The sequence below is a fragment of the Erpetoichthys calabaricus genome, chromosome 10 (genome assembly GCF_900747795.2).
Source record: "Erpetoichthys calabaricus chromosome 10, fErpCal1.3, whole genome shotgun sequence".
Classification (NCBI taxonomy): domain Eukaryota; kingdom Metazoa; phylum Chordata; class Cladistia; order Polypteriformes; family Polypteridae; genus Erpetoichthys; species Erpetoichthys calabaricus.
Window position 1 is genome coordinate 831,861 of NC_041403.2, and position 60,948 is coordinate 892,808.

The 60,948-nt window shown below is 52.6% G+C and overlaps 3 protein-coding genes across 4 annotated transcripts in view; 2 read left to right on the plus strand and 1 right to left on the minus strand.

Annotated features, from left to right (window-relative positions):
- LOC127529487 (uncharacterized) overlaps window positions 1-1,779 on the plus strand; it is a 17,922-nt gene extending 16,143 nt beyond the window's left edge. Inside the window, exons 10-11 of the mRNA XM_051933261.1 lie at window positions 1,359-1,463; window positions 1,552-1,779. Coding sequence (XP_051789221.1) covers window positions 1,359-1,463; window positions 1,552-1,655 — 209 coding nt within the window. The 3' untranslated portion in view covers window positions 1,656-1,779. The remainder of the gene's footprint in view (window positions 1-1,358; window positions 1,464-1,551) is intronic.
- A 12,932-nt stretch (window positions 1,780-14,711) lies between these two features.
- ipo13b (importin 13b) lies at window positions 14,712-40,313 on the plus strand. Of its 2 annotated transcripts, XM_051932494.1 has the most exons (20): window positions 14,718-15,462; window positions 21,433-22,169; window positions 23,176-23,316; window positions 23,398-23,539; window positions 23,667-23,833; window positions 23,914-24,034; window positions 30,619-30,766; window positions 30,841-31,022; window positions 31,106-31,132; window positions 31,225-31,359; window positions 31,446-31,592; window positions 32,983-33,063; window positions 33,160-33,297; window positions 33,379-33,475; window positions 34,298-34,350; window positions 38,360-38,426; window positions 39,187-39,245; window positions 39,321-39,410; window positions 39,499-39,680; window positions 39,761-40,313. In XM_051932494.1, exons 1-20 carry the CDS (start codon window positions 15,397-15,399, stop codon window positions 39,855-39,857), a joined length of 2,877 nt encoding a protein of 958 aa, XP_051788454.1. In that variant the 5' UTR covers window positions 14,718-15,396; the 3' UTR covers window positions 39,858-40,313. The 2 variants fall into 2 exon arrangements, with proteins under 2 accessions (XP_051788455.1, XP_051788454.1); XM_051932495.1 differs by lacking the exons at window positions 34,298-34,350; window positions 39,761-40,313 and having other exon boundaries at window positions 14,712-15,462; window positions 39,499-39,600.
- Window positions 40,314-49,451: 9,138 nt separating this feature from the next.
- Window positions 49,452-60,514, minus strand: LOC127529341 (fizzy-related protein homolog). Its single transcript, XM_051932486.1, has 14 exons — window positions 60,367-60,514; window positions 57,242-57,418; window positions 56,900-57,001; window positions 56,712-56,775; window positions 56,495-56,622; window positions 53,600-53,682; window positions 53,341-53,524; window positions 53,195-53,260; window positions 53,017-53,119; window positions 52,736-52,920; window positions 52,422-52,655; window positions 51,379-51,483; window positions 51,198-51,290; window positions 49,452-49,946 (listed from the first exon to the last, which is right to left on the minus strand). The coding sequence occupies exons 2-14, from the start codon at window positions 57,314-57,316 to the stop codon at window positions 49,905-49,907; spliced, it is 1,464 nt and encodes a 487-aa protein (XP_051788446.1). The 5' UTR covers window positions 57,317-57,418; window positions 60,367-60,514; the 3' UTR covers window positions 49,452-49,904.
- Window positions 60,515-60,948: the final 434 nt, after the last annotated feature.

The following is a 60,948-nucleotide window of genomic DNA, read 5'->3' on the forward strand; positions in this document are numbered from 1 at the left end:
GGCACAGTGACACATGGTGGGTCTCTTCGGCCTCAGCTAAGCTCAGTGTCGGCGACTGCAAGAAGAAAGAGGAAGATTGGGATTGTTGGGAGAGGAGAGGAGCGAGGTGGGAACGTCCGTGTAGGAACCACCTGAATGATCCCTGAGCCTTCTGGAATATTGACGGACGGCTCGACAGCAGGACAGCCTAACCTCCATGGGGGGCTTGTGTGATGGGCTGGAGATGCTTTGAAGACTCGTCCTTATTCAATTGCACTTTACTAGAAGATTCTAAAGGAGAACGTCTGGTGGTCTCTCTGTGACACGAAGCATCATTGTGTTTGGCAGCAGGACAAGGAAACAAAACACAAGTTGACCACTGAGTGGCTCTGGAGTTACCAGGTCAAAGTCTGGACTTAAACTCACAAACCCACCAATGAGTCTGAATTGGAGCACAGACTAGGACTTCCAGCAGGGGCTTAGTTGTGATTATTACCGCCAAAGGTGGGAACTGTGGGGGCATTAACTTTTTCACACAGGTGATGGGGGGGGGGGGGGGGTTTGGGTATTACTTTGTTTCTTGCATAATGAAAGTTTACATTTGGAGTTGTGTGTTCATTCAGGTTCCCCGTCTCTACTGCTGCCATTCGTCGTCTTGATGTGCAGAAAGAAGAGATTGGGAGGGGGCAAATACTTTTTCACAGCCCTGTGACTTGCAGCTTTCAACCCTCTGCCAACATAAATAACTGGCATCAGCCAAAGGAAGCCTGTCTTTAGTGGCTCATGCCAGAGGCGGTGTCTCCCTTTTGCCCGTGTAGCTGTGCCAGGCTTTTATGCCCTCGTATCCGTACTCTGTGTGCTGACCAGTACAACGTGTGGCTTGGACTCCTTGCACCAGTTTAGCACACCATTTGGCTGTCGTCTTCACCTCTACCTGCTTCAGCCTCCTTCTGTCTGCCCCAATCTCTGACCTTCTTTAAGGTCCTCTGATTGTCATGGCATCACCAGTCTGTTGCCGAGATATCTGGGTGGGCTTGACGTGAGCACGTTAAAAGTTGGCCAGGCTGACCAATCATGCTGCAGTATTCATCACTAGTTCTTCATCTCAGGTGCCCACCTTCCACAACGAAGTGGGCAGCACCTGACCTGCATGACGAGGTAGTCGGGTCACAAGAGCTGAGCCACGGATGTCCTCTGTGCACCCACCAATCTCAGCCCTGGCACACCGACTATGCCACAGCTGACCCACTTGTACATTAGGAGGAGATGATCCCTGGCACAAGTAGATGTTTGGGCGCAGGGCTGGTAGCCACCATTTTCAGTCCATTCTCAGTGATAGATGTGACTCCTAACCTGCAGTGCAAATGATTGTCGTTTAGGTGGGCCGCCATCAGAAGTGGACGACTCTGAGCCTGACCTCAGCCTGGGGGACCTCAGCAGCTCTGATGAGCTGTCATCATTGGCAGACGTGGGCCGTGCTGCAGGTAAGCCGTCCTCTGGTCGCTGTGCCGTGGGCTGACCAAGACCCCCAACTGCTCTCACGTGTCCTGCCTTCCTCAATTGCTGTTTCAGGGCAGAGAGTGACCACCACATCACTGTCCGACCTCGAGGACAGCGAAGTAGAAGAAGCAGGAGTCGACAAGGGGGCTGAAGACCTAAACCTGAGTGACCTGTAGCTCTGGGCGGCAGCGCCAGCCTCCCTGGGTGACCGAATGATGCCCGTCATTCCCATCTGTTGGACCCCCCTGGTCACATTGACACAAAACAAAGCCTAGAGAGGACTGTGCAGGCTTGGCAGAGCATTCTGGGAAAAAAAGGCCACTCAGTAGGTGCAGCGGGCCAGCGGCACGCTCTCCATTGTGTCGTCCTGTGGAGAGAGAAAGAAAGAAAACCTCAGCGGTGCCCCCGACATCTGGAGTCCATCAGAGGACCTGCCACCCTTTATCACTACTGACCATCGGCAGGTCCTGGAGGTGACGAAATGTGGCCTGACTGCCATTGTACCAGGACTTGAAGTACAGGACAGCAGCCACGAGGACGACCATGATGATCATGAAGACAACTGTGGTCACCAGGGGATCCACCGAGGTCCCCAAAGTGTTTTGGGACAGACGTGGCACACCTGGATAGAGGAAAATAAAAGAGACCCTTGAACCATCCACTGAGGGTGACCTTCCTGGTGCCAACCTAAAAAAGTGAACCCTTACCAGTGTCATCACCAATGTTGAGGGTGGGTGCCACGTCCTCTGCTGTTGTGCTGGGGGCTGCTGGAGCAGTAGCCAGTGACTGGCCTGGCAGTGCCACCGACCTGTGGGCTGGACACAGACAGAGAGGGGACGGTCAGTGCAGGGTCCTGCTAAATGAAATTCTGTGTTGCCACTGGACAGTCTGAACTCAATAAAGATGGCACCTCACATGGGCCCAGGGCGTCGGGGTGGTAAGCTAGCAAGGAATGTCTTTGTCACACCCCTGTTGGCATTCCCCATCATGCCATTCTACCCACATCACATGCCTGTTGCCAGTGACTTGTGCAGGCCTCACCCTCTGCTGCCCATCGTTTAATATTCATAATGCATTTTATTGTAGGAGCGCCACTCCCGGCTCACAGCAGGTAGACTGGTGTCACTGTAGCAGATACAAGATGGCAGTTGGTCACCCTTAATGGCCAACATCCACTCAGTCATTTAAGTAAGGACACGGCAGGTGCGTACACATGGGCTATATAGCGCCTTGGCAGCGAACCCCAGCTGTGATTAGCATCTCGGGGTCCTCGTCTGCTTTCATGCCACAGACTTGGCCCACAGGTGGCACTTCTTACCCTAAGATTGGTAATGAATGTCACCTATGAAGGGTGACCGGCTGCACCTCACCAGCCTAACTAGGACGGTCTGAACAGAAGGGCACTGCCATCCCTGGAGTTTACACCACGTACTTCTAACAGAATCCACCGATGGCACATCAAGGAAAGCAACTCCAACCAGCATGTGGGAGTTAAAAATAAAAAACGATAAAAGGCGGGCATCGGGGTCTTGACAAACCCCCCCACCACCACACTGGACGAGCCCAACATCTGCAATAATTTAATAAATAACACGTAACCAACAGATGGAAATGGACAAGGCCAATGTAAATGTGACCATGGGCATGGGTGGGTGGGTGAAGTGGGCACCAGCCTCGCCAGGGCTATGGGGGGGGGGGGGGGTTCCATTAAAAATGGTCATGTGATCACCTCGGCTGTGCTCCATGAAAGCCTTGGCACTGGCAGCGGGGGGCGCCGGGCACCAGCCACCTGTCTTTGCTCCACCCACTCATCTTGAAGCTTGTGTGTGATTGGTTAGTGGTGGGAGCAGGAAAACAAAACGTGTAAACTGAAATAAAATAATAAACAACTAAAACAAAACTATTAAAGCAGCTGAAAACTGGCACAGGGCATAATGTGGGCTGCAGCGCCCCCAAGATGAGTGTGTATGAATATGTGGTGTTTTTTAAAGTGACACCCCTGTCTCAAGTCTTCTCTAACCCCCTTGACCTCAGACACCTCGTCCACCACAGTAAGAGAAGAACTTCAAGTCCTGTAGAAACTGGACATGCGGGCGCCCGTGAGCCCACTGTAGAAATGTGAACTACTAAACAACAGCTGAACGGTTATATACAGTATGACCAGCTGGGCCACCTGTCTAAGACGCGGTGATATCAAAGTAATCAGCGTCTGCAGTGCCCCATCTGTTGGAATGTAGTTCATGTAGCAATTGAATGCAATGTATTTTTCATTCCAACAAATGGTGCATCACAAACACTAGCACTGCTTTTATAAATCTCATACCAAATGGCCTGTGATAGAGTCACAGTCACCTGTTCTTTTATTAAGCTGTTGGATGCGTTCATTGTTGATGTGTTTGCGGTGCACCATCTGTTGGAATGCATTTTGTAATGCATGTAGTAATAAAATGCACCGCATTTGCTATTTCAGCAGATGGCGCATCACAAACATTGGTAGTATTAAAATGCGTCACTGCAAGTGTTTGTGATGCGCCATCTGTTAGAATGACACCCACACCTATCCTTTTACTACGTTATAGTAAGTGCAGTGTACAGAAGGAGTGGCAGTTCAAGCTCTTGTCATTTACAAAGCGCATTTCTCGTGTCTCAGTACCTCCACCGTGAGTCACCCCTACGTGATATTGAAGTATAAGCTGCAGTTGTAGAGGGACACGCGCCCCCTGCTGGATACACACTGCATGGCAGTATTTTGTATTTCTTGAAGCATCACTTGGGAGCTCATTGTCTTCTGTCATTAAAACCCCTCAAGCCTTAAAGTTCACCTAGAGAGTCGTCACACATTGTCCCGTGTCCTGTTTGTGGGAACAGAAGAAGAAAGACCAAGAAACGTCAAGAATGGCAGAGCACTGCCAGTCCAGGACAGAAACGCCGTGTGCATGAGGAACACAAATGACGCTGAGTCACTTGTCACCTCCACAGGTTGATGTGACCTGCCGTGGTTCAGGCAATGGGCTCCTTCTCTCTGCCCCAGATTTAACAGGCTCTGGTGGGTCTTTAGGAAAGTGAATCATGTAACGGGGTCGGACGCGTGCCCCTCCTTGACCACCTGCCATTTCTTTTATTTTTTTTAATTTGCATTGAGAAGTTGCATTGCAAAGTGCGGTTTGCTCTTGGAGTTAAAAGTGGACCCCAAAGCAGCTTCTGGTGGCTCAACAGATGGCTGAGCCCAACTCTGGGGGTCTCAAGATGGCATCTGGGCTGTGCGTTAAAGGCCTTTATGGAAATAAATGGGTCTGTGCCCAGTGGTGTCAGGAAGACCAAGTGGACCTTTAGGTGGTGTGCTCTCTGATGTGGCACCAGGTGACACCGTGGCAGCACCGCGCAGAGGGACTGGAGAATGTGGACATGAAGACGAGCTGCTGCCCTCGAGGACATTTGTCTGCCATCAGGACAGTCTGCCGGAGACACAATGGAGGACATCCTCGAGTGGCCCAGTCTCAGTCCTGACCGCAACCTCATCAGACATCTGTGATAACACCTCAAGAATGCCACCCGCCGCTGCTACCCAGCTAGCCTGGCATGGCTGGAGCACTTTGGTAAAGAGAACTGGGCAAAATAAACCAGGATTGGCCCATCAAGGCTAGTCACCTTAAAAGCCCTGAGATGGGGGTCCTCACAGTTCAGTTTGTCCAATTTCATTTTTAATGGTTTATTATTTTGTTTTATTTTTAAATTTGTTTCTGGGCACCACTGCAAAGAGGGTTTGATTTACAGATAAAAATTTCCATCAAAATCCATGTTATGCCAAGGCACTGTACACTCCTGATGCCCAGACCTGCTGGCACACACACTCTCACCTGGGCCATGCCAGGTAGCTCAGCTGGTTTCTCTTAAAATATGGTGCCCTGCAGGAATTTCAACAAATGGGCAGATTATGGGCACAGCAAGCCAGTGGTAGGGTTTGAACCACAACCCCCCTTGTCCCACCCGTTTATACCTACTTGGACTTGAGGATGGCACATCGTCACTGGCAGCAGACTGTGTGCCATAAAATCGAGGTGACCAAGTGGTCACTGCTCTCAGACCCGGATCTGTCTGGTCGAGCACTGCGGTGGTCTCAGGTGAGGCTGCTGAATGTTGCGGATCCCCCTGCATGACTAGAACTCCAGGTGGTGTGGGCACACCGGGTGCCCTGCTCGTCCACCGTGATGGCCCACCTGCTCCGGCTTCAGTCTCTGCTGGGGTGGACCGGATGCCATCTCGGGGATAAAGCGACCCTTTCGGTGCCACCGGCCATAGCCCTGCGAGAAAAACAAAGCCACCTGAGTAAACTGCGCATGTCTGAAGCGCTTCGGCCGGCGGGCCCCCGCTGCGCGCTCTCGCAGTTAATTTAGGTCACTGCCGCGCGCCATCAGGCCAAGCCAGGGAGCAGCGAGGTGACAGCGCGTCCCCGGGGAGTCCCGCCGGAGAGCCGCTCCGCTTGGCAGCTGGCCTGCGAGGCGCTATACACCCTAAAGCCGTCTGAGCGGCTTAGCACCCCGCCGGCCGCGCTCAGACGGATAAAAAGGAAGACAAGCGGGGGTCCGCGTCGGACTTGGGATGGTGATGGGAATCGGGACGTCGACCCCCGTGGCACCCTCACTCCATTACGCTGATGCGGCCCCCCAGAATGCCCCCCCTTTCCGTCTCGAGCTCTCCTTCTGGCACTGGAGTGCCTTCTCTTGGATCATCCAAACGTGGTCTGCGCTAAAAAACGACAAAAACCGCACGGAGGTGACAACCGGCACGCGCGCCCCTGCCACCCCTAATTCCAGGCTGCTTACCTGAGGCGGCGCGACACCGCAGCACGAGCGCGAGCAGCACGGGCACGAGAGCAGGCGCGGCCATCCCGAGTCCTCCGTTGTGTCTGACAAGAGGCGAGCGGAGCCCGCGGCTAAATAAAGCGCTGCCACGTGGGAGTGCGGGGGGGCTGGCCGGCCGCACCCCTCAGTGCCCCCCCCCCCCATGAAATCCTCGAGCAGATGGAATGAGACGAGGAGAGGATGACAGTCACACGCCCACCTCTGAGTGCGGCCATGGGGGGGGACCTCAGCACAGCTTAATTATAGGAGGACAGACGGGACGAAGACCGTCGAGCGACACCAGCGGGCATGAGAAGGTGGAAATGTCCTCCGTGTCTATCTGCTCCACTTGGCAAACCTGCTGAGGCCAGTTTAGGGCTGTGGGCATCAGGTGCCAGTCATGTACATACCCACTTTCACACAATGTGGGAGGAAAACAGAGCACCAACTTCACACAGACAGCGACAGCAGTGCCACCCTTCATACCAAGCATCCTGTCAATACCCCCCGAGTGGAGATGGCAGCCCAGCACAGCTTGTCTAAATCTTTTCTCTTCTTTAATGAACTTTCCTCTAATGTGCCCCCCAAGACCACCACAGTTGGACATGCAGCCTGAGGAGGTTTTATGTTTGTCTTTCCTCCGCCACCTTTGGGCCTCATTTCAGCTTAGTGGGCACCAAGTGTTTTAAGTGGCAGGGGTCTCAGGTCAGTAGGCACACACAAGTGGGTTTGGGGGACAGGTGACCTTGGCCCCACATTGTCACCGCGCCTCTCTGGGCTCTCCTTCAGCCCGGCTCATGCCCAGTCTTGAGTGGTCCATCAAAGGCCACCACATCTGTAACACAACTTCAGCTGAAACAGCGCCCCCTGCCAGTCAGAGGTGGCATAGCCTTGAAACATTAGGACTTATGGAGAGCACATGACATGCGAGTGACACACGACACACACGCGTGTGTTGAACTGGAAACGGAATAATAAGATGAGTGGCCAACAAACGTCAAGAGAAACACGAGAGGAGAGACCCCCATTACAGTAAACCGCGGCAGAGTTAAGCGTGGAAACCACAAACGTCTCATTTCAGCAAACTCGACCGAACGGACAAAACCGGCGAAACACGTCAGCCCAGCCAGGCCGTCTGCAGACCCAAACCGTCAGCCATAAAGTCCAAGAACAAGCTCAAAACGGAGTGCGGTGGTCCTCGGTGGTCCGGCTCACGCTGTCAGGTTGCTCTGAGTCCCCCAGATGAGCTGAGATTTGGAAAAATAAAAAGAAGAAAGTGAGCTGAAAACCTGAGCGCCCATCCATGGAGTGCGGAGCTTGGTGGGCCAACACAAAGACCCTTAAATGTCACAGTGAAAGCAGATCAGAGGTCTAAATGACCAACACATCTAAAGCACAAGCGGCTGAAGCGGCGTAAGCCCCCCGGTTCATAAGAAACACAAAGACCGCGTCCGACATGTGAAATCTCCAAATGTGTGCTATAGAGCCAAAATGTCCTCAACTGGGACAGAAAGGTGTCACTTGTCACCCTCTGATGATGGTCTACAGACAGCTAGACCCCCAGTAAAGGGTCAAAAATCAAGAAGACCCTCATGTCCATAAGCACTGACCTTGAAATGGTCTTAAATGACAGCCGACATGCTCAGGTTTGAAATTTGTCACCTTGGACCTTCTAGGAGTGACTCTCAGAGGACGAGGACCACCGGCAAAGAATCAGATGCCCAGAAATGATCATATTGGCGAGCAGCAACCTCGAAAACGACCCCCCAACTGCCCGAAATACCAATGCCCATTTTAATGAAGTTTGGGGGGGGGGGGGGTGGACCTCTGGGGTTGACTGACGCATCCTGCACAACTTCACGTCCTTCTCGTCACTTCTGATGAAGACACCGAGTGGTTTGCTCTGTCATGGGGGCGTCACTTCCTGCACACAATATGGTCCTAAAAATGAGGGGCTTTCATGTCAAAAACAGGGGGAATCCCATAAAGTTCAACGTCTTCTGTGTCTGGACATCACGACGAGTCCACCAGTATGACTTATGGAGGTGCTGGACAGAAGGACCTGAAGTGAGCTGCTCAGATTCACGTTTACCCGCTCCAGGTTGGCAGAGGGCAGCAGTGCCAGCCTTGAGTCTGGGTGCTAAGCTCTCTCTTTGCTCTGTCGGGTGAGTGAAGGGCCACATGTTCTCCATTGAGGTCTGGACTTGGACTCGGCCCCCCGCCGGACACTCACAGCCATTCCTGTGTGGCTTTGGCTCGTGGTCTTCTCCCGAGACCCCAGCGGGTTTTCTTCATATGTTATTGCAGTCATTTGACCCTCACATGCCTTCCAGGGCCTCCCGGTGGTGACAGTGTGTTATTAGTGATAATGTGTGGTGTGACGTGGCGCTCAGTCGTGACGGACAAAAGGCTTCGTCCAGCTGACTCACAGTCTCCTTGGTGCTCCCCGTCCTATAAAGCTGCCACTGATGAAGCAGCCAGGTGGGCACCGTTCTCAGCCACACAGTCTCTCCAGTGTCACCCACTGTAGCTTGTGACTCCTTCAGAGTTCTCAGACATCTCTTGGTGGTCCGGCACACTCGTCTTCTTCAGTTTCTGTTCTTTATGCTGGCATTGGGCTATGGTGGGTACTCAAGTGGTCCGGACTGCCATGCTACTGTGTATACTTCTGTTCCCAGCTCTGATGCACTTTAGTCACCAAGGGTGACCCCCCCCACACCTCCCCCTGTGACAATCGTCTTTGATTCCCCAAAGGGGGGTTACAAAGCCACTTACATGTGACAAAGTGGGTTGTGATATCAAAAAGGTGACGAGACATCAGCAGCTCTGCCAGACGCTCTCCATTTCTTCACGATTCGGTGAATTGGACCTTTTCTTGTCATCGTCCCCTGCCGTGTGCTTGTCATGGAGTTGCCTGGCGTGTCTTCCTCGTGTAGATGAGCCCACCACACTGACTCACCACAAGCCACCCTCCACTGAACTTGTGATGGGATCTCTACAAGCGGCGGGCCGCACCGGTGATGTGTCCCATGAAGGGGGGGCTACTTGCGAGATCAGTGATTTTGGGGTCTTGCATTTTGCCATTCATGGTGTAAATTCGGCCCACTTTGTCTCATTGGAGGTCCATCATGGTCTTGGAATTCCAAATCTTAGTCAGTGTGGAACGATGTCCACGACGTCTGGAGAACTTCTTGAAACAAGTGACATGGGAGAGGTCAGGACTGTCACCTGCACGCCATCGCCTTGAGCTGAAGGCAGACTTGTCCTCGATGTCTGCCCACTTGAGGGGCAGCTCTCCATGCCCATCGTTACAAGACGTGGCGACCATTAAAGTGTCCATCTGTGGGTTAAGTGGCCGTCTTTCCATTTACCGAATAGCAGGATGTGGCAGATGCACCCGACTAGATGCCACATTTCAAAGTAGTGCCCAAGCCGTGCCCATCCTGGCCACGTTCTCCTGATGCAGTAAGATGGCGGTGAGATTGAAACGTTGCCGTTCAGTATGGCTGTGCACATTTACCTTCATTCATGCCACTGTCGTTTCTGATGTCACTTGCTTGTGTCACATTGTCACAACAAATACGCCACATGAAAGAACAAATTCAGAGATCAGCTTTGATTTTCACATTCAAGTCTGCACTGGCATCCAACGTGGACAACTGGGGACGTGTGTAAGGTGACCCCCTCGGCATGCTGGGATTTTGGAGGAGCCCGACGTGTTTGGCGTGTTGCTGTTGTGGTTGCCCATCTTTGCAGTGCTGCTGTTAAGATGACTATCAGCAGTCGAGCCCACCAGGAGCCCATGCTGGCCACGTAACTGTCAGGGGTCTGACTGCGAGCACTCGTGTTGGGACCACTGGCCACCTCTCTAAACCAACCGGTCAGCGATGGCTGCTAGTAAACCGAGGGTTCAACCAGATAGACCCACCCACCTTAAAATGACTGAACGAGGGGGCAACCAATGACAATGAAGAACAAATCTGACACACAGAACTACCCTGGACAACACAAAGAGGGCAGGACAGACCACCAGAGCGTGCCCCATCACTGGGGCACCAGGCCTGCCCATCTGCACTGTGAGTGGCAGGTCAGCTCCCAGGTTAGCACAGGCGCTATAAATCCCAAACCCGCTGGGCACGTCGCTCCCACACACTCCACTGCGTTTGTGCCATCTGAAGCACCACGTGAGGCGAGAGACAGCAAAGCGGGCTTGGCACTGGATTTAGCTGGCAGAACGGGCAACGCTGAGACGTGATGTGCCTGAGGTGAACTGGGGGTTCAGAGCACCAGAGGGTCCATGGCACTTCCAAAACTGACCACTAGAGGGGGAAATCCTGTCAAAAACCCCCGGCTAGACACAAAAAGGGCCTCGCAGGACTTTGATAAAAATAAAAAGGTTTAAACTGTCCGGAGGCACAAAGGAAACTTCTGTGGAGTAGAAAAGGCCAACTGGGGCTGTCGGTGACACAAAGGTGACACAATCCAAAGCCAACACTTGACAAGTCGACCGAAACGACCAGAACATTCACAAAAACAGCAGAGGAAGCATTCACAATGGACCACCTGGAACTGCGGAGACCCTCCAGACCTAGAGAGCGGAGGGCGGTGATTGGTAGGTGGCTCCGCCTCTTGGAGGATCACCCATAATGCCCACGGACATAACAAAGGCAAAGACAATACAGCAGATAAACAATTCACAAAAGTAACAACAACTCAACAAAATGGCTGAACGAAGGACAATGAGGGCACCAAACAAGAGCTTGAGGCCCAGCCTGGCAGAGATACGAAGGCACCAGTGAGGACCAAAGACCCCCTGCTGGGTTTCTACGATTGCTTTGACCAGAGAGTCATCAGCATGGCACTGGCTAGAAGGGGGCTTTACCACAGGTGGTCTGCGGTGGTCTCAGCCATTAAAACCTGCTTGTTACGTTGGCACAAGTGGAGAGCAGAGGGCCCAAGTCCAAAGTGGGCTACAGGGACGACTCAACAGTGCCAACAAGTGGCTTCAGCAAAGGGCTCGAGCAGCTCGTCACCTGGGCAGGATGGGCTTGAAGCCCCCCAAGTCCAGGGCTTTGGTCATTAAGAGTGATCAAGCGGCTCCACTTCTCTCCGGGGGGCATCCACATTCCACCTGTGACTGAGGAGCCCACCAACATTCTGGTCAAAGGTTTCAACTGTGCATTGAAGGCAATCAGCAAAGGGCAGGGGCCACGGCTGAGAGTGGTGGACGACAAGTCAGGGGGGCTTCCTGGATAACCAACATGGAATGGCACCACGACTCCCACAGCCCCTCTTAGTTTCTGAAGTCCCAATGACCCCTCATCATGGCTTTGATGACCATGCGGTGTGCTACACAGCATGCGCACTGTCACAGACGGGCACAATAACAAGCCCGTTTCAGGTGACCAGAGCCAGAGAGGTGACAATCTCCGGAGACTCAGAGGACAACAAAGTGTCATTGGCAGACATCAATATAATAAGAGAAGGCAGAAGAGCGAGCACAACGGCCCCTAGCGGGCACAGTGGCATCTGCACCAGTCGGACCCTGGAGTTCTCCAGCATCTTATTACAACAAAGTTAGGGGGGGGAAGAGAAAAACTGCCTCGTCCCAGCAGGACAGGGGACATGTGCCAACAGGCTGCTTGGAGCAACTGGCATCATGCAGAAAATAACTCTGGATAGTGGCACTGGCATCAGTGGCAGGTTCACCAGCTTGCCCAATGTGCCAGAAGAGAGGGTCCCTCAGGATTTCCTAAGCTGCTGCCCAAACACATTGGCAGAGATGGGGGGTGTCTCTGGCATCACGACCAAGCGCTAAGGGGAGTGGCAGAAGAACCCACCAAAGCAAGCAACACCATCCAGCTAAGCAGGCCATTGCTTTTTTTTTTAAGCTGGGGAGAAACCACAATGCTAGCCTGGGTTGGGCATCAGGTGGCACCAGACTGGCAGCTCCAGGTTGGCCCAGACAGACCTCTGAAATTGTCTGATGCCATCTTACGCCAGATTTGGTCCTTACATCTCCATTAAGTAAGCAGGTGGTTTTGCTAGAGGTCCCAGTCCTACTGGGATGACCGGGTGTGCCGTGTAAACTGGCCGAATGCCACTCTCAAGTGTCCTCCTCCTCCTCTGCTGTTGGTTGCTTTCCAATCAGGACCACAACACGCCTGGCACTCCGGCCTTCTTCTCTGCTTTTGCCGAGAACGTGGGCACCATCAGTGGTCAACTCTCTTGACCTCCACTGGCCAGCCTGCTCCCTTCTGAATACACCACAACCTTCTCCTCTTCATCACTGCTGTTCCCAACCTCCTCTCTGGTCGCCCCTCTTCCTCACTGCGCCCCCACCCCCCCATCCCTCACTTGTGTCTACGGTCACACGTCGTCGTCACCACCCCCCCATCACAGTCACTTCCCCTACTGTGTTCAAACAGCCCTAGTAACTCCTCTTCCTCAAGAAGCCCACTCTCGACCCATCTCAAGGGGGTCATTACACGCCAGTATGTCTCCTCTCTTCTACATCAGTCAGTGTTCAAGAGGGGCCATTCCACCGTGGGCGACGCGTTACAGCAGATCAGAGCTACCAACTTGTCATCGGTGCTCATCCTGCTAGACCCCTCCTGTGCCTCCACCCTCTCTGGCCTTGGCACCACTGGGTCTGCCCGCAGGTGTGCCCTGGCGTGGAGAGATGTCAAGGGGGCCCCGAGGTCTGCAGCAGGCCCCCTCCTCCTTATACCCCTCCTTGGTGGGCCTTCTCATATCAGTGCCATGCTGTCTGTACCTGTCGCTCCCTGCAGAGGACCACCTGGCATCAGCTGCAATCTCTGCATGTCTGACTGACCACCATTGCCAGCTCAGCTCATCATCCCACCTCGTGCGTCTATTTGACACCCCAACTCTGTTCAGCTCAGCTCGTTATCGCTAGTGCCCTCCAGGTTGGGGTGGTCATCGCTGACCAGCTGTCCTTCACTGTCCATGTCACTGGGGTCTCTTAGTCTTGCAGACTCACCAAGAGCAGACCCTATCTAATGGCGTATGCAGCGCAGCTCCTGGTCCAAGCTTTGGTTTTGTCACATCTGGACTAGTGGCATGTGTCACCAGAAAGGCTCAAGTGGTGTTCAACCAGCCGAGGTGAGCAGACGTCACTCCTCTCTACCAACCACTGCACCGGCTTCCTGTGGCGGCACGTATGGAGTTCAAATCCGTGACGCTAGAGAGAAGTCAGAGGGTCCGGACTTGGGTTCATGGGGACACTTGTGAGGTCCACTCGGGTCTGCTGATGAATGGCATCTGCTTGGCAACAAATCTCAGTCCAGACTCTTTTTGTGGGTAGCTGCTGGAACGAGCTGCCCACCTCCATTCAAAGTTCAGAAGACCCTCTTGGGTGGTGAATTTCTGTCTGTGTTTCGTACCCTAGAAATTGTAATTTCGCTGGCATTTTATGCTGAGCTCTTCACTTGTGGTGGCCAATTCTGTCACCTTGTCAAGTCACACTTGTTCCCAAACAGTCCACCTAACTGATGTTTACTCGATTATGGAGACCTATTTGTAAGTCACTTTGGATAAATGTGCCTGCTAACCACATAAAATGTAAAATGGAGCTGCTGAGGTTTCTAGGTGGCTTTGGGTCAGGACTGCTGGACACGCTGATCACGGGCTTAGTCACCCCCTGCAGATCAAAGACCTCGGGTTCATCATTGACGAGGTGGGTCACAAAACCATGTCTACCGTGAAAGGCGCTATATTAAGACAGTGACTATTGTTCAAAGCAAAGTGTCATTTAATGATCGCACTTACAATAAAAACACATTTGTATGCCGCGAGTTCAAAGCTACGAGCGCAGTGGGCTGTGAAGCGCGAGGCTGCCGGACTCTTCACAGCTCGCAGCGCAGCCTTTGTGGAAGGCCCGGAGCGACGGGCCTCTCCGCTTTCGTCATTTTTTTCAACGCTCGGGTGCATCGCTTCACTTAAACTGAAATTCTTTTTTCTCTCCGGTTTTGCGTCCGTTTCCCGCTGAGACTGACGCGATCCCGAAATATTACATTTTAGCACGGCGTGCTCGCTCAACTCCTAACTCTTACAGCTCAATCCCGCGTACTGCAATTACAGCAGCCTGCCGTCGATACAAAACTACAAGTCCCAGCAAGCAGCGCGGCTCTCACGCAGTCCTATAGTCGGTGTCAGCTGAAAAGAGCGCCTGTCAGAAAGAAGCCCAAAAAGAGGACAGTAGTGCAACGGAGCCGCAAGGGACAGGTCGGTGCTTTTTTTCTGTAATCTATTCAGGGATTGTCATCTGGATTTTCTGCCGTCTGAAGGAAGAGAGCTGGCACGCCAGACTGGCGTTCGCTCAGGCGCCCTCTTGGACAGCCACTTGCTGCCTCTGCAGCTCCACCGCTAAGCTCCGCTCGGGAGGGTCTCTCCGTTAATTAGGGTGTCGCAGTGGTTCCCTGCAGTGCCGACCCGCTTCGGCTCGGTTCGTCCCGGAGACCCAGCAGCACTGCGGCGGATTTGTGACGGCCGTTCACGCACTCCTTATTTCTCCTTACGACGACATTTCTGCTCGTAGAGAAGAGCGGCGAGGCGCAGAGCCTCCTCACACCGGCTGGGCACCGTGGGCAGTGTCGAGGAATTGCTCCGTGGACGTTGGCCCCATCGTTCTCGGCGGCTTGTGGACGGCGCTGCTCCCCGAAGATCCCGACTCTCTGCGTGGCTCCTTGACGGTACTGAGCGCCGGAGTCTGCGGCTGCTGGGAGGAGCTCGTTGCGGCGGCCGGGCATGTCGGGCGCCCCTTCGTAGAGAGGCAGCACGCGGCTGTCTGCTCCCTTCAGGCGGTGCGGATTGAGACGGGCTGTCCGCCTTTTCTTCCTCCATGAATGCCACTGGTGCAGTTCTTTTAGATGGCACTGCCCTGCGATGAGCTCCCAGTAGACATTGTCCACCGGCAGCGGCGCTATAAAGGAAACGAGCGGAAAAGCTGAGGACAACACACCGTCTCTGTCGCCGTCGCCTTTCCCAAAGCTCAGTTGGTGGCAGGCAGACCCGTCTAGAGGGCAGCTCAGGGTCAGAGTGGCACGTTGCGTAAATGGAACACGGCCGGAGTGGACAGAGCCCGGACAGCCTGGACTTCACAGTGGAGAATGTGGAGAAGGTGAGGGCGCTTTGGGTGGCACTTTATCTGGAGTGTGGGTAAGTGATGCTGGCAGCTTTGGCACGGGGGAGGCCTTATTGTGACGCCGAGGTGACCTGAGGTGGCCCAGCCTGGCTGGCCACTCTGTCTGCATTAGTGGCACCTAGTGCCCGTCCTCTTGCCAGGCCATGTAGGGGATGCCTACAACTTAAAGGAAACAAGTGGGCGCAAACTGTGAGCAATGCCATTGGTTGTCTTGTGTGATAAGAATAAGCTGCTGACTCTTCACTTCAGGAATGCCACCAGGTGGTTCTTACTTGCGCCCGATCATTTCCTGGCACGCGGCCTTGTATGGGAGCCGTGGGGTTGTGACCTGTCTGGGAAGCCTGGCAAAGGCCGAGTTCTGTGAGTTGCATGAAAGTTGGCACTTGTGAACAGGCCTCTGGGTACAGTGAGATGCCAGCGGGCATCCCCTCCTGGGCCTGAGCTGTAGGCTGCATTGGTGCTTTTGGCGGCCGGTCAGCCTCGTGTCTTGTAAGGCATATTAAGGCATTTGCTGGAGTCACAGGTTTGAGTCCTGCCCTGCCAAAGTGCCACCTGACGGAGTGATGAGGTGGACAGACTGGTCGAAGGTCATTGTCGCCTACTGTTATGTCTGGTGGCTTGACCCGCAGGCTAGTGGACAGTCCAGCGGTCAGTCTCTGGGTGAGTGGCTTCTACAACGTGAGGAGCGGCTCATCCAGGGTGATGCCAACCTCCACCCGCTGCTGTGCCCTCTAAAGTGGGCGATGGGCGGGCAGGCCATTATCTGCTTCTTTGGCACATGCTGAGCCTCAAGATCACCCACAGCCTCCCAGCCTGTCCTTTCAGGCCTGTCCCCTGCTGTGGGCGAGGGGGTATCATGCTGGTCCTGCCCGGTGGGGCCTCTTCTAACCTGCATGTGCAACTGGCATATTCTGGGGAGAAGGCGAAGTTGTGTGTGTTTGAAAGGCAGGTGGTGCCAAAGGTGGCAGGGTGGTATTGTTTCTGTTAAATGCAGGATGAGCTACTGATTGTTCTGCCCGTTCTGGGGGACATGTAAAGTGCCAGCTGGTGTTGTGCCCATCAGTATAAAGTTGTGCTCGGCGCACCCAGTGAGTTGCAGGCTAATGTCCTCCCATGGGAGTGAGGGAGAGCTTTGCCACAGACAGTTTGATGCCAGTTCATGCCCGTCACCACATCCTTCAGGGAGACACTTAGCAGAAGCCTTCTCATTAGTCTCTGTTATTTCAGTTGCTGCCTGGGGGCTCCAGCACTGTGCCATGGGGAGGGTGGCACTGGCATGTTTACAGGTAGTGCCGTGTTGCGAATGCACTTTTTCACTGGGCGCCGTGTTGTTTTTGTCTGTGTCTGGTGCAGGCATGTGGACAGGTGCCAGGCGGTCATTTGTGAGCTCGCAGGCTGTCAGTTGGCAGGAATGTGGAGCTAATTTTATCTGCCAGGCAGCCCTCGTCCTGCACTTGTGACTTTGAAAGGGAGACAAACTGCGCCATCTCTTGCACTCGGCACAGCTGGCGTACGAGGGAGTGGCTAAAGCTTTGAGGCGTCGGTGCCCACTGCTGTCCGTCCATCAGGGTGACCTCCACAGTGGCGGACACTTGTGCACAGTTGGATTGCCATCTTGTCTGGCAGGGCGAGCTCGAGGCTGTGACAATTGTGCAGTGCCAGCTGATCTGTCACCCTGGCGGCACACTTGTATGACAGTGTCCCCTTTTCCTGTCACTTCTCGTGTGGTCCGCTGTGCTGGTGGCCCACGTTGCTCTCTTTGATTTTTTGTCTTCTCTTGTTGTCAATCAGGAAAGACGATTTGGTGTGACATTTGCGTTTGTTTCTGTGACGTCATCATGGTGGTTGTGACGTCACGTGGAGCTCCTTTTGGTGCTCTGAGTCGCCTTTTCTGGCTGCCTAATTCAACACGAATGATAACGACGGGCATAGCAGACACGGGCGCAAACGACACCGAATGGCAGGGTGCGACAGTCAGGGTGACAAGGGTGGCAATCTTACAGTGAGGGACAAACCTCCATGTCACTTCAGGAGAGGCTTGCCACATGTCACCAGTGACATTCAAACACATGTGCCAGTCAACACGTGACACGTTGTGGTGCCACCGCGATTAGTGAGCGACGGAGAGACAGCTGTGAAAGGTGCTATATAGCAGGTTCAGTGGGTCATTACTGTCACAGGGTACAGTGCAGAGTGACATTCGTACTTACAGGTGATGACTGACTGGAGCAGTTTGGCCTTCTTGCTGATCAGTTTGAGGTGGGGAAGGTGCTGTGAAAGGCGCTGTATACCAGGGTTCTGAGGGCATTGTGAGGCCATGTGCCATTCTAATCGCCATGCAGGACGTCGTCACTCCGTGGTGCCACTGTGTAATCGGTTTACACGTCACTTGAGGTGGACGTCGTGTTTCCGGTGCTCGGCTGAGCCCTGGGGGTGCTGCCGACTAAATCCACGACACTCCAGGGACACGTGACATTGGGAGTCAAAGCGTCCGCTGGCACACGGTGAACGTTTTATTTGTGTGAAGGGACAGGTGACATTAAAATAACGCCAAAGGACAGTGCAGAGCTGGCAGCGTGAGACACACGTGCTGCGCCCGCTGCCTCTGGCTGTCCACTCGGCATTTCTGAAGTCCCCATTGACACCTTCTGGGACCCCCGACCAGGCGTCATGTGGCACACGACTGTAATCTCGGGAGTCCAGCAGGGAACAGCAGATTATCATAAAGCTCATTGCTGCTGTCCAGTGGCACCATTAGTGATGGACGTGAAAGGCGCTATGTGACGGTGGTCATGTGTACTGGACACATAATGACCTTGTTAAGTCATACCTGCTAATCTGTGGGTGACTGATAGATACGAAGGGCTGATATAGCAGAGTGATGGCGGTGAAAGGCGCTATATGACAACAATGGCGGTGAAAGGCGCTATATGACCAGTCTGTTCTCGGGCGTCCAGTGAAATTCTGACTGTGCTGATTAACATGCAGCTTGTCACTGCTCTGATGTCACCTACGCTTGCTTGTGCCAATCGACGTTTATCAATGTGGTCCCCTCTGGTCAGTGATAGAAAGGCGCTATATAATTGTCCCTTTCACGCTGTGCTCTCTCTGGGAAGTTTCTAAGGTCATTCCTGTCACTTGTACAGATTAAAGTGACATTTTTAACTTGTGTGTGGCAGTCAACATTCGACAGAGCGACTCTCTTTGGGACCCCGACTGGTGATAGATGTTCAAGGTGCTATATAATCGGTTTGTAGGGCCCTCGTTGTCGGGGGTCCGGTGACTTGCTGATTAGTGACAGATGTGCATGGCGCTATATGACAGAGGAGTGTAAGGCCAGGACTGTCACTTGTACAGAGTGGAGTGTAATGTGACCCTTTAATGTTAAGCAGTTCGGTCCAGCGCTGTGGTCCGTGAGCGATGGCTCTGAAAGGCGCTATATAACAGAGTGGCAGTGAAGGGTTTCAACACTCGATGCCTTTTTTGAGGCCACAGCCGAAACATAAATCCTCCTGAGTGGCTTTAATTTAAGGACCTCCATCACTGTGGTGACCCCCTATAGCGCCTTTCCTCTGTGGTTCAGTGTAAAGCACACAAACACTAGGAGTGCAGTCCTGGCACGTCATTTATTTTAGGTACGCTTGTATTGGCCTTAATGAATAAAAGAATAATCCAGCAGGGGGCAGAGATGAGGACCCCCGGTGTAACAACAAATGGGGGGGATTTCAGCACGGGGGGCGTCCTGAGCGACCCACTCTGTCTGTGCGTCTTCTTAGCTTGTTGTCTGACACTAAACTGCAGACTCGGCTGAATTCTGAGATCATTCCAGATGTTCCCGTTGAATCAAACTCTTTGAAGCCGTCCTTGTAACGATGAGTTTAAAAGGCCGTGTTGTCAGAGGACCCCCAGTCTGGTGGGTTTGAGACGTTGGCATCTGGAAAGTCACCAAGTCCTGGGGCTTTAATTGTACCAAGCGCCCAGTGTGACGTCCAGCCTTTCCAGGTTTATTTCGGACCACCAGTTAACCTTGTTAGGCCCCAGTGAACTTCAGCCCACTAAGTAAAGGCGCTATAGAATAAGGATGCACAGTCAGTATTGTCACTTGTGAAGCGTCACCATTAACGTTAAACTACTGACTAGTGAGCAATGGCTCTGAAAGGCGCTATATAATGGTGAGGTTAGGGACGCAGCCCACCGTGCTCACTACACTGCCATGTGTGGCAGGTGCGCCGGTCATCGTGTTGTAACTGCAGATGCCCGCGTGCCCCCCTCAGATGTGACTCCTCTCACTTGTGTCCTCAGTGCTGTCCACCAAGCCAAATGCGCTCAATAAAAGCAAAGCAAACGTGAGACGCACAGTCTGTGGCCGTGGATCCAAATGCAGCGCGTGACTTTTAAAGTGACATGAAGACCCCGGACACCGCTGCGCCATGGCCTTGTGACAGGCAGGATGTCCTCCTCCAGCGGTGCTCTTCTTCTTCTTTTGTGTTCTGCGCTCCCGACTGTGACTCGCTTGGCTGTGCAGGACGAGCTGCTGTGCCGTTAAACTCCGAGCGCCTCTCGTGTTCGCAGTTCTGTGTTAATCCCAAAAAGTTACTTGGGTTAACTGAATTACCCTTAAAATAATCTGGATGTGAACGGGTCACTGAGCCCCTCCGAGCGGGCCGGTCCTGCCCTCCTCACCCTTCGGCTGCGATTTCAATGAGCTGTGGAGCGGCAGGCCCAGCGAGCACTCGGGACAGCACTCTGCTGCCATCTTGTGGATGGAACGTCATACTAAAAATTAAAAATCACCGCCCAACCTCCTGACATTTTATGGCAACTCATCAATATTCATGAGTAGGGCGGAGACTTAAAAGCACAGTTAGCCCTCCCTATTGTCACTTTCTCAGAGCCCACTGACATTCTTGCTGGTCTGTGCCACCTGGGCACCTCTGTCTGCCTTACCGGAACAATCTGAGGTCACCTGGGGGGGAGTGGATGGCAGGACCTACAGCCACTGGTGTCCCCAGAACTGCACTTGATGTTGCCAGGTGGTGCCCGTAGGTGGCACTGTTACTGTTGTTGCGTCTTCAAGCTGTCTGTGGACTGAGCAGGGCAGGCATGGAGTGAAGGCCGTTGGCATCAGCACGCAGTTGTGGGTCGCCAGAGCCTAATGCTGTGACTATGCCAATGTGAGGCTGCAGCCCAGGTGGCATTCAGCTTATTTTCATTAATAGTTAACTACCAAGGTTATGAGGTGAAAGCTGGTGGATACCTGGCAAACACTGCCAGGCCATGAAAATGGCATATTGGGTTCTTGAACAGTCATGCCTGGTGGCCTGGGCACATAGCAGTTAAAATGTTTGCTGTTGGCAGATTCTCTGTTTTACTGGCTGTCAGTCAAGCCTCAGGGGTGGCAGTGTGCCACTCTTACCTGAGGAGAGGACTGGTCACACCACTCTGTGTTACCCACTTTATGTGAACTGGTGGTACCCCATCTTACTGCTCTGAACTGCATCTGGCAAGGGGGGCACTGGCAACTAGCATGTGTGACTTCCTGGGTTGAGGGAGACCAAGGGTGGCATGTGCCCCCCCCCCCTTTTATTTGGATGCCCAGCAGTTCATTTGAGTGCCTCAAGTGTGGCAGATGGTGCCACCACTCAGACGCCGAGCCATGTTTTATGAACAGATGTCACCCCGAGTGCGAGCGTGATGTCGTGTCCATCTGATAGCAAGTGCTGTGCCCTGTGTGTGTGTGTCGGGGTGAGCGTATGTGCCCGTGTACAGTTTGTGCACACATAACTGGCACACCGTACCCGTTAATATGCCATTGTGTGCATTGGCCCCGCTTTGCATGATGGGCTCTTGTGTGTGACAGTGTGGCCATGTGTGCCACCCACAAATCAGCGTGTGTGTTTCTGTGCAAGTCCTTTCTTTCTGCTCATTGCCCTCCTGTGCCCACAGGCGCTGCACCAGCTCTACTATGACCCCAACATTGAGAACAAGAACTTGGCGCAGAAGTGGCTCATGCATGCTCAGGTCTCCCCGCAGGCCTGGCACTTTAGCTGGGCCCTGCTGAGCCCGGACAAGGTGCCCGAGATCCAGTACTTTGGCGCCAGTGCCCTGCACACCAAGATCTCGCGCTACTGGGGCGACATCCCGGCCGGGCAGTACGAGAGCCTCAAGAGCCAGCTCTTCAGCCAGATCGCCCGCTTCGCCTCGGGCTCCAAGATCGTGCTGACCCGGCTGTGCGTGGCCCTGGCGTCGCTGGCCCTCAACATGATGCCCGAGAACTGGCCCTCGGCGGTCAGCGACATGGTCAAGATGTTCCAGACGGAGAGCTCGGATGTGGACGGCAGGGCCCGCTGCCTGGCGCTGCTGGAGCTGCTGACCGTCCTGCCCGAGGAGTTCCAGACCAGCCGGCTGCCGCAGTACCGCAAGGGTCAAGTGCGCAACACGCTGGGCCAGGAGTCGGCCGCCGTCTTCCCCCTCCTGCAGCAGCTCCTGCAGCAGCACGACTCGCCGGGCTTCATCAAGCAGAAGGTGCTCAAGTGCTTCTCCAGCTGGGTGCAGCTGGACGTGCCGCTCTCGGACTGCGAGGGTCTCGTGCAGGTGGCCTTCTCGTCGCTGCAGGACCCCGAGCTCTTCGACACCGCCGTGGAGGCCATCGTCAACGCCATCTCGCAGCCCGACTCTCAGAGGTGAGTGGAGTTTGGGGTGAAGCCAATTGTGAAAAAGTATTTGCCCCCCCACTTTGGCTCGAGTCTTTAGAGAAGGCTTAGTATCAGATAAAGGGGGTCCTGAGAGGACACAGAACACGAGTTCTCCTTACACTTGTGAGAAGGTAATTGCCCCCTTAGGGACTCGTTCAGCTGACCAGAGTTAACCGATGCTTCGACTCCGCTGACCAAACGCAGCCAGCCAGCCCTGCCACGTGTTGAGTGAGGTCTTCTCAGAAGAGCACTGAAAATGGCTGAAGAGATGAGGAAAATAAGAAAGGGGGACAAAGAGACCATCCGGAACAGGCTGGCCTGCCAAAGTGACCCTGAAGACCACAGCAGAGAGAATCCCAGAACAACATCCAGGGAACTGCAGGGCCCTCCAGCCTCGGCCAAGGACAACGTTAACGAGTCCATGTCCATGACCGATGAGCACACAGTCACTCTGATGGTAGCAGACCAACGGGAAAACCTGGGGCACAAGTGTGATGGAGAGACGACGCGTGGAGAGACTTGCCAGGTCGAAGGTGCCAGGAATTGTGCACTTAACCGGAATATTCTTAAGAAGAGCGTCCACTCGTCTGTCTGTCCTGAAGCCTCAGTGGGTTATGCAGTGGGACGATGGCTGTTGTGAAGTTCTGCAGTGGCCTTGTCCTGACTTGAACCCCTAAGAGGTGCTAAAACGAGCAGCTGGCACCCCTAAAACCTGCCAGAGTGTCTGAATTAAAGCGAAGAAGAGAGAGGGCAGTGTGGAAGACTGGCATCACGTGATGGACGTGTTTAGTTAGCTGCTGTGGGGGCACTTACTTTTTCACACGAGTGGTGAGAATGTTAGAAAGCCTGAATTTAAAAACTGTACTGTGTGTTCACTCGGGTTCCCTTGTTGCATTTCGGCTGAAGGAGTGGGGGCAGATACTTGGTCACAGCACGGTGGCTGGTGGGCCCCTTTGCCCATCCCCCGTACTGACCCTCGTCTTCTTCTCCGCAGGTACGTCAACACTCTGCTCAAGCTGATCCCACAGGTGCTGCAGCTGCAGGAACAGCTGCGGCAGGCGGTGCAGAGCTGCGACATGGAGACGTCCCATGGCATCTGTCGCATTGCCGTGGCACTTGGCGAGAACCACTCTCGGTAATTCTGGCTGGTGCCAGTTTGGGTGTTGTTTTGATGTCACCGGGCAGGGCGCTGACCGACTCTCTGTGTTTGTCGCAGGGTTCTGCTGGAGCAGGTGGAGCACTGGCAGAGCTTCTTGGCACTTGTCAACATGATCATGTTCTGCACTGGCATCCCTGGTCATTACCCCGTGAATGAGACCACCAGTTCGCTGACACTGACCTTTTGGTACACACTTCAGGTATGGTGCAAGACGGTAGAGGTGAGGCTGGCACCTTGGCAGAGTGGGCGTTGGCTGACAGGCGCCCTGGTGGAGTTTACAGGATCCACGTTGGCGTGTTACTTGATGCCCCCCCCCTTTTTTTCAGGATGATATCATGTCCTTTGAGACGGACAAGCAGGTGGTCTATATGCAAGTGTACCGGCCCATCTACTTTCAGCTGGTGGACGTCCTGCTTCACAAAGCCCAGTTTCCTGTTGATGAAGAGTACAGTTCTTGGTCCTCCGATGAGAAAGAACAATTTCGAATTTACCGGTAAGTGTCTGTGCAGGTGTGGCCCCACGGAGCCATGGTGGTCTGCTCCCCTCTCTGACTGCTGTCCCCTCGTTTTTCAGGGTCGACATATCGGACACCCTCATGTATGTCTACGAGATGCTTGGAGCTGAGCTGCTTAGTAACCTGTATGACAAGCTGGGGCGCCTGCTGACCAATGCTGACCAGCCGGCCTCATGGCAGGTAGGTGTGCCGGGGGGGCTCTCGTGACTGACTCGTGGTAGAAGACCACTGAGAGGAGTTGGCGTTTGAGCAAAACACTGGGCTGGGGTGGTCTTTCACAAGTCGTTAGTCGAAATTTAACTGGAAACCAGTGCAGTGACTTGAGACGGGGGGTTAAGATGGACCTGCAAGAAGGAATTTCACTGACCACCCTGCCGTCAGCATCGTGTTATCGTGGAGTCACTGGGGCTCGCGAGATTTCATATTGGGTGGTCTGCTTGTGCACCCCTTCAGATGAACACACACACACACACACACACACACACACACACACACACACACACATATACTGTGAGTGGTGTCTGCACAGCCCCCCCCCCCACCAGTGCTCCACATGCTGACTCGCTAGCGTAGACCAGAGCAGAGCAGACCGGACTGGTGTCCCCAAGACAATGGAGGCTCGTGTGCTGTCACTTCCCCCTTGGAGAGAGGTGACAATCCCCACATTGGTTTGATTTCCTCGATCGCCCCCAATGTGCAGACAGAGCATTGGGGGGTTTAAAGCAAAGTTGTGTTTATTAGCAAATAAAACGAGAAAAGCAGCACAACGAAAAAGTGACGTCCCTGTCATCAAGTCTGAAAGCTTCACAGCCGTCAAAGAAACAGTGACACTTCCAGTGAGGATGTGAAAGCCGATTAGTGGGGGGGACTGCAATGGAGGGAAAGAGAAAGAGGGGCCATCTTCAGATGGCTTGTGCAGGGATGGCATGGCTGACATGCGGGTGGTCCGTCCCCCCGTGCCGTGTCACCCACAGATAAATTGGCTGGTGGCTCCAATGAAGGCGGCGTCGTGTAAAAGCTTCACTCGTGGAGGTCTGTGCAAAACGCCCGGTCCTGTCGAGTGGCTGGCCATCCTGTACTCCGCTCCTTAGGGGTGGGTGGTCTTGGAGTTATAAACTGAGTGGTCCTTCGAACTGAGGAATGTAATGGGAGTTACAGAAGGGGACAAAAAACGCACATAAAGTGTCAGAGCGCAGTGCGGAGCCCCCTGGCCGTTGCCCCACGATGGGACACTTGTGTATAAAGGTGCAGGTCTCCAGTTGGGACCCCCACAGAAGCTCCTCTGATGATCCTGTGAGCAGAAACGCCTCGCTGGGGGTTTGTGCAGCACATTGGCGGTCACCGTGTGGCCATCGTCACTCAAGCTGTGACCGTTGCTGCAGTTCCGGTTTATCATGTCCTGTGCCCACCGTACGATGAAATCCTCACTCAAATGGGGACGGTGATGTCATCCCAACATGGAGCCACAAGGAGTCCTTCTGATTGAAAGTCCGGTTTATTTTCAAATACGGTTCTGCTAAACCGTGAGGCTACCAAAGAGTCCGAAAGGCACGTTAGGGGATGCCAGAAAAGGCAAAGGCGCCCCTAAAGCACAAATCCAACGAATGGTCGAAGGATGGAGTACGGGGGTCCCAAATCCTGGAATACACAAACAATCCAAGCAATCAACACAGGAAAACCCACCACCTAGAGGAGTGCAGTCAGTGAACCTTTACCTACACCTTTATAGGGCTGAGGGGGGTCCCCTGAGGTGATGGGCAGACAGACGGGACGTCCCACAAACCACAAGAAATAAAGCTGATTGCACAGTGACCCTAAGAAGCTAAATAACGAACAGTGTTAACGTTAAACCTGAAGGAGAGGACCATAAAAACGGCACATGAGCCCCAGGCAGGGGAGGAACCCAGTCTTCTGCAAGGGGTCTCATCATTTCTGGTGACCAGGCCCATGATGGCGGCATCACACACTTCAATAATGGAGCTGGCGCTGTGTTTGGCCGCACCACCCTAACGGACAGCTCCGCTCACAGCCCCATGGAGTGCCAGTGTTGGAGGATGTGACGCTGCCAGTCAGAAGGTCCAGAGTGTGGCTGCAGAGGATGGCACTAACTCCAGGAGTCGGGCAGTCAGCTTTGGATGGTCCAACGGTGCCAAGTGTCAGGACATTGGCAGAGCAGAGTGCCATGCTGGCGGTGTGCATTGTGAGTCCGATGGTCTCCTCTGTGAACTGCTTGTGACTGTCTGGAGTGTCCTGCACTTCACTGTGACACACAGACAGACTATCATCCTTTTGCAGCAGTAGGAGGTGATCCAGAAGGTATCACTGAAGTTCTTGCCTGATTGGTTGCTGCGGGTTATTAAAATCCGCCCTGGCATTCCGTGCAGACCTGATGCCTCATCAACATGAACTCTCATTTCAAAATCCTCCTTACGTCCTACAAGGAAGAAGAGAAGAGAAGAAGACATCATGTGGGTCTGTTTTGGTCAAAGGTGGTCTACATGTTAGGAGATGAAAGTGGCCACCATAAGGCATTAAGTTCATCAGGGTCAACTGTGATTTTGTGACTGTAGGATCGCGGACCTTCTCTGTTCATTTATTAATATACCAAAGGGGGCTTCTCTGGTGGTCTCCCTGAAGAGCTTTGGCCAAAGAATCTGTGAAGTGTCTGCAGAACCCCAAGAACCCTCCACACCTCTGACAGCCATTGCCCAGACTCCTGGTCTGCCTCTCCTGGCGACGCTCACCGCTGCATACACCCAGCAGGCATCAGGGCGGAGTAATGATGAGCAAGACCCCCGTGGGTCTCTCTGAAGCCGATGTCGTGACGCACACACACTTGTTCTGAGCTGGTTGGCTCATACAGCACTCGGGCACTTCCTTTGATGTTTAGGATTATTATTGGCATTGAACAGCATGGCACTGGACTTCAGAATGGCTCCATGCCCGCTTTCCTTCACCTGTTCCATCAGAACACTTTACCAATCAAATCAGCAAGCAGTGGAGACTGCATGGGGGGTCTCATCCAGGTCTTCAGATTGCTCGATGGCATCGGTGAAGTTGAACGCTTCGTGTACTCGAGGACACCCCTGGAGATGAAGGGGAAGCCATAAAAGAACTTCAGCATGCAGGGAGTTGTGGGAGTCAAACAGACCACCAAGACTTGGAGTTGAAGGAGAAACCAGGACAGGCTTTAAGAAGGTTCTGGGTGAGGGACAGTGTGGCACGAAGGGTACTACTGATGGCTCCGGGAATCTTTGAGGTGCCAACCTGGCCACAGCCATTTAATGAGAAAAATTTAAAAACAAAAACAAACAAGAAATAATCCCACCGGAGACACAGAGCACAAGATGAGCGTCACTTCTTCATGTCCCTCTCAAGCTCCCCATCTCGGGGTCCTTAGCAGGTCAAAAGACGACCGCTGTAGATAGGGGGCGGGGCTAGCAGCAGGGGTGGAGCTAGGATTTGTTCCCTGCCAATTGGTCGATGCTGCAGAGGAGTCCAGAGATCCAGGTAGTGGTGGTGGGAGTGCTGGGCTTACCTGAGCCCACCAGGAGATCCCCACGGGACCCACATGCGTGACTTTAGCTATTAGCTGAACAAACGAGCGGCCGATGGGCCCAATGGTCTCCTCTTCTGCCCCAGGTGTTTCCCTAAGGATGGATGTGAATGGAGGGGAGACTCTGTGGCAGAGCCCTCAATCGCAACTCGGACCCTTCTGGATCTTTGGTGGGCTTCTTGTGGTCTCGGAGTCTGACCCTAAATTGGATTTAGCGAGTTTGGCTGTGTGTGTTTTTAAATCTGCCAGTCTGAAGCGAGAAGAGAGATCAGAAAAAGAAATGCCAGCCGTGAAACCCGTTTGTGCAGAATCAGCCATTCAGAGTCGTGGCATCCGGCAAAAGCAAGCGAGTTTAGTCAGCCGTGAGCTGTGAGATTACGGGTATCCCTGCAACTTCAGAAAGAGGAGCAACACGTGACGTGGTGTGCACAGTGCTGTGAGAAAGTGTTTGCCCCCTCCTGATTTCCTCAGAGGTCCGAGTGACGACTGTGAAGGAGTCGGGGACAACGGTGTTTGATAAAGAGCCATTCGTGATTTCAGGTGGCAGCTGTGTGGTATGGCAGGTGCGTTTTTCAACATGCTGCCTGGCATCATCTCTCACTGATGGGCAGCAGTCTGCTGTTTAGAGGGTCGCTGTTGGGAAAGTGTCCTGTCCCTGCTGCTTCTCATCTGCTCTTTTCTGCCAGAGGGGCGCTTGGTGTCTGCAGACCCCTTTTGCTGCCCTTTCACAAGCCTGGTATGTGGAGTCACGTGTGTCCCAGTGACCTGGGAGTCTCTACTTGTGTTTGTGACTGGAGCTGGCAATGCGCACATTTAGAGGTGGATATTTTAAGGAACGGATTCAACAAAAAAATTGGATATTGAAAAGATTTTTCTTGTTATTTTAAATGGAACCGATAATGTAGCCCATCGGAAAATCTGGAATGGATTGAAACACTCAAACGGCTGTACAGTAGAGAAGGCCGGGGGTCCTGGGGCTTCACTTCATTGTAAGGGCTGTGGGTACACAGTGTCACCACTATGGCAGCTGGGGACAGGGTCGGGGTCAGGGTTAGGTGGGAGTCGCGGGGCTCGTGCCATCTGCTGGTTTAGTCCTCGGCCGTCCTGTAACACCATTGCTGTGCTTGGCCTCTTCTGTGCGGCTCCAAGGACCCCCGCCTGGTACGTCACACGTGTGTCTCACTTTATCATTACGGAGACTTGCCAGGGGGCATACAGTCAGACCAGTGGACCCCAGCAGTGGCCTCGGAGGTTCTTGTTGGTCAGTGCTCTGTGTGTGTGTGTGTGTGTGTGTGTACCTCTGAATACGTTAACAATGGCCGAGACCGGCCTTGCTCTCTGTGTCCCCCCACAGTACCAGGGACTGGCCACCCTGTAAGGATTTTACACTAAAGATCTTGGCAAAGACCTGGAGCTGCTCCTGCTGGGACCCCTGAGCTCAGTCTGCATGAGCACAACATGAAGCTGTGAACGTGTGGGAGCTGCGTTAGGGCGGGTGTCTCAGACCCTCGACCTCGGGGTTTGCTAGCATCAGTAAACATCAAGGTGGTTTCAGTGGGATAACAGCAAACGTCATTCCATCTAAAACTGCCTAAGTTTGCTTTTGGAGCGATTTAAGCACTCGGGATGAAGACATACGAGCCGAACAATGCCAACCTGAGTCGCCCTGCAGGCTTCGTATCGGGTGGCCAGGTGTTTTCTTATGCCAGATGTCACGTCTTCGCTCCTCCACTCTTGTGACGTCTCTCTGTCTGTGCCAGTCGAGGTGTTTCTGAAGTGTGTCAAGTGCCTTGGTGGCAACAGTTCCATCAGCCGAATCGGGAGCATTGATAATCTGCAGTGGTCTTGTTCCGTGTCAGTGAGGTCACGTTGAGATAAACGGAGTCGCAGGGTCTTTTATATCTTGTAGCACGCGTGTACACGCTGGTCGGTTTATCTGAATATGAACTTCTTTAATCTTTTTGTATTTACTCTCCTCCCAATGTCCCCTCTGACACCTGTGCGTCTATCCCAGTGTCCCCGTCCTGTGCTGGCATCTCCAAACTTGTCCAGAAAAGCAGTTGCCTTTTAAACTCCTGTTTTAAATGCACGCAATCAAAACTGACGCTGGCCTTCCCTCACCGGCTTGACGCCAGTCTTGATTACGCGGTTTTATTCAATTTAAAATTTGCATCTTCTCCAAATTATCCACCTTAATAAAACGGTAACTGTCTGTCCAGTTGCGGTGTCTGTTATTCCCACAAACCTTTTTTGCAATAAAATGCACTGCGTTTGCCATTCCAACAGGTGGCGGCTCAAACACTTGTATGAAGTAATGCATTTCATTGCTACAGGTCTGTGTGACGTGCTATCGGTTGGAATGACAAGCGCAGTGCATTTTATTAATAAATGTGTTACACCATCTACTCCAACAGGTGGTGTGGTGTCACTGCTGAGGACCTTCCACGGGTAGCACGGCTAGTCCTGCAGTAATCCGAACGCCCAGACAATCCCAGCCGCTCGCGGGTCTCCATGTCGGGTCGTAGATTTTTAAATTATTTCTGATTTTTTTTCTTTCCAAGGATGTCATCCAACTGATTTCAAACCTAAAATAGAGAAGCCGTTTTCTTTTTCTCTTCAGTTTATTCTCTTAAGTATCTGATCAAAGCGGAGCGCTAACGAGGAGCCCACTGAGGTGAGATTTCCATCTCCTTGTTAAGAAGGAGCCACTAAAGGCCATTCGAGAGTAAAATGAAGTTTTAAAGGGGGCACTCCTGCAGGCATTCACTTCTCCTTAAGAAACCTGCGGCCCTCTGGGACCACCGCCGTCGTAAAAGTTGAGGAGTTGTGCGCCCCCTTTCCGTTGCTTTGATGTTAAATGCGGCCGCTGCATCAAAGGCATGAGACGGGCAGGCGGCTGGGAGTGCGTGGGCGCTGTGGTGGGCAGATCCACCCGAGAGCTTCGACACACGAAGGCACGCCGCGTCACTAGGCTGGGTGGTCTCGGCATCACATGTGCCTTATACCAACAAATAAATCAAAGCAATGGCACAGATACCAACTTAGTGGTAGAGACGAGCGAGAGCCATCTTGGAGAAGGACCAGGTGACTTTATGGTGCCAGTTTACTGGAGGATGTGCCTGACGTTTTATTTCAAGGGGGTGCCCAGCCTGAGTGTGCCCTCCGATGGTCTGCCAGACGTGACACACAGCTGAGCTTTTCTTTTCAGCACACGGAGACCCTGCTCTATGGCTTCCAGTCCATCGCAGAGACCATCGATGTCAATTATTCGGACGTCATTCCCGGCCTCATCGGCCTCATCCCTCGCATCAACATCAACAATGTGCAGCTGGCCGACACGGTCATGTTCACCATCGGTAGGTGTCTGCACCCTGTCCGTCCGAGGGGCTCCGCTGCAGGCCATGCGTCTCCTATGCCGTTTGTCTTTCAGGTGCCCTGGCGGAGTGGCTGGCGGACCACCCAGTGATGATCAACAACGTCCTTCCCCTGGTGCTGCATGCACTGGGCAACCCAGAGCTGTCCATTTCTAGTGTGTCCACGCTGAAGAAGATCTGCCGAGAGTGCAAGTACGACCTGACGCCCTATGCGGCCAACATTGTGGCCGTGTCGCAGGTGAGTGGGCCCCCAGGCTGGCCCTGGGTGGGGGTCTGCAGCGTTTGACCTCCCCGCTTATCCTCGGCTCTTGTCTCTTGCAGGACGTGCTGATCAAGCAGATTCACAAGGTCAGTGGAGGGCGACTCGTGGTGGGTGGATGCGTGTGATGCCCTCGTCCTCGCCTGCCTGACACTGTCCTTGTCCCCCCCTCTCATTGCAGACCAGTCAGTGTATGTGGCTCATGCAGGCCCTGGGCTTCCTGTTGTCTGCGCTGCCGGGGGAGGAGATCCTGAGGAACCTGCACTCCCTCATCACGCCCTACATCCAGCAGCTGGAGAAGCTGGCAGAGGAGACAGTAAGCGGGCACCAGGCCTGTTCGCTCTTTGTGATGCCATCTTGGGTTTCTCACTTTTGATTTTTTCCTTCTTCTTCTTCCTGAAGCCCAACCCATCTAACAAGCTGGCAATCATCCACATCCTGGGGCTCCTCTCAAACCTTTTCACGACCCTTGACATCACCCAGCATGACGACGAGTCTGCGGAGGGCACGGAGGTGAAGAAGAAGCACACGGAGCCGGGACCCAACCCTGTAAGTCTGTCCGTTGGGGTGCCACTTAGGGACCCCAGAGCCTTGTCTATCTGTCCAGGCCAGGCTGTGTCTCTGGCCGCGTATAGGGTACTAGCCTTGTGCCAGTCTGCCCCTGTGGATGGACCTTCATCGATTTCTGTTGGGCCTGGCACTCTTCAAGGTCCAGACACCTTTACTGGTGGGTCTGCGTTGTCCTCTGCTTCAAGGATACACTTGTGTGGTTCCAGATATCGCAGTATGAGGAGGCTGGCCTGGGGCTGTCTGAGCCCACCGCAATGGGGGACCGGGGTGTCAAACGCCAGTCCTGGTGGGCCACTCCCACTTTGGTAGGGTGTAGCCAGTCACTGCTGCCGTGACTTGAATTGACTTCCTCAGAGTTGGTCTTTGTCTTTGAGCAGCCGCCAGTTAAGAGCGAGGACTGAAAAGACACAAATATGGAGGAGGATGATGATGATGATGGAGCTGCGCGATGGGCCCTAGTGCCGAGCCGTGGCATAGCGAAGGGTCCGCTTCAGCAGCAGTAGGCGTTGGCTTCTAATTATAAAGTGGAGGGCAGCGGGAGCCGAGTCTGACACCCTGACTTGGAGTGGTCCGGCACTTATTGTTAACTGGCAACCGCAAAGGGGGACTACAAGAAGCTGAGGGTCCGCTAAGATGAAGGCAGTGAAGTTTAGCGCACTCGGACTGAATTTAGGCTCCTTCACTCTGTCCACATCAGTTGTATACACACAGGCCGTGAATGGGGGGGCCGTCACCTAGTTAAGTGTCCCGCTGTTTTCAGGTCACTCCTTGACATGTTCAGCCGGGCCGTCCTAAAGCTGCTTTGGCTCCTTGTCACACTGGAGGGTGACCTGTGGTCCTGAGCACGGGTCTCTGTCCTTTGACACGTCCGTCCGTCTTTCTTCACAGTCCTGACAAGCTTGTCAGCTCCTGCTGCTGAAGAAGGACCTCGCAGCTGAATGTTGAGTCACCATAAGGGTGGCACTGGACAGGTGATGAGCGGCCCCTGGTGTCCTGCAGATGTGACACCTGCCATTGAAGACCACGAGTCCAGTCCCAGACCGGACCAGACCAGAGGTCTTTAGGTGTCTTTTGACAGACCCCAGACAAGCCGCCATTGGTCCCCTCTGAGTCTGAGGTGCTGGCTGTTGTCCTGCAGAGGACCAGTGGAGGTCTGCCCGAGTGACCCCACCCATTGCCTTCTTTCATCTATAAGTGAGGCCCATTGACGCCTGTCTGGTTAAACCAAACGTGGGGGGCCGTTGCGGTTCTCTCGGAGGTGCAGCACTTCCTGCCACCTAACTAAGATGGTGGCTGGCATGAAGACCCCCAGTCCGGTGTCGTAGACCTTGGGCTTTGTTTTCCCCCTGACGCCGCTTTGTCCCTACAGGTGGTGGTGGTCCTCCAGCAGCTTTTTGCCCTCATCCAGAACGTTCTGAGCAAGTGGCTGAACGACTCGCAGGTGGTGGAGGTGAGTAGGTGGGCCGTGGGCCTAGTGAGCTGTCTTGGCGTTTGCCATGCCTTTCCATGAGCCTGACAATGTGTGTGTGTATCTGCTGTGCCACAGGCGGTGTGTGCCATCTTCGAGAAGTCGGTGAAGACCCTGCTGCACGATTTCGCCCCCATGGTGCCTCAGCTCTCAGAGATGTTGGGCCAGATGTACAGCACAATCCCCCAGGCGTCAGCGCTGGACCTGACGCGCCAGGTGAGGGGGTCTGCCCTGCCGGGGGTCGTGTGTGAGCCCACCCCGCTCGAGGCCACGTCTGATCATGTTCTCTTCTTTCAGATGGTCCACATCTTTGCTAATGAAACGGAGCACTTCCCACCCATCAAGGCGCTCTTCCAGCTGACCACCTCTGTGACACTCTCCATTTTCCAGCAAGGTAGGTCTTGTCAGACACCTGGAGCAGGATGGAGGAGGCCATGAGTGAGAATGCGGTCCTGGTGTAAGTTGGGGGGTTTGGTGAGGGGGCGGCAGATGCTGCTGGCCCCCAGTTTTTTTCGTGGCATTTGGATGGGATGCAGGCAGCCACTACTGGACTGAAGGCCCAAAAGGTGGGCAGCAGCACTCTGGTCCTGGTCCTGCCCCCTGTGGTGTGGGTCGGGCGACGATGACTACGGCACAGCGCCATGTAAGACGCCTGTAGTGGGCCCTCTGCAAGTGCTGACCATTAGGGGGCGCTAGAAAACAAAACGGAATCAAAGCGTTGAGGCGGTGGAATGCTGGCGATGGAGGGGACCGAGGGTTCAGGTGTCATCAGATCCCACCGTACCTGGAGGTGGGGGTGGGGGGGTGGTATTACAAATGACTGCTGGGGGGTCTGCGGAGGTTTTTGGAGGTCCTGGGGGGCATCACAGAGTGTTTTGGGGACAGCAGGGGTTGCTGTGAGTGCCTTCTAAGCAGTTAGGGGTCCCAGAGAAATGTTCATAGTTACTCAGGGGGGCACTTCTTCTTTCGGGGTCTCGGGGGGGGGCTCTATAGCAGGGCCCCAGGTTTCTCACGTCCCTCCCCTCTTTGTTCCTTTGCTTTTTCTTTTCTTTTCTTTGACAGCTTCATGTTTCTCTTTGTTCTGTTTGCGCCCGCCACGCCCTGCTTCACTCGGAGATTCTTTCAATGTTTTTTTTCCCACAATTACAAGACAATTGAGTTGCTCTTTGTACCTTCTTCTTATTATTTCTTAAGTTACATCTTTATTATATTTTAGGGCCCAGGGATCATCCTGATATTGTTGATTCATTTATGCAACTCCAGGCTCAGGTGTGTTTTTGGTTTCTTATTTCATTCACGTTCAGTTTCCTCCTCCTCTTCTTCTTCTTCTTCCTCCTCCTCTTTCTCTGTTAATTCGGCCCATCTTTCAGTTGATAAAATTCCTTTTGGGATTCTGAGCTTGCAGGAAGTACTGCTGGTCCTCAAAGTGGCGCTGTTTGGACTCTTGGGGTCCAAAGACCTTCTAAGAGCCTTTGGGGGGGGTGGGGGCTGGGGGGGCTCAAGAAGGAAACCTCTGTGTTTTTGTAGGACAGACACTCCTTAAACCAGCAATGACAGATTTTGGTAAATGTTATCAAGGGGGAGGACATCAGGGACCCTAAACTGGTCTTCATTAGACCGACAGAAGAAAAGAGTGACCTGGGAATAAAGAAAAAGGGTGAGCCCGTCACCTGCGCTTGAGTGCACACTGGGTGGCATTATAGGCAGGGCGACCTCCCAAAGAAGGCCCAAGAAGCCTGAGGCCCACCAGACACTGAGCGTGGGGGGTTGAAGGAGAGGAAACAAACGTGTCAGAATGGACTCCCGAGGCCCAGAGTAGCGCAGCTTTCACTCCGGCCAGTCCTCTCGTTAGCAGGCCTCGGTTTGGAGGTGCGAGCCGTGCCTCGTGTGTCAGAATTTAAGGAACAGCGAGGGGTGCAAATGAGACAGGACCCCATTGTTAGGCGCATCTTCTTAGCCAGTTAATTACTGGACGTGTTTGTTATGCACATCTCATTAACTGATTATCTGATGGACTCGTTTGTTATGCGCATACTTTATAAGCTGTTGGTGGTCGTTTTTGTTATATGCATCTCATTAGCCGGTTAATTGTTTAACCACTTGTTATACACGCCTTAGCTGGTCAGCTGTTGGACTCGTTATGCGCATCTCATTAGCTGGTCAGCTGTTGGATTTGTTTGTTATGTGCATCTCATTAGCTGGTCTGCCCTTGGACTCATTTATTATGCGCATCTCATTAACTGGTTAGCTGATGGACTCGTTTGTTATGCGCATCTCATTAGCTGGTTAGCTGATGGACTCGTTTGTTATGCGCATCTCATTAGCTGGTTATATGATGACTCATTTATTATGCACATCTCATTAGCTGGTCAGCTGTTAGACTCGTTTGTTATGTGCATCTCATTAGCTGGTCTGCCCTTGGACTCATTTGTTATGCGCATCTCATTAGTGGGTCAGCCCTTGGACTTGTTTGTTATGCGCATCTCATTAGCTGGTCAGCCCTTGGACTCGTTTGTTATGCGCATCTCATTAGCTGGTTAGCTGATGGACTCGTTTGTTATGCGCATCTCATTAGCTGGTTATATGATGACTCATTTATTATGCACATCTCATTAGCTGGTCAGCTGTTAGACTCGTTTGTTATGTGCATCTCATTAGCTGGTCAGCCCTTGGACTCGTTTGTTATGCGCATCTCATTAGCTGGTTAGCTGATGGACTCGTTTGTTATGCGCATCTCATTAGCTGGTTATATGATGACTCATTTATTATGCACATCTCATTAGCTGGTCAGCTGTTAGACTCGTTTGTTATGTGCATCTCATTAGCTGGTCTGCCCTTGGACTCATTTGTTATGCGCATCTCATTAGTGGGTCAGCCCTTGGACTTGTTTGTTATGCGCATCTCATTAGCTGGTCAGCCCTTGGACTCGTTTGTTATGCGCATCTCATTAGCTGGTCAGCCCTTGGACTCGTTTGTTATGCGCATCTCATTAGCTGTTCAGCCCTTGGACTCGTTTGTTATGCACATCTCATTAGCTGATTATCTGATGGACTCGTTTGTTATGCGCATACTTTATAAGCTGTTGGTGGTCGTTTTTGTTATATGCATCTCATTAGCCGGTTAATTGTTTAACCACTTGTTATACACGCCTTAGCTGGTCAGCTGTTGGACTCGTTATGCGCATCTCATTAGCTGGTCAGCTGTTGGATTTGTTTGTTATGTGCATCTCATTACCTGGTCTGCCCTTGGACTCGTTTGTTATGCACATCTCATTAGCTGGTTATCTGATGGACTCGTTTGTTATGTGCATCTCATTAGCTGGTCTGCCCTTGGACTTGTTTGTTATGCGCATCTCATTAGCTGGTTATCTGATGGACTCGTTTGTTATGTGCATCTCATTAGCTGGTCAGCCCTTGGACTTGTTTGTTATGCGCATCTCATTAGCTGGTCAGCCCTTGGACTCGTTTGTTATGCGCATCTCATTAGCTGGTCAGCCCTTGGACTTGTTTGTTATGCACATCTCATTAGCTGGTTATCTGATGGACTCGTTTGTTATGCGCATCTCATTAGCTGGTCAGCCCTTGGACTCGTTTGTTATGCGCATCTCATTAGCTGGTCAGCCCTTGGACTCGTTTGTTATGCGCATCTCATTAGCTGGTTATATGATGACTCATTTATTATGCGCATCTCATTAGCTGGTTATCTGATGGACTCATTTGTTATGTGCATCTCATTAGTTGGACAGCCTTTGGACTCGTTTGTTATGCGCATCTCATTAGCTGGTCAGCCCTTGGACTCGTTTGTTATGTGCATCTCATTAGCTTGGTTATATGATGACTAATTTATTATGTGCATCTCATTAGCTAGTTATCTGATGGACTCATTTGTTATGTGCATCTCATTAGCTGGTCAGCCTTTGGACTCGTTTGTTATGCGCATCTCATTAGCTGGTCAGCCCTTGGACTCGTTTGTTATGTGCATCTCATTAGCTTGGTTATATGATGACTAATTTATTATGCGCATCTCATTAGCTAGTTATCTGATGGACTCGTTTGTTATGCGCATCTCATTAGCTGGTCAGCCCTTGGACTTGTTTGTTATACGCATCTCATTAGCTGGTCAGCCCTTGGACTCGTTTGTTATGTGCATCTCATTAGCTTGGTTATATGATGACTAATTTATTATGCGCATCTCATTAGCTAGTTATCTGATGGACTCGTTTGTTATGCGCATCTCATTAGCTGGTCAGCCCTTGGACTTGTTTGTTATACGCATCTCATTAGCTGGTCAGCCCTTGGACTTGTTTGTTATGCGCATCTCATTAGCTGGTTATCTGATGGACTCGTTTGTTATGCGCATCTCATTAGCTGGTCAGCCCTTGGACTCGTTTATTATGCGCATATCCGTACTTCACAAGCCATTGGTGGTCTTTGTTCTGCACGTTTCATCTTGCGTGGTTGTCACCGATGGCGTATTCTGTCGGGGTGATGCAGGTCCTCCCTGAGGTGACATCACTCAAACCCTGACCCCTGACCCTAGCAGGCAGCTCTGTGGCTCATTTAAAGTAGCAACCCGTTTTGCCAGCTGCAGATCGTCCAGCGAGCGCCATGACGCAGATGTCCGTCTCGCTGGGCACGCCGCCTGTTAAAATGGTGAGCTTGTGAAGGAAAAGTTCAGCAAATTTAAACTGCCTGCCCCATTAGCATCAAACCAGCAGCCACTGCGGTGGTCCGAGACCTCAGACTGGACACTGTAGCCAAGTGGGGGGGTGTGTGCCCAATGTGTGGTCACTAAAGGCCCAGCAGAGGGACACTTGAGCTGCACAGACGCCCAGCAGGCGTTGCTGCCCCCTTGTCACATGACTCGAGAGACCCTCCGCTCACATGACCTGCAGTGCGGCCTGCTTGGCAGCCCCCCCCCCCCCTCTCTCTCTCTCTCTCTCTCTCTCTCTCTCCTCACTTGTCTTTTACATGTAATAATTTTCTTACATATTTGATCATACCTTTTAATTAATTTAAATTTTAATGTTTGGTTGGCAGTATGTTTTTTAGATTTCTTACATTTAATAAGTTTGTTTGTTTAGTTTGGTTTGGTTTGGTTTTTTTCCTTTTGTTCTTTTTCCTTTGGTTTTCTTTTGTTGAGCCTCTAAGAGCTGAGGGCAGGCGGCTGGCAGGTAAGCGAGGTGGGCGTGAGAAGCCCGTGGGGCGCGTGGATGGACGGTGGCCCTCCTCCTCCGCCGCATCGCCTGCGTCTCTTTTAAACCCCTTTCTGCTTTTAGGCCCTCAAACGGAAGCCCGACTTGTTCTTGTCCGAGGCGCTCGATGTCAAGGCCATTTTCCACTGTGGTGAGTATCATGGGGGGGGCCGCCAGAGCGGCACGTGAGGGGCACTGAACTCCTCCTGGAGGGGACCGTTGGGCCGCTTTGGTCAGCCCAGTGTGGCTGTTGGCATCGGGTGGAGAGCCAGCAGGTCAGGGGTGCCCACCGAAAGCATCGGAGCTCCTCTTTACAGAAGGCCCTCCCTGCCAGCGTGTGTGGCACACACAAGTGGACGGCAGCACTGTGTGCGCAGATCGCCAGGGGAGAAGATTAGGTGGGCATCCCGTGAGGGGCCTCGCCTTGCACTGCGAGTTTGATGGAGTGCCTTCTGCTGTCACCTCGCTGGCAGAGTTGCTGCTGGTCCCTGCGTGTTTAGTATGGCCGGAGTGACGAGTGTCACCGTGGGCAGTCGCTGACCCCTGTCCCACAGGTCACTTTGGCCTCCATTTTCAGCCTTAACGGTGGTCCCAGAATGGCTTCACGCATTGTGTCTATTCGGGGGCTCCGTCACTCAGCTGGCCACCGAGGTGCATGTGGCCTTTGCTGCCAGTCTGTGTCCCTCCTGACTGTCCTGATGCTGCCAGGTCCATCCCACTGGTCGGTCACTTTGTCCCCCATTCAGTACCCGGGTGGTGGCTGAAGTGCTTCAAGTATTGCGGCTGGTTGGTCAGTGTCCCCGTCACCTGAGCACATCGGTCTCTCAGGAGGGGATGCCAGCTGTCCAAGCATGTGTGTGTGTGACCTCGATTGCCAGGCTGACCCTTGGCATCCCCCTCTCTTTCCACAGGCGTGATGTCCCTCAAGTTCCCCGAGGCTCCAACTGTCAAGGCCACCTGCCTCTTCTTTGTAAGTAGCCCTCCATGTGCCGTTCTGCTCGCCGTCCACTTTTCTGCCCATCTGACCGTGTCGTGCCCTCCGCAGACGGAGTTGCTGCCTCACTGTGGAGACGTCCAGCTGATCGGACAGGTGGTACACGATGATGGCCGGCTGCTCCTGCAGGCCCTTCTTGAGGTGAGGCCATGTGCCAGTCAGGTGAGGTTGGGGGGGGGGGGGGGGGGGGGTTGTCAGCCACGCCCTGACATTGTCTTTGGTGCCACAGGGCATCGGCGGTCAGTCTTCCCGCAATATGATGGATCAGTTTGCCGAGATCCTCTTTGCCCTGAACAAGCACTGCTTCAGCTACCTGTCGCTGTGGCTCAAGGACCTCCTGCAGCAGCCCACCTTCCCGTCCAGCCGCCTCACGCAGGAGCAGAAGGACACCTTCTGCCAGCAGATCCTCAGGTAGAGTCCTGGCGTCCAGGGGTGCCACCGTGGGGGGGCTAATGAGACCACTTATGGCTGTTTGCTCTCTCTGCCCACAGAGAACGTGTCAACAAGCGGCGGGTGAAAGACATCGTCAAGGAGTTCACGCTGCTGTGCCGCGGACTGCATGGCACCGAGTACGCCGCGGACTACTGAGCCATGCCAGCTGCTCGCACCGTCGACCTTCTCTGTCTGTGTGTCATGTTGGGACTCGAGGGGAGGCTGGACAGGTTGGCACCCCGGTGCCATGCTCTCCCCCAACGCATGCGAAGGTCAGCCGAGTGACCCTGTGCCCACAGGAGGAGCCCCCCCCTTTCCCCCCAAACCTGCTGGAGCGGCGGGCAGCCCGGGCACAGCGCCTGTATGTGTCCGTGTTTGTGCTCTCGTTGTGTGTTGACTGGATGCTGCCCGCTGAGCCTCTTTGGTGGACATATGTGTGCCCATGTGGGCTCCTCTGCCCCCCCCCCCCCCGTCCCTCTCGATCCTGCTTGGCACCAGCGCTCCTCTCCGTGTCTAACGCAGGGCTGCTGGGTTTCTTTTCTTTTTTTCTTTTTCTTTTTTTTTTTTTTGTACCAGGTTTTAATTTATTAAATATCGACGAGATAAGCACAGTGTGCCCGCGCCGTGTCCTTTGTGTGTCTTTCTGGAGGTGCCACTGCCCAGGACTTAAGATCCCACTGGAGACCCCCAACCCCCCCTCCCCAGGATGTCTGGTCCGGATGTGTAGCTGTGATGATGATCTGGGGGGGGGGGGGGGGGGTTAACCGCCAACAGGCTTTTAGGGCGGACTGCCTGGGAGGTTCTCAGGGGCCGAGATCCCCCCTGCTTGTCAGCTTTGCCCCCTGGTGTCGACGTCAGTGTTCACAAATGAAGCCGCGTGATGGTCTGCCCTGTTAAGGGTGGGGTGGGCGCAGGCTGCTGAGGCCTCCTCTCCAAACTCCAGCCCCAGGCTCCACCGAGGCCTGTCCCCAAACTCCAATGAAGGCTTTGGAGATGGGCGTGGCCAGCAATTGGCATGGGTGGGAGGTGGCCCTTTGGCTGTGACATCACAAGACCCGCCCACACGGTGACTTCCACACTAACAGGCAGATCATCCAGCAAATGGAGTTTACATCCTAATGAATAAAGGGGGAAAGAAGTCAAGGTGGGCCGCTAACTGGGGGGCTTATGAGAGAAAAGAGAAGGAGGAATAGTCCAAATCCACAGGACTCTTACAGCATTGATTAGGGAAGGGACTTGCTCAGGGTCACATGATGGTGTCAGTGGGGGGGATTTGAACCCACAACCTCGGGGTCTGAGGAGAGAGAGAGACGAGTGAAGAGGGTCTGCATTTGTGAAAGAAGAGCAGCAGAAGCGCTAAGGGCAGAAAGGAAATGAGGGTGAAATGAAACATCAGACAGCGAAATGGCAAAGGCGCAAAACTTGGATTGTTGTCAGCGTTAGGTGAGAGTAGAAGATGATGTCCTTCAAGAGTAACGGGGACTACTAAGGAAGAAGGAAAATTAGAGCGAAAAGAGAAGAGCTGCTCAGATTAAATAAGCTGAAATCAAACAGATCACCAGGACCAGAGAATATTCACTCCAGCGTTCTGGGAGAGGCCAGCGAGTGCAGATGGTCACTGGGAAATGACAAATATCATCCCGTTATATAAAAAGGGTGACCGGGCCGATCAGAGCAACTACAGGCCAGTGAGCTTAACATGAAACATCACAGAAAAATTAATGGGAGGAATTATTAAGAAGAAGATGGAGCAACACCTGGCAAGGACAGGACAGTCGGCGTGGGCTCAGACGAGGGAGGTCGTGTTTGACTAACAGGCTGGAATTCAATGAGGGAGCAACAAAAGGAGACCACCAGAGTGCAGCAGATGAGATTACTGATCTGGACCTTCAGAAAGCATTTGATAAGGTGCCACATGAGAGGGTGGGCATCAAACTAAAAGAAGTGGCAGGTCAGGGTGTGGAGTGCAGATGGGCACAGAATTGGCAGAGGGTGATGGTGCGAGGAGCCTCATCAGAGTGCTGACCAGCAGGGGGCAGTGAGGGGGCCGCTGCTATTTTTAACATGCAAATGATTGTTCAGGGGTGGCACGGTGGCGCAGTGCCTTGCATTCAGTAGACCCGGGTTCACTTCCCACAGTCCAAAGGCATGCAGGTTAGGTGTATTGGCGATTCTAAATTGTCCCTAGTGTGAGCTTAGTGTAGAGACGTTCTTAGGTATACGCGACCTACACATCCGTGGGGGGCCCTGACTGTGAGGGGAGCCCCTGGCCCGGCCCCGACTTACAATTATTTATTTATTTTTTTTGTTGTCGGGCTGTGGGCCTGGGGCCCCTGGCACTGCAGCTGTCTGTGCCAGTCCCAGGAAATTCAATTCAGTGCATCTTAGTCTTATTAACAATGGTCATTTATTATTCATATTGCAATCTTCACCTGAATCCCTAATAATATTGTCACGCCGTTGTAACTGCCAAATGCACTATAGAAAACGTGAATTTTAGAGATTCGTTTCGGATTCATTCATAGAGATCCCCATAAAATCATGAAATATCCCTATAGATAGATAGATAGATACTTTATTAATCCCAAGGGGAAATTCTCATACTCCAGCAGCAGCATACAGATAACAATATTAAAGAGTGATAATAATGCAGGTAAAAACAGACAGACAATAACTTTGAATAATGTTAACGTTTACCCCCCCGGGTGGAATTGCAGAGTCGCATAGTGTGATGGAGGAGCGATCTCCTCAGTCTGTCAGTGGAGCAGGACGGTGACAGCAGTCTGTCGCTGAAGCTGCTCCTCTGTCTGGAGATGATCCTGTTCAGTGGATTCTCTATGATTGACAGGAGTCTGCTCAGCGCCCGTCGCTCTGCCACAGATGTCAAACTGTCCAGCTCCATGCATGCCTAGATATTATATATAATATAATATATATAATAATATTATATATTACCGGCCTTTACCAGATCCAGAACAAAATCAATATTTTACCACTCTGCATACACACAAGCGTACATGTAGGCCTACTGGTCATCTAAGGACTTTTCTGGACGTTTTATTAGAACACCTTCCTGAGCTCCAGGGGGCGCTCCGCCCCCTCCGGACCCCCCATCCGGGGCCTCCAACCTGCTAAGAACACACACCTGCGTGGTGTGGTGTGTGTCCTGCGATGTTCCTGCCTTGCGCCCTGTGTTGGCTTTGATTGGCTCCAGCAGACCTCCGTGACCCTCTAGTTAGGATGGCGGGTTGGATAATGGTGGATGACTGTTCAGTGATTGCGGAAGGTCACTTGTGTGTCATGGGCCGTTTTTATTGTGTTGTAATTCAAAACACATCAGCCGGTCGGTCGGTTGTCACCGCGGCGCCGTTTATCCTGCAGCACTAAAGCGATTTACATTTGAGTTGGTGGCCACAGATCTGCGTATCGTCACGAAAAGCAAAGCAGGCGAACTGCGTTTCACTCAGCGGCCGCTCCGAGTGGACTGCACGGAGTTCGATTACCGCCACGAGACCGTCGGCCAGGAACACGCAGTCTGCCAGCGCGAGTGGCATTTTACAAACGCGAGCGTCACACTAGACAAGAGGTTTTTGCGGTCACGTGGTTTTTGGCGGCGTTCTTGCGCGCGAGACAAGAGCGGGACTTCGTTCTTTTAGCCAATGGGAGTAGTTCTTGCTAAGCAGCCAATCGCGAGCGCGCTCAGTTTACTTCCGGACACGGCTCTTTGGAAGAGTTCGGAGTTTTTCTCTCAGTTTTCCGTCGGTGATGCACCCGGTAATCGATTCTGCGGCCCTCCTCGTGCTGCCAAGCGAGGTTCCACCTCAGCAAACGGCATTAACTCGTCGAGCACCACATGAAGAATTATTGGAAACGTTTTTAAAGAGTGCAGGAGGTGCCTCTCTTTGCAGGTAATGAAGTCGCCGTGCCCGTTTAGTATTTGAGAGCGGAATGTGATTATTGTATTTTATCGATGTGTGTAGCGAATGTTGTGGATACACCGTCGAGCCAAACGTGTTCTCGTTACGACAGCTAAATTCTTGTAAATTCGGCTATGACGCCGCAGCACACCGCGTGGAGCCTTTTGTTTGAGTCGCCCCGATTCACGTAACCGGTTAGAGTGACGCGCACTTCTATTAAATGTTGGTGTGTGTGTTTAATTTGCCCCGCCGCGGACTGGCACTCCGTCAAGGGGAGGGTCCTGCCTTGTGCCAGTGGTGCTGTGACAGGCCCCGTCACCCGACACTGTTACATTCAAGTAAGCGGCGCGCAGATAACGACTCGATGAAGGACATTTTACATTAATGTTTAAAAATCCAACCTTATTAATGACATTGACTGTTTAGACCTAGGAATGCTGTCGATTCACCTAAAAATAAGAAGAAAGGTGCAGAACTGCGACAAAGTGATCCAAAATAAAATAATAAAACAGCGTTTTATGTAAACCATTAATTAAAATGGAGTTAGGCCGTGTAATAAGTAAAATATTAATGACATCATTTTCAGTGCATTTCCCCTCCAGTTTCATTATGTACTCCATGCATATTTTGGGATTTTAGAAATGCGGATTATGTGACAAGAATCATCTAACCTAAAGTGAGGTGACATTTTTTCAGGCGCACCCCTCGTTCATCACCCGATCACGGTGTGCCGTGTAAGACCTGAAATCGTGAAAACTCGGCTGCGTTTCAGTATGGCCCAGCGTCACAGCCTCCATGTTGACCCTCAACAGAGGACCCCCGCAAGGCTGTGCACTGAGCCCCCTGCTCTGCAGCTTACAGAGACGACGTTTACCAGGACAGCCATCTGACAAGCAACCCACAGAGCTGGCCAGAGATCTGAGCAGGCAGCAGACGGACCACCAGGGTCAGCAGCTTGAGATTTGTTATTGATGAACTGAAGTGGCTCCAACACATGGCACCAACTGTCGAGAGGGCTCACAGAACATCGACTTCCTCACAAACCTGAGGGCAGTTGGCATTTCTGGTTTTACTCTCCTGCACTTGCATGGGGGCACAGTGAAGTCAATCCTCGCTGGCTTGGCACATCCTGCCATGGTGGCACTCGCTCAGCAGAGTGGGGTGAAGGCAACACAATATGGCTGCTGCCTTCTGTTTAGAACACAACATCTGCTTACTTAGGAAGGCATACGGGATAATAAAGACCTTGGCAATCCCCCACACACACACACACACACACACACACTCTTCTCACTCCTTCTGTTCTGTGTGTTGTATTGTCCCCCCTTTTTTTTGACACCCAGCCTACCTAGAAGGGGGTCTTCTCTTTGAATTGCCCTTCCCGAGGTTTCCTCCATTTTTGTTTTTAGGAGTTTTTCCTTTTCTTCTTAACAGAGTTTAGGCTGTCAGAAGGCAGGGCCTGTTAAAGCCCATTATGGCACTCCTTGGGTGATTTTGAGCTACAAACTGTATTGTATAATGACAGGCAGCCATTGTAAGAAATGTAAGAAGTTCAGTAATGACGCGCTGTACTCGCTTGCGCTCTCTCTCCCTGTTTCTGCTCTTATGTATTCAGTATCCATGTGTGTGTTTTGTGAACCACATGGGAGGACCCATCAGCCATGTAATGTGGGCTCAGTCAGAGTTGCCAGTCTATTGACACCCTCATGCCCAATTGTCTTCATATTGTTTTAGCCAGAACCCAATTTGTTTGAACAATTGACTTGTTTGCCCAAGATGGCCGACACCTCATTGTGTTTTGCTCTTCACGTCATTCTTATAAGACCCGTTAAAGGGCAGTGAAGGAAACGCACAGGAGAACAGCCGTTTAGGAGACAGAAGAGCCGGCGTACCCAGCTGCGCCAACTATCATGCCATGTTTAAAGGCACCAAGGCCCACACTCAAGTGGACAGCACCATATGAGGAGGTGACACCTGTCACACTGGACTGTTGAATTTGTGTGAAGGTGGCGGTGCGCCGTAAACATGTCGACTTGAGTGTGTGTGTGAAATGAGGCCTAAAACTTAATTCAAAATCGCAAAATGTGCTTAGAGCTGTTTGCTTGAAAAGGGAACTCCGTGAAACTGGAGGGGAAACGTATTGAAAATGATGTTAGTCATTCATGTGGGTGAAGGCAGCTAATTTGGCACACGGCCTCCCCCAGGACACAAGATGGCGATTTCCCTGCAGCATAGTGGTGCCCCAGATTCCTGCACAGTACCCTGGGATCTGGAGTTCAGCTTCACAGGCCTGCTGGGTACCATGAGTACTGCCAAGAAACGCTGCAGGGAAGGTTTTCACTTTCCGTCGAGTCCAGAAGTACCCCCGAGTCATGGGGATGGACGCCCTGAAGTACTTCCGGGCTGAAGAAAACTGAAGCCCTCCATCTGTCACATGAGAGGAAGAACGGAAGCACTTCCGTGTCACGGATCATATAAAGGACTGTTGGGAACGCAGCAAGCGAGCCGGAGTTGGGGGGTGCGGAGGAGAGAAGTGCGTTTGGTATTGTAATTCTATTTATTGTCTATTTAGAATGACCTGTTTATTGTGGCTGTGGGGCTTCAGAGCAGCTTCCAAAAAAGAAAAGAATTAAAGAAGCTTATTGTGGCAGAGACGTCTGTCTGTCTGTCAGGTTAGCAGAGCGACAGCACCCTCTAGTGTCACGCGTTATATTGACAGTTCATTTATTACTATACTATATGTATATTAAACTGTAACTCTATTATAAAGAAGGTCAGCGTGCCAACACAGCAGTGGAGACCGGGCACCATGTCCTCTGGCACTTTCTGCGGCTCGCTTAGCCTTCATGAACCTTACGCCAGTTGTGTGAATGTTTGAGCGACGTGGTCCACCAGTTTACACGGGGGGTGCCTTTTGTGATCAACATCACTGCATTTGGAAAGAAAAAAATAAAAAAGATTACAAACAATTATTAGTAATTCACAGTAATTTCAACAGGGGTGGCGGCTGTGCGCTTATCTGCCTTTTGACGTTGGCATTCGGAGTACTGAAGAGTATTTGACAAAACAGTCAGTGGCCTTGAAGAAGCTGCATTTTTAAACGTGAATGTGTAAAATAAAATGTCCTTCATCGAGGCGTTACGTTCAAGCTACTTACAGTGGGGGGGAATGAAGTAAACTGAATGTGTAAGTTTACTGACTTACTGTACAAAGAGATGAGCCGTCTCACAGTTTCGTTTTAATGGAGAGACACAAATCAATTTATAACTTTTCCGTGATTTTTTGGTTGATATTCTGTCTCTCTCCATTACGCAAATCAAATACTCCTTTCCCTCTCTGTATTTGAATATAACACCATCAGGTGACGGGGCCTGTCACAGCACCACTGGCACAAGGCAGGATACCCCTCTTGACGGAGTGCCAGTCCACGGCGGGGCAAATTAAACACACACACCAACATTTAATGGAACTGCGCGTCACTCTAACTGGTGAAACGTGACTCGGGGCGCCTCAAACAAAAGGCCCCAGGCGGTGTGCAGCGGATGCAGTTAGACCCTTCTCGTTTTGGAACGGAATCGGAAAGAATATAGCTGTTGTAACGAGAACACGTTTGGCTCGACGGTGTATGCACAACATTTGCTACGCACAGCGATAAAATACAATAATCACATTCCGCTGTCAAATACTGAACAGGCACGGCGACTTCATTACCTGCAAAGAGAGGCACCTCCTGCACCCTTTAAAAAACGTTTACAATAATTCTTCATGTTTTCCTTACAATGTAATGCCATTTGTTGAGGTGGAACCTCGCATGGCAGCACGAGGAGGGCCACAGAAACGATTACCGGGTGCATCACCGGCAGAAAAACTCCAAACTCTTCCAAAGAGCCGAGTCCAGAAGTAAACTGTGCGCATTCCCGCTTGGAGGCGTGCCTCGTGATGGGATGGTTCGAATGCACTACTCCCATTGGCTAAAAGAACGAAGCCCCGCCCCTGACTCATTTGACGGTAGAGTCGCGCAAGAAAGCTGCCAAAAATCACGTGACCACACAACCATTGCCGAGTGTATCGCTCGCGCGTTTCTGGCACACAAACTTGGTAATCGAACTCCTTACAGGGGGTCCATCTCCTCTATTCTCTCCCGAAGGCCGATGGAGTAGAAACGGCTGCCTCAGAGGGACCTTCCCGAAGAGCTGCTGCATTCAATTCTGTCAATCAACAATCGGGGCGTCCACAACAATTAGGGACGTTACCCTAAACATGTAGTGCGAATAGCCACAGGTGGAGAAGAGTGGAGTGGCTACTGTGGAACATCTCGACGTGTCGGTCAGGACCATCTTCAGAAGAACTGAAGGCAAGCACAGCACCAGCTTTAAACAACTTGATACTTTTCTCCATTTTGATTTGTTGCCCAACACTAACAAAACTTGGGCTTGCCGTCAGAAACGTCTACAGTTGGGACCCCTCGCACCCCAACTGCTGCTGCCCCTACCCTTACCCTTTGACGCTGATTGGCCATTTGATTCGTCTTGACTCGAAACGCCGCCCACTCCGATCAGCCGCTGAGTGAACACGTCACGCCGTCCATGGGCGGGAGTTAAAATAACGCTACGACTTCGTGACACTGGCACACACATTTCACGAATCGCACAGTAGGTGTGACACGATAAAAGGGTGCCAGCGTTACACGGCTCACCCTCAAATGCACTGCAGTGTAATTAACCCGCAGGATTTTGGGCCCCGCTTCCGGCCGTGCGATCCTGTCCTTGATGACTCCTGCCATTCACTCACCTGTCATGCCCATCATGCTCACCGTCTGTAGCTGCTCCATGGCTGGACTCCTCTCAGAGTGGACAGGCGGCATGGAGGAGACGCACAGACACTTGGCAGGCCGTTTATTTAAATTACTGTATTTATGTACACTTTATACAGAGAGAGGTGGAAGAGCCCGGTGCGCCACGTCACAGGACGCCACCCCGTCCTACCACACCTCCATTAGCTGGACAATCCTTTGGCCACCTCCATTTGGACACTCCTGTCACAAATCCTGCCCTGCCATTCTTTAACAGTCACAATGTGATGACGTCAGCTCTTGAGGGACAGGTCACTAGGAGGTGCTGGCAGTCAGTGGGGTCAGAAGCCTCAGGAGACGACACTCAGTGAGCCATCTGGAGCATCACTTGGAGACCCTGGAGTGGGCAGCAGTGAGGAGTGAAAGAAGGAGCTGGCATGTCACTGACTGGACAGGTGGGCCGCCACGTCCCAAATGGCACATGTACTGAGCGCTCGGGGCTCGGCCCGTTTATAGTGCAGTTATGGAGCCCGAGGAGGAGTGGAGTGGCTGACAGGAAGCCTGGGCCCTTCACTGGTGTCACAGAGTCCTTCATCTGCACCTCCCACAGGTCCCCATTGAGTGGAAGGCGGACTTCCATTCAGGTATCCAGTAGGGGGTGCTGGAAGAAAAGTGAGCCAATAAAATGGAGGGGGCAGGTCAACGAGTGGTGTTCATTCGCTAATTTAAACTGTTTAATGTGCCACGTGACCCACCCGATTACGGGCACCCTGCAGTGGCATGCACCTTCATGCTGCTGGTAACCCGGTATTAGGTTACAGGTCTTTGTTATTCTAATCAGAAAGTATATAGTGCCTTTACCGAGGGCACTGTCACCAGCTGAGGTGTACACTGTAACGGGCAGCTACAAGCACACAGACTGCAAGTCTTAGCTGACACAGGCCCCCCTCAATCACACAATATCATGGCACCCATGCCAAGCAGGCCTCTGTCAGCTGGCCCAGGGCAAGATAGAATTGCTGCATGGCATGGGTACCATGTGCCAATCTTGCCAGCACCTGTCTATATCTGTTCAATATGCCCTCAGCGTGTGTCTGGCTTATGTGAGAAGTGGCAGATGGACATGTGCTGGACATCTCCATGTCCACCCCCTATCAGCAGGGTATCCAACTGGGATGGCAGATGCCAGTGTTGGCCACCTAAGAAATGTGCCAAGGCTTCAGCTAGGGGTGCCACAGGGCCAATAGAGGAGCACCCCACAGAGCAGGTGACAAGGACACCATTTGGGACGTGGCCATGGCCGAGCTCTTCCTCCTTACTCTGACGCCCACTGCTGCTCAGCCCTGAGGTCGACTCAAATATCCAGGATGACGCCATCTTGTCTGCACGCTCGGCCACGAGGAGACGTTCACCCGCATTCCTCCTCAAGTGGCAGGGGACTAAAGAGACACGATGAGGTGACCACAGCTGCCAATTCGTCGCCTCGTCCAGCGACTACCGGATTCTGGTGAACAGGTTCAGAACGGATTTGGATTCCTAAAACACAGGAAATAAAATCTGAATGCAGGCCTGCCACAACGTAATCATCATCATCATCATCAAGATCAACAACAGTTAGGCCCCAAGGGTCAGCACGGCATTAAGTCACAACCACCCCCAAGATAGTGGCATTGGGGGCAGCACGGGGCGAACACCAAACACAATACCTCAATGTCACCTGCGTCCCAGCCACCCATCGGGTCATTCTCAACACACCCATTTTAAGGCAAAACTCTTGCATGGTTAAAGCACACTGCATTTTTCATTCCAACAGATGGCGCTACTGACACTATAAATTAATAAAGGAAAATTTAAATTGAAAAAAATGATAGGACACATAAACAGCCTGATAGCACACTTAGTGATCCCACTGGAGCTCATTGGCTGATAAGTGGGGTCTCCAGCTCTGGTCCTGAGGGGCTAGAAAGACTTCTTTGCAGCCATTTCTGATTTAAACTTGCTTATTTAAATAATCTGCCCCTGGCGGCAGATCACCGAAATGTCCCGTAGTGAGCTCCCTCTGGCATTTGTCTGTCTGCTGGAATCTCCACAGCAGCGCTAATATTTGTGCTGTGCCATCTGTTGGAATACAAAATGCAGTCTATGCCATTAGTACATACATCACAAAATGCATTCCAACAGATGGTGCAGCACACACATTAATGCTCCATATGCCCAACCGTGGAATTTCAGCCAATTAACAACAAACTCCTCAACATCTTCTTTCTAACTCTTACTTACGAGGGTCTCAAACGCAAGTCCTGGGAGACCAGTGTGTCCTCTCTGCAGCTGTTAACAGAATTTACTATTCATCTGTTCAGACAGTTTCTCCATTACGGACGACTGGACACTAAACTGACCTGAGGGGCACCATCCCTCTTCCTTAACTCCTAAGTGGTTTTCCTTTATTAAGTTCAAGTGTTAGTTGGTTGTATTTGACAGAATCGGCTGTGCAGCAATGCCAACTGTTGCAGTGTGCCATGTGTTGAAGTGAAAAATGCACATAGTCCACGCAATGCATTTCAGCAGATGGAGCCCTGCAGACGTTCGCACTGAACATGGCTGGTCTTGGGGGTTAAGCCAATCACAACAAGCCCACCCTCATCTGAACTTCTAATGCCCACCTTTTTGTGTTGCCCCTTCTTCTGTACTCAACAAACTGCCTGCCAATACTTCAGCTTCACACAGTGACGGTGGCTGTGGAATGTCATTGGGACCCTTCACCGTGGGGGGCTCTTTGAGTCTTACCTTGGTGGAACGCGTCTTACTGAAGACGTTCCAGAAGCGGAGGGTCTCGTCTCCAGCTCCGGTTACGATTGCTTCTCCGTCGGGTGAGATGGCCTACAGGATGACAAGCCGAGACAGGTGAGGCGTCACCACAGGAGTGACAACTGGACTGCCACCCTGACCCATCATGGCACACACTTACCAGGTAGAGAACTCTGTAGGAATGTCCAGTGAGCTTGGCGACCTGCGTAAGCGACGGGTACTTCCAGACCAGGATCTGATTCTGCGAGTAGCCGTGAGTGCTGACCTGTAGACGAGAGAGCGCCGGGGGGTCGGCGTGGGTTCAAAAATGAAGAGCGTGGTAAAGTAGTGCAGTGGTTTAATGGGGAGTGGGAGCTCGGAGTGGTCCGACATCCATGTCCAGACAGAAGTGAAATATTCTGATGGTTTCCAGATATAAACGATTCATTTCGCTAACGGAGACGCGCCTCTCGCCCATGAGACCCTCGTCAGCTCTGTGCTGCTCAAATCAGTCCGACTCTTCAACTGGCAAAGTCGCTGCAGCCGAGCAAACGCAGCACAACACGCAACTTCTTCCTGTTGGCATCACCTCACCCGCCAGGCGGGTCACTTAATACACACACGATTGGGGGTGGAGCTAACTGTTTAGCCCCACCCACACATGGGAACGCCCCCTTCGGACGACTGCACACTTGTAATTGATGCCGTTTCTCAAAGGCCTCCTTGTTGTCATTGACAACGCACCAAACATCTGCAGACAGCATCTACCAGGACTTGATGACATCACACAGACAGTGAATCCGAATCGGAAAATGCAAATGAACCCCCCCCCCCCACAAACTCGGAGCTACTAGTAAACGTTAACATTTAACATTATACAAAGTTATTGTCTGTTTTTCACCTGCATTATTATCATTCTTTAATTTAATATTATTTATTGTATCAGTATGCTGCTGCTGGAGAATGTGAATTTCCCATTGGGATTAATAAAGTATCTATCTATCTAGTCGGGCTACTCAAGTTCTCCGAGTTGCACTGTGGCACTGACCCCCTCATCCGAGCTGACGTCACCCTGCATGACTTCTAGCTGGGGGGGACATCTGCAGATCTCGTCGCCTGAGCTCATCATTTTACACGACTAGAAATCGGCGGGCATGTCGAACTACGCCACCGCGTGATGACTCCCCAAGTTATAAACCCGATGCAAGCGGCACAGACACTCACCAGCTCGTTGGCATGCTTGGACCAGGCCAGGTTGCACACCTGTGAACCCGTGTCGACGCACTGCAAGGGCTGGCAGGTCAGCGTGTTCCAGAAGCGGATGCAGCGGTCAGCGGTCCCCCCGCCCGAGGCCAGCAGACCGTGCTGGTGAGGTGACCAGGCGATGGCTTTGACGGCCGCCAGGTGCTCCGTGTACTGCTGCACTGGGCTCAGACTCGAGTTGTTCCACACAAAGAGCTGCAAGAGGAGCGCAAAGCTGAGCACCGTCATACCTCCCATGAGCCGTGGCGCGCCATCACTGGACACAGACATAGCACCTTGTTGTCGTTGCCCCCAGACGCCAGGTGCTGGTGGTCTGGCGACCACTTGAGGCCGCACACTTCCTGCCGATGACCCTGCAGTCGGCGCTCGCTCTGCACCGGTGGGCTGCGCACATCCCGTTGCAGGATGAGACGATCCCGGCTTCCGGAGGACAGCTGCTCCGCGTTCCAGGCCAGAGCCCCTGAGGTGGACAAGTGGGGGGTGGGGGCGTTAACAGGGCGGCAGGAGGAAGAGAGGGCAGTGACGCCACGACGGACAGTAAAGTGACGAGTCTCACCGACTCGAGCCGAGTGGCCGTCCAGGCAGGTCAATTTCTTGCCAGCTGCCGAGTCCCAGATCTGCACAAAGCCCTTATGAGTGCCAACAGCCACCAAGTTGCCCTGTAAAGCCAAACCGAGAGATTAAATGAGTCGCTGCGCCAACAGTCGGCCACACAGCTCAGTGACTCTACTCACCCTTTCACTCCAGCACACCGAAGTCACCGAGTCCCCATCGGCCGACAGGTCACATAGTCGAGTCACCTGCAGGGCGAGACGCGTCAGACACTGGCATACGGCACGGCCTCACTCACCCTTCTCGTTTCCCCCCTAAGCTCCCCCACCTGGCTGGTACACGCGCTCCACAGGTACACGCAGGCCCCCAGTCCCACACTCAGCACGTTGGAGGCGGACCAGTCGACCAGGTTCAAGTAGAAGTCGTCCTGCAGCTCCGGGGCGTCCAGAACCTTGAAGGGGATCTTGGAGATCTTCCTTGTGGGCTTCCTCGGCGAGCGTAGCAGCTTGTGACTAAAAGGGGGAAAAGATGTCAGTGATGGACGGCGTGTGGTCATGTGGGGTGGGACGGCCACCGGGGGCGCCTACCTCTTATTACTCAGGGGAGAAAGCGAGTACGGGGAGATCTCGTTGCCACCGTCACTCAGGACCTTCTTGCTGCTCACTGCGTACTGCGGGGAGAACAAAGAGGAAGTTAGGGACACCCAAGAAGTCACATGTCAGCCCCTGTGGTAGGGTGCAAAGGAAACCAAAGGCGGGCAGAATTCTCAGAATTACTGGAGGAGAAATCCCACCAAGCGCCATCACTAAGGAGGTAGCTGGATACTTGGTGAATAGAGAGAGGGAAAGAATACAGCGAGATAAACAAAGATATGAAAGGCACTATATAATATGATAGATAGAACCTTTCACATTATCTATTATATAGTGCCTTTCACATCTATCTAATCCTGCCGACTACGCTATTATATAGTGCCTTTCACTCTATCTGATAGTTCCTTTCCGTATCTCTATCAGATAGAGTGAAAGGCACTATATAATAGATAGATAGCGTAGTCGGCAGGATAAGATAGATATGAAAGGCACTGATAGATAGATAGATAGTGGAAGGCACTAAATAATAGATAGATAGCCCGTACAGCCAATATTCTGAGTGCACATTTAACATTTGGTATCCTTAAGACTCCATCCATCCATCCATTTTCCAACCCACTGAATCCGAACACAGGGTCACTGGGGTCTGCTGGAGTCAATCCCAGCCAACACAGGACACAAAGCAGGAACCAATCCTGGGCAGGGTGCCAACCCACCGCAGATCCTTAAGACTCTCATTCCCTAAGTCAGTGTGTATATTCTAATTGGTTAGGATGAAGATGACATGACAGGACGAGGCTTTCTGCAGTCTGATGACTGGAGAGCCCCAGTAGCGCCCCCTAGCTCACCACGATGGAATTTCACCCCAATCGTCTTTTGTGCCACCCTCTCCGGTGAATCCAGGGTCAGTCCTGTAATGCAGATGGCCGTCCTCATTGGCTTATTCAGGCATCAGGTGCTACAGAACAGTGCACTGGCCACTACGGACTGGCTGAACATCCTAAGCAGCTTGTCATCTTCTTTAAAGGACCCCAAGTCTCCTTAGACAGTTTTAGATACAAGCTTTGCCAGGGTATTGTCACAAACGACTGTGGTCAACGCCTGCACGTTAGTCAAAGGTTAAGAAAGATCACACAGAAGGAGCCCAGCTAGGAAGACCGTAATCCATTGTGGTAAAGACGGAGGGCAGACTGTGTTGTGATCAAAGTCCTGGGGGCAGTGGAGCACCTTGTGGTGATCCAGAGAATGGCCGGAGTCACACCACTGCTGACAATAAGTGTCACTCCTGTTTGTTTGCGCTACCTACCACGTGTTGCCCAGTACTTTGTCAAGTGTTCCTGACACCTGGTCTGGCATCGCGGTGCACCATTTACTGTTTGCAATTAACTGAGTTTCAGGCAGTTCACACAGTGGACCTTCAGCAAGCAGGACGGTCATTCTGTCAAATTGTGGGACAAATTGGATCCGAGGTGTCCGTAGCTCACTGGTGGTGAAGAAAAGGGTAATGTAGGATGAATGTCAAGACTGGTGCATCAGAAGGGTGGCTGTGGCAGTCACTGCTGCACCAAAGTGCCCACTCACACCACATGTAGTCATCGTCTGTGGAGGAAGACTCTGGTCACATGTTCTCCGTGGCCCTGCTGCGTCTAACTCATTGTTACGGACAAACAGGCCTGCAGTGGACCCTCAAATAGGCTGAACGGAGGGAGATGTGTGTCGTCTTTAGTGATGAAAGCAGATTGTGTCTCGTAATGAGTGACGGTCGTATGTCTGTGTCCGGCTGAGACCTGCCGAGTGGCCACGTCCGCCGCATATATATGACTGCAAGAAGAAGCACGGCCCACGGTGCACCTCACAGTGGTCACTCACATCTGGAGTTTACGGAGGAGATGTTGACGAGCTCTACCGACGTCAGCATGACAGGAGAGACACCAGCCCAAGATGCTCTAGAGGACGTGTGACGAAGTCCCCTGGCCAGCATACTCACCGGCTCTCCACAAGATTGGACTGTACGACGAGGTCACGAGAAATGAACCTCAAACAACTGAGCCTTGTAGCAACATTTGCAATTGAGCTAAGAGAGAGACTGCCAAGGAGACGGACAAATGACAGCTGGAAGGGCGACGGGCACACAAGCAGGTTATTTTAAAAGGTGCCGAGGTCTGCTTGACCAATGCGAGTCGGTGAAGGTGTTAATAAGCAGCCAGTTCTTCTGGTAGTCTGACAAGAGTTCTATGAATATGTAATTCTGCGAGTGTTTAGAACGACGAGGAGCAGCACCACGTCACAAGCGGCTCACTGTGCCACCAACATTCCTAGCTGCTGGATGGGACATCTGAGTGTCAGCCTTCTCTCCGGCCTGATTATGTATGGATACAGGATTACGCATTATGTTCTGGACGTGAATGTTATCTTTTAAAGCAAGTTAAACACGTACTGTATATCTCTTTTTGTACCATCTCTCTCTCGTAATTATTTTCCACCACGGGTACAAAATGGTTGGCATTGGCTCTGCATCAAGAAACACATCCTAGGGAGAACAAGCGCCCCCTGCTGAATACAAGTCTCCAGATCAAAAAGGTATGTACTGACCCTCCAGTGGTGGACCTTGGTGACAATGCTGTGCCACGTGGCACTCGATGCACTGAACAAACCACACGCAGTGTCGCCGTCTGTCAGTGGACGTGTACTTATCAGACTCGGGTGATTCCTCAGCACAAGTGTGGGGTGACACCTACATGGTGGTCTCACTTTCCGGGGACAGAGCCATGTTAACACACACACACACACTATGACCTGATGATGTCACACGAGCCCGTGCTGTGTCATGGTCCTCGAGTCGCTCTGTATCGCCGACTTGGACACAGTCAGGCACAAATGGAAACTCACCCGAAACAAGTTGCGGCGCTCCTGCATGGGCACCTGGAAGCGGCGGTCCTCTGTCTGGGGGTCAGTGACTTTCTCGATTCCGGCCCCGAGAAGCTCATTCTTCAAAAGAGCAGCGTAGGCCATGCCATCTGAAACAGGAAGGAAGATTCAGCTCATCACCCACCGCCATCTGAGGCACCTGCGTCACCTCCACCCAACACAGCTGAATGCGTCCCACCTTTGCCATTGTCTGCACTGGTGTCCTTAGACCTCTTGCTGTGATTGGGGGACTTGCCATTCTCCTGCAGACCAGTAAAGAAAGAAAGAAAGTCCATCCCAGAATGCAAAGCTCTTATCAGACACACTGAGGCGAGGCTCAACAATATGGCCGCTCAAGTGAAAAGCTCACCTCTGCACCGCACTTACGTTTATCGTGTGGAAGTTGATGCTCCAGTTGGAACCAGCTCTGGCGGGAATAAAACGATCCCCGGTCTTCTGAAGGCTGACCGGCGAATTTAGAGATGCCGACTAGAAAAACCAAAAGGGAAGCGCGTGAGTTTGAAGAGCCGACATGTGATGGTGTCCCCGTCCAGGGTCTGCACTCTCACGTGAGCAGGCAGCTTCACCCAGGAATTGCCGCCCCTTCAAGTGAAGGTGGGCAGTGGCAGCTCTGACTGGTCTCATCTTGTGGCTTTGTCACCCTCTCAGGTCATGCAGCTCTGCTCTGCTCTGACCAGCTGGGCCCCTGACACAAGCGAGGGGACTCACCGGCAGCAGGACGTTGTTGGACACGTTGTGGAAGTTAATTTGTCGAAGGAGCCGCTTCTCATAGTCCTTATCCATGGCTGCCAGAAGAGCGGGAGCAGCAGGAGAGCTGGCTGGTGGGTACGCAGGTCAGAAGTCGTCCGCAGGTGACACCTCTCTTCCTCTCTCCTGATTTTGATCCTTCCATATGCAATACAACGAAAAAGAAAAAGAGGCTGTTTAGTGTGACAGTCAGCCATGAGGTGACTTTACGTGGCGGCCTACGCTGCAGTCCACCACCGTCCCAGTCAGTCCGTCAGTCGCTGCTCCAGGACTGGGCCCACCACTCATTAACCTGAACTGGAGGTGGTCACCCTGACGTGCTGGAGTTGGTAACCACAGATGGCCAGTCGACTGCTCCGACGTGCTGCAGCTACCCCAATAACGTTCTGCCATCGCTCGCCCGGTCCACCCAAGTGTTGTGTTACTGTTAGTTTGGATGTGTTAGAAACAGTGAACCAAATACCCCAAAAAAATAAATAACTAAACAGGGGGTCTCAACGATCACGAGAGTGAAAAATGCAAGTCAAATGGTGGAGAGCCATCTACAGCCTCGGGCGTCTGGATACTTCACGTGTCATGTGGGCTTCCAACGTGAACACCCCTCCAACTTATGAACTCATAAAGTAACGCGGATCTCCAACGTCACTGCATTGTGTGGTGGCCACTTGGTGCTCAGACACTTCATTTGTCTCCTTTCCAACTTCACTTCATGACAACCACACAGAACTCCTCTGTTTTTATTTTGAGTGTTGAGCAGTAGATCAGCGGCCATCTCCCAAAATAGCGACCAGATAACACGTACACGAAAAGAACAAAGTGGGAAGGTCCGACATCACAAACTCCGAAAACTTCCACAGTACATGAATTCAGCATCCATCTGAGCTCTGAGGCCGACCAGCCAGCCATCCATAAATCCTTTTCTTTTTCTTACCGCTTATCCACTCGGGATGATGGGGGTAGCCGACTACACAAAGATGCCCAGCCACCCTTTATTCCCAACACCTCCTCTGCAGATACCTAAGCATTTCCAGATACAATCTCTCAGGCTCTGCCCAGGGGTCTCCTCCTCGCTAGGGAGGCGCCCAATCAGATGGCAGAACAACCTCAAATGGCTCCTTTAGATGTGCAGGATCAGCGGCTCTACCTTGAGTTTCTCCTGAACGTCTGAGCTCCTCACCTCGTCTGTAACGCTCAGTCAGACGCCCCGTGATAGAAGCTCATCTGTGCCGCTCGTGTCCAGGACCTACTTCTTCTGGTCACTACCCAAAGCTTGTGGCCACAGGTGAGGACAGGAAGGTAGGGTGACCGGTAAATGAAGAGCTCTGCCTTTTGGCTCAGCTCTCTCTCTCGCTCACTCTTCACCACGACTGACCAGTCCAGCGTCCACATCACTGCAGACGCCACTCTGATCCACCTGCCTGTCAATCTCTCCACTCATAAACAAGACCACCGAGAAACTTAGACTCCTCTACTTGAGGGAGACCACCTCCCCAACCTGCATGGGGCATTCCACCCTTTACCAGCTGAAAACCAGGACCTCAAACTTGGGGGTGCTGATCCTCTTGATGAGGCACACAGGATCACATCATCTGCAAGGAGCAGAGATCGACCCCGAGGTCATGGAACTGGACCTCCTCTGAGGGACTCAACTGCAAAACTAATGCACTCTTCATAATAAGGTCATCATCATCATCATCATCACTGGTTTCATGGTCGTTATCCTGGTTCACCCTGGTTAGCTAGCTGCACCCTCAAATCTTTCTCCTTTCTGTATGTATCACACAATCACATTTCCTCCTCTTCAGTCAGTTCTTCTCTACCTTTCACTCCACATGCCCACCTCCACACCAAGTCTTTCTCCTTACGTGCCATTCACACTCCTCTCATCCCATGACACTTAATAATAATTCTTTACATTTATATAGCGCTTTCCTCACTACTCAAAGCGCTCTCCACACAGGGAGGACCTGGGAAGCGAACCCACAATCTCCTTTCTGCAAAGCAGCAGCACTACCACTGCGCCACCTCTTCAACCATCTAATTGTTCTCAAGTCACTTCTGTCCATCTCGCTGCCTTCACTCCTCACTCAGCACCCACAACTTCACCCTTCAATGCCAGCTTGGCTCCTCTGCAGGTGACAATGGCAGACAGCTGCGGCTATCACTGCTGTGCCTGCGCTCAAGCGGCCACCTCAGGAACACGACGCTCCTACTTTCTCCAAAATAGCCCCACTGCCGATATCTAAAACTCCACTTGTGCTCTTCTTAACTGGTCTCCTGCCGGCTACCCTCCCTTTGCACCCCACATCTCTTCGCACCCCACTTCTGACAGATTCGGCAGTGGATCGCGTTCCTTCTACCAAACACACCGCACGGTGAGGCCCCTGCTTCTTCCATCGTCTTGGTCTCTTCAGCATTTCTTTCTCATTTCCAAAGCTGCCCTCCACTTCAGTATGTTGTCCCTCATTTCTGATTCACTTTTTGCCCCCAACACAACAGCGGGATTTCCACAAACTTACTTTTACTTAATTGTAAGTAGCAAGTCGTATTTGACTTTTTATTCTGGGCTTTACCAGGACAACCTGGCCAAATTCAGGTACCTGACGGCTACCATTGGCTAGTGCAGAATGTGCACCCCGACCAGCCCCTCAGGTGGTCCTTATGAGGCCAAGCCATACACAGGCTTGAAAGCCGTCCCACTGATTATGTGGACCCAGCGTTGGGTAAGATGGACCGAGGTCAGTCCACAGCCTTCCTGCTGCCGGAGGGTCCTTTCAATCCACGGCACTGGGGACCCTCAGGTCTTCAGTTCAATTCAATGCCCGGCTCACCTCAGTTAATCCAAACTGGGAGGACTGGTCAGTCGGTCAGTCAGTCAGTCCTGAATGGGGGGGTCAGTGCTGTCCTCAGTCATCTTCTCATCTCCTAGCACTCAGCGCATAATCTGGTTACCCTTCGGCACGTCAGTCTGCTCCGCCGGTCCCCCTGCACGGTGCTTCTTCGGTAAAACGCGTCGGTCACCCGTCACTCCCCAGCGCTGCAGCCCTAGCGTCACACTTCCCCACTCGGCCCCGGGGCTGCCTCACCTGCTCGTCACACGTCGCCGCTCGGTTTCCTAGACACTGTGCCACCCGCGCGCCGTTGTCATGACAGCCGCGGCTCCACTCGGCCCTGCGCGCCTCGGCCTGTCCGCTGCCTGGATTCAGCCCTCCTCTCTCTGCTTGCGGATCCGTGAAGACGAGAAACGCCGCTGCAGGGCGGGCGGGCCGACGTGTCTCCTTCGCCGGGGGTGCTCCGCCGCGGACTCCTCGGACTGTGGATTGCTCGGTGCTACTGCACAGCGGGACGGTGGAATTCTCGGGGACGCTCTCGGTACCCGCCGGCTCTGTCCAGGCTAGCGGCATCCCAAGCGCAGAGGGGCGGGGCCGAGCGATGTCGACGTCACTGGCGTGCAGGCATGACGTGGCGCTGGGAAGCGGTGGGCGGGGCGGAGGAGGGGGCGTGGCCCAAACAAGACGACGGTCCTCTTCGGTGAATGGCGGCCTGGGCTGAGGTGGGATGCTGCTCATCGGCTTTTCTTCAGCGAATTCCGCCATCCGCGTTTGAAGCTCAAATAAAGATGGACTGAAATGACATTTGTGAATGTGAAATTTCATCCAAGAATCATT

What these genes read in the sequence shown, in the direction of transcription:
- ipo13b (XM_051932494.1), top strand. Translation starts at nt 15,397, where the DNA reads ATGGAACACGGCCGGAGTGGACAGAGCCCGGACAGCCTGGACTTCACA. An exon ending in CAGTGGAGAATGTGGAGAAG is followed by an intron (nt 15,463 to 21,432) that starts GTGAGGGCGCTT and finishes CTGTGCCCACAG; the next exon opens with GCGCTGCACCAGCTCTACTA. An exon ending in CACGGTCATGTTCACCATCG is followed by an intron (nt 30,767 to 30,840) that starts GTAGGTGTCTGC and finishes TTTGTCTTTCAG; the next exon opens with GTGCCCTGGCGGAGTGGCTG.
- LOC127529341 (XM_051932486.1), bottom strand. Translation starts at nt 57,316, where the DNA reads ATGGATAAGGACTATGAGAAGCGGCTCCTTCGACAAATTAACTTCCAC. An exon ending in CAGTGCAGACAATGGCAAAG is followed by an intron (nt 56,623 to 56,711) that starts GTGGGACGCATT and finishes TTCCTGTTTCAG; the next exon opens with ATGGCATGGCCTACGCTGCT. An exon ending in AGCGCCGCAACTTGTTTCGG is followed by an intron (nt 53,683 to 56,494) that starts GTGAGTTTCCAT and finishes TTCTCCCCGCAG; the next exon opens with TACGCAGTGAGCAGCAAGAA.